The sequence below is a fragment of the Lactuca virosa genome, chromosome 1, assembly GCF_052849685.1.
Source record: "Lactuca virosa cultivar CGN04683 chromosome 1, Lactuca_virosa_CGN04683_v6, whole genome shotgun sequence".
Lineage (NCBI taxonomy): Eukaryota > Viridiplantae > Streptophyta > Magnoliopsida > Asterales > Asteraceae > Lactuca > Lactuca virosa.
In genome coordinates this window covers 315,779,652-315,851,740 of record NC_136426.1, presented here as the reverse complement: position 1 = coordinate 315,851,740, position 72,089 = coordinate 315,779,652, and the positions used below count along the sequence as shown (strand labels likewise).

Genomic DNA, 72,089 nt, shown 5'->3' with positions numbered 1-72,089 from the left:
GAATACATGACTTAGGGAGAGTCATTGGAGGAGGTGGAGGAAGAGTTGTAGAAGCATGAGTTCTAGTTCCACCATTGCTTGTAGAAGGGAACATTCTTTCACCTTGATCAACATGTGGAAGATCATCTTCAGATAGAGAAGGAAAAACATTTCCAGATGGACAAGAAAAACCATTGATGTCTGAACTTGACATCTATAAAGGGAAAAAAGAGAATTCAAGTTAGTTGATTTTAATCCATAATTATTAACCCAAAATTTTAAATTAAGGCTGGGATCCATATTTTCGATTCGAATTCTGAAGAAGGATGCCATAATCAAATTCGAATCTACTCTAGGTAGGTAAAGAATTTACCAATTTCAATCTTATGAAACTCCTAGATATTTTGAGAGTCATTGAACTATTCAATGACATGTTTAATCTCGGTTATGCTCTTACTTTGTGACTGGGATGCCGAGGATCACAAACGAGATGTAAATAACCATACAAATTAGCTTGGTACTCTCCATGTCATTTATCATCTGAAATTAATGTGTCGGTTAACCACACACGCTCCATTAATTCAATGATAATTTACGAGACACCCATTGCCAACAATATTAGTCTCATATTAGTGTGTCGGTTAACCACACACGCTCCACTAACGACAAATAAGGTGCAATGTGCAATTTCATGGGTTAGCATCAAATTCACATTTTTCCTATAGTAACTAAGAATGGGATTTTCGAAAATGGTTCAGTTACTTTATATAACATTATACTTATTAATGATATTTAATTGTCCTATCGAACCCGTTCGGCTAACGACCCTCCACCATACAAGAGAGTGGTGGGTAAGAATGGATACCCAATGACGATCATTTTACAAGCCGCTTCCTTAAACTCCCATTATAGTATGGCTTCGTGAATGAGGTGTACTAGCGATTTGACTGACATTTCTTATATGTATAATATATATTAAACTATTAATTATATATATAGTATAAGGTGAATTTTAAACATTTTAAAAATTCTAAGGGTTTAATCTTTTAATAAATTAAACTTTTAATTTAAGTAAATTTAAACCATGTATGGATTTATTAGTTATCCTTTAATTAACCATTTAACTACATTATTAACAAAATCCATAAGAATGTAATTTAGGGTTTACATTTTAAATTTCAAAAATTAAATCTTTTAATTTAAATTTCAAACAACCCTAAAATTAACTTTAATTAATAATTAAATTAATATATTTAGTAACCAATTATGGATATATTAATTATGCTTCAATTAAACAATTAATTAAATTATTAATCATATCCATAAGGATAATTATAATTAAATAAAATCAACATTATCCAATTCATAAATATCTCCTAACATTTAGGTCATATTTAATTATCTAACATTACCAAAAATTGATTATGGCAGATTTAATAAAAGATAATTAACAAATATCAACCAAATAAATCAAGTTAGGCAAGAAAATCTGAAATCAAGATCTGACGCACAAACTCGCCGAGTAGGACGACCAACTCGCCGAGTTGCATTCCAACACGCCGAGTCTGAAGAAACAACTCGACGAGTTCGAAGAACAGAATGACGATTCTGTTTTATCCTCCTTGTTCAAGTTCATATTAGTATCAATTCAATAGAAAACTAAACCTAGGCTCTGATACCACTAATGGGTTTTGAGCAAAACATACAATCCTATGTGTGCATGCAACCCTAATTGAAGATTTATGTTTTCTCTAATTTAACAAACAATAATGAAAAAAAAAGCATAAACCCTAGATCTATGGATAATAGTAAAAAATACACATAATAGGGTTGTAATACATACCTTTAAGATTGTTATTGTAAACAATCTTGAATCATTTCTTGAAAGACCTTTGGTAGCAAGCGCCACAAGTGTCGCACCTCTAATGGTTCACAAACAAACTCAAGCAACTAAGGAATACTATATAGAGAGAGTAATTGAAGAGAAATTTCGGCCCTTAGGCTCTTGGAGGAGTCATGGCCGAAATTTAACCCTTAGGAGGGTTTATATAGGTGTTAGGAAGATATTGGATAAGGTAGGTATATCCAAAAAACCCTAATCCCTTAACTTCCTCCCTAAGGCATCCAAGGCACCCTTAGAGCCCAAGGAAACCCTAAGAGCATCAAGATTTCGTTCCCCCCCCCCCCCCTCTTAAGGGAGGTTCTAGAATAGTCCAATGCTCAACTATTGAACATTGTCACCTTTAGTCCTTACAGTTTCAATTAATTCCTTTAATCCCAAAATTAATTCTAAATTAATTTCTGATTAAATATTAATTAAACAATAAGATTTCTAATTAATGTATTACTTCCATAATACATTAATAAATCATTTATTTTGATTTCTAGTTAATTTATTAACCAATTAATAAATCATTCTTCTCTCTCTAACATTCATCTTATTCAATTGCCAGGTTTGAAGGCAACCCAAAAGGACTGTGCTACTATCAATTCAAGTTTATACCAATTATAGTTATGGGCTTAGACACCTAATCCAACACCATCAATAGCCATCACCTCAGGATAGAACATGCCCAAGTGCTCATCCAAAATCTCCAGAATCCCCTCCTTGACCCAACCAAAGATCACAAGAGTCTTCTCCAAAATATTGTTAGTAATCTCTAATGAGATGAACTCCCACATCTGCTCGCTAATAGGCTCAGTACCTGCACTTCAGTCTGGACCAGAACCAAAACCTCCTTCCTGAGTGCTCATCGCTAAACTGAAATACAACATGCAAGTAATCAGAACATACCTAAGAATCCTCATTCCACAAGCTTCCTATATTCTCCAAGACTCTCCCTGATTCGAGTATGGATCCTGTGCTTTCAGTAGTACGGGCCCAATACTACCTTCCACACCTATCCATACTTTCCTCAAGAATCATCATGAATCCTCTAAGTCACCTTCTCAAAATGATGCACCCTTTGGTCGCTAAACAGCGCAACTAACCCACTGAAGCGCTTCCTAGGCTCTCCTAGGTTCCCGACCTCACCTTGCCATCTACTGCTAAAAGATTCTCACTGATGTCAACAACCTGCCTCATGAATATAGTCACATGCAACAGAGGTCAGATAATCCTTCGAGTAAAAGACTCAACCCTAGAACAACTGAACTTAGACAAGAGTGCACAATAGGGTCAAATCTATCACTCTGAGATTATTTAACATGTGCAACATGTGACTTAGAATATTCACTTAGTAGTTAATCCACATCACTAAGAGTCCCACAAATCACAAAGCAAGCAACATTCGGGAAACATAAAATCTAACCAGCATATCCCTACTCAAGCCATTCTATCCACTGATCTGAAAATCATACTAGCATGCAATTCTAAAAGCTCATACAATCAGGCATATAAAGGCATCTCTCCTATCATAAAATCCTAAACAGATCCTTAGCCCTAATCTAGCATGCAATTCTCATAATCATATCATAATAAACATGTATTGGTATGCTGGGAACGACTTACTTGAGCTCGTACGATCGCATGCATCACACCCCCTTCGTTGATTATAAACCCTTTTAATAAATCATTTATTTTATGAAAATTTTCACCAAACCATCAGTTTGAGTCCAGGCATACCCGAGAGTAGGCCCGAACCCCTCAAACCAAGGCTCTAATACCAACTTAGCTCTAATACCAACTTATAACACTCCAAAATATGAAGGTAAAGATTTCATTTTTAAAACAACCAAAACACCCATTTATCATTTACTAAAACACTTAAAGTTATTTTATATTAAAAACAGCTATCAGAGTACAATCCCAAAATCTCAAGGTTGCGGAAAATATGGGTGTATGCGGTGCGATCAAGTCGGGCCTTCCGTTTCGAACCAGAAGTACCTGAAACCATAAACAACAACTGTAATCACAAAGCTTAGTGAGTTCCCCTAAATACCACATACCATTCATAACATACGAGTCATACATATCATACATATTCTGATGTGTTTTGAGCACTATAACACTCCTATGGTGCACATGAAACCCTAGATGCTTTGGATCTAAGTTTTCTCTAGTTATATATGCAAACAATTTTTTCCAAAGCATGAAGCCTAATCTAGCATACAACATGACATATGAATCATAAAACTAGTTATAGAATTACCTCTTGTCGTAGCTTGTTGTGTTTGGCCTTTAAGAACTTAGCACCCCAAGTGTGATGCCTCAAATGGTTCACAAAACACCACCAACAATTTGGAGAACTTGAGAGAGATTACTATGCACTCAAATTGGCTCTATGAACTCTAAGAACACAAGGGTAACCGATTTTAGGCCATAGGGGTCATATATATATATATATATATATATATATATATATATATATATATATATATATATATATATATATATATATATATATAGTGTAGGAATCCAAGGGTTATGGGTAAACCCTAATCCATACACTTGGGCTTGTAATGGACTGACACATTATGGATTCTTACATAAGTTTAGCCCATAACTAATCCACCATGGATTATTAGCCCAATATATATATATATATATATATATATATATATATATATATATATATATATATATATATATATCATTGATTTACATAATCGGCCCCTGTATATTTAATTAGTCTCTTTTGATCACTAAACTAATTCCAAATTAATTATTGACCAGTACTAATTAAATAATATGATTCATATATTAATATATTATACTTATAATATATTAATGAATCATAGATAACCTCTTTCTCAAATGTTCATCCTATCAGATTGTTTTGGTGAATGCAACCCAAAATGGATCATGCTACTCTCGGGTCAAGTACATACCAAGTATAGTTATGGACTTAGACACCTTATCCGACAGTCTCTCACTTGGATAAGTCTAATAACTATAGTTTCAAGTACGACTTCAGGAACCGACTAGCAATCGTAGCTCTTAAAAGCCGCTGTCGAACTCTGACGCGCCATTTTAGATAAGAGATCATATAATCCTCTGTTCTTCAAGATATCGTGCAGACAAATACATGGAACATAGTCATACTTATTGTCCAATAGTTTGTTTCCCGATTTCCGATTTGTTTGACATAGAACTTAATGGAACACATCAATTGAGTTCTGACCGGACCCGACACATAAGTCAAAAAAAATCATCGATGGGCCCAAGATATCGCTTTTAATCCTCCAAGGATTAAAAGGAACAGATAAACTTCGACTCATATGCTTGTAGTAACTACTCGTTAAATCATACACAATAGCACGTTTTATAGCATCAAGTTACTGATGCGGTTTCGCACTATCAATGTTCAACCAACTCATAGTCAAAAACTCATATCTCTTGGTTTGAAGAGTATATGATATTATCGTCTCACAATCACTCGTGATAAATTCCATGAAGTGATTCAAGTGAGTGTGGGTTTAATTCAATACTCAGACCTTATGAGCACTCATGAATGTTGTAGTAAACTTTGATATGCCTAAACACTTTAGACAATCTACAAGCCAAATTCATGACAGCCTTTCCTCAATACCTACTTCCAAAGTATGATCGACTGTGGATAGTTTGAATAAGTTAATTATTCTGGAAGTCAAAACATGCAAAATGAAACAATACTAAACAGCTGACACAAGATAGTAACTTTAATTATAAATAAAACACCTTTTATTTAATCATCAAATGTCAATTACATGTTATCTATTACAAGTTTCTAAACAGCTATCTAATCATTGAAATTAATATCGTCCTTCAGCCCAACGCTCCTCGCATGCTGCAAGTGCTTAACCCTACTCAGTCCCTTCGTAAGGGGATCTGATGGGTTCTCCTCTGACGATACCCTCTTTGCTACGAGGAGTCCTTCTTCTATCAGGTGTCTTATGAAGTGATATTTTCTGTCGATGTGCCTGGATCTGCCATGATCCCTTGGTTCCTTGGCTAAGGCGACCTCACTCTCGTTGTCACAAAAAATCTCCATAGGATCCTTTATAGCTAGTACAACTCCAAGGTCTCCGATGAAGTTCTTCAGCCATATCGCCTCCTTCGCCGCTTCACTTGCTGCTATGTACTCTGATTCACACGTTGAATCAGCTACAGTCTCCTGTTTGGAACTTTCCAAGTTATTGCTCCTCCATTTAGGGTAAATACCCAGCCCGAATGAGAGTAGAAATTATCTCTGTCAGTCTGAAAGCTGGCGTCACTATACCCTGTCACTCTCAAGTCATCACTCCCACTGAGGGTAAGGACCTAGTCCTTAGTCCTCCGCAGGTACTTAAGAATGTTCTTTACAATAGTCCAGTGAGCTTTACCAGGATTCCCTTGATATCTGCCAACCATGCTCAAAGAAAAGGCCACATCAGGGCGAGTACAAGTCATAGCATACATGATCGAGCCAACTGCGGAAGCATATTGTAACGACCCAAATTTTCAAAAGAAATTTTTCATTTTGATTTAATCAAACAAAATTCCATAAACCATGAACTCCCAAAACAATTGTTTTCAAATCCACATTCATTACAACTTTATTTAAAAACATCAGAGGGTCCTGTAAAATATCGATGAGAGAGTGCATGTCGCGCCATCAAGCCTTGCTCTTGCCCTTGGGCTAAGATGTACCTGAAACAAATCCACAAACTGTAAGCTAATTCTTAGTGAGTTCTCCAGAGCATAACGTACTTACAATCCACATATCACATAACATATTAGCCATAAAGCTACACATACCACATAAGCCATGCATACCAACATATAAGGAAGCCCTAGAAACCCTCCAGGGTCTTACTCCGGGTGCCATGGGAAACCCCTCATGGTCTTAGCCCAATGCCTCGGGAAACCCCCAAGGTCTTGAACTAGGATGCCAAGGAAACCCTCCAAGGTCTTACACCTAAGTGCCTCGGGAACCTCCTTGATGTCTTTGCCTAGGATGCCATAGAAACCCTCCACGGTCTTATACCTAAGTGCCCCGGGAACCCCCCGAGGTCTTCCATACAAGATTCACAGATACAACTAGTACATTGCATACATAACTCAATAGCACATACGTAACAAATAATGGGCCGACCTTGGTGCCTTCGACCCATTGGCATGGTGGGGAGACTCACCTCTCACGAATGCTGAACTGACAAACTAAAATCAGATATGTCCCACGTGCTTCTCCAACTCAACTGCCTAAAAGCATCATAAGATATACTTGTCATAAACCCAAAAATTACCCCCAAAGTCAACCGTGGTCAACCTTGGTCAAAGCCAAGATCATCAGTCAAAGTCAACGGTCCATGTTGAATTCAACTCGTCGAGTGCATCTAGCGACTCGTCGAGTTCCTTCCAAGTCCAGAAGACCTGATCAAACCATAGCCAACTCGCCGAGTTGTTTCATCAACTCGCCGAGTTCACTTGATATCCAGAAAACGGGGAAACTCAACCCGACTCGTCGAGTTTCTAGGGGAACTCGCCGAGTCCCCCTTCCTGTTTGCTTGTTGTGATGATACACCGAATGCAGGGACTCCAGGGCTTAGATCTGAAGCCCTAAGGTGTCTAGAAGGATAAAGTTTCCAACTTTAACTTCTAGAACCGTTCAAAATGCTCTAAGGCCCTTATCAAAGGTTGGAAAGCTCCAAAGCTTTGTCATATGGTCCAAAACTCTAGGGATCTGAAATCCCTCCTTTCCAGAAGAGTTTCTAGTCCTCAAAACGTTCCAAAGATGGAGGCTTTATGGACATGCATGTCCAATGCATGTCCCTAGGTCAAAATGGCCAAAAATAGGGAAATATGCCTTAAAACCCTTGCATGGTGTCCTTACTTGACCAAAGGTCAGATCTAGCCCACCTTGGGACCATTTTGCCTTGGAGATTCATAAAGTTGCAAAATTTATGAACCCCATGCATGCAATCAACAAGAAGGGTAGGAATTGAAGAGTAAACTCAAGATCTAGCCATATGCTATGATAAAATTGATTCTTGAAAACTTACAGTAGTCCACAAGATGGCCAAGCTCAAGGATGGGTGCTTGGTTTGCTGGATCTTCACACTATCTCCTTATTCTTAAGCTTCAAAACCACACTAACTCACAAAATGGAAGAGAATGAGGATTATGGTTAGCACAGACGTTCTTAGGGTTTACAGGCTGATGGGAGGTCAGGCTCAAGGCTCTTAAGGAGATTATATAGGGTGAAAACCCTAAAATCAGGGTTTTAACATTACAACGCCTACTCGTCGAGTCGGCCTTCCGACTAGTCGAGTAGGGTGTAGATCTTGCGTCCTTGAAATGCCCTTTACTCGACGAGTTGGACTCCCAACTCGCCTATTCCACACACCAAAACCCTAGATTTTAAATAAATTAAGTAATACCTGGAACAGGTGTTACAAGTCTCCCCCACTTGAACTAGACTTCGTCCTCGAAGTTTGCTGATCCAAACAAGTCTGGGTAGTGATCTCGCATCTCGTCCTCCGGCTCCCAGGTCCACTCGGAGCCCCTGCAGTGCTGCCATTGCACCTTAACCAACTTCACTTCCTTGTTCCGAATAACCTTAGTCTTCCTATCTAAGATGGCAACAGGCCTCTCGATGTAGTTCAGGCTCTCATCCACCTGGATGTCGTCCAGCGAAACGACTGCGGACTCGTCAGTGACACACTTCCGAAGCAGTGACACATGGAAGGTGTTGTGAATCTGGCTAAGCTCATCCGGCATATTGAACCTTTGGATAAGGAAGTCACCTTTCTTGGAATCCTACATGTTGACCCTTTTCAACACCTTGTCCAAGTAGATACTCTGAGTAAGTCCAATTAGTCTTTTACTCCTGTTTCTCAATATCCTTATCCCTAGGATGTAAGCAGCTTCTCCAAGGTCCTTCATGTCGAAACACTTCCCAAGCCAGGACTTAACCTCCTGCAAGGTTGGGATGCCATTTCCTATGAGAAGTATTTCATCCACATACAACAACAGAAAGCTAACTATACTCCCACTAGATTTGACATATACACATGACTCATCCTCGCTTCTCGAAAATCCAAACTCTTTGACTTTCTCATCGAAACAAAGATTCCATCTGCGAGATGCTTATTTCAATCCATAAATGGATTTCTCAAGCTTACACACTCTATTAGGGTACTTTGCATTGACAAAACCCTATGGCTGACTCATGTAAACATCTTAAGCTAACTTTCCATTAAGGAAAGCAATTTTGACATCCATTTTCCATATTTCATAGTCATGAAATGCATCTATGGCTAGCATAACCCTTATAGATTTAATCTTCGCTACTGGTGAGAAGGTCTCATCATAGTTAACTCTATGAGTTTAAGTAAATCCCATCGCAACCAGTCGCGCCTTATATGTGTGTACTTTCCCATCCATGTCGCTCTACTTCTTGAAGATCCATTTGCACCCGACTGTCTTACGACCCGTTACATTGTCAACCAAGTTCCAAACTTGATTGTTATACATGGACTGAATCTCACTGTCCATAGCCTCTTTCCACTTTGCAGAACCGAGGCCTGCCATGGCTTGCTTGTAGTTGTTAGGTTCATCCAAATTTACCAGTGTGCTATCACTGATAAATGTATCACCCTCAGATGTTATATGGAAACCATATAACACAGGTGGAACACTAACTTTACTGGAACGCCTCAGAGGTACGAACTCTTTAATTGGTTCAACAGGAGTTTCCTCCTTAGGTTGATTGCTAGTGTTTGAGGTTCCTTCATCACTTAACTCTTGAAGCTCTTCAAGGTCAATTTGCCTCCCACTGTCCTCTTGGCATATGAGTTCTCTCTTACGAAAGACTCCTCTCCTCGGAACGAATACAACATTGTCACTCGGTCTGTAGAAGAGATATCCAAAAGACTTATGTGGGTAGCCAATGAAAATGCAACGCTCACTGCGAGGTTCGAGCTTGTCGTGAGTCTCATGCCTCACGAAAGCCTCGCAACCCCAAACTTTGATGGGTGCTAACGAGGGAACCTTCCCTGTCCACATCTCGTGAGGTGTTTTGGCAACCTTCTTAGTTGGGACTAGAATATAATATTTCTCGCCATATCGGACGAGTAGCAACAATTATTCAAATCTAAAACCTTGTTTGTACAACCCATGAAAGAATATAATATTTCTCGCCATATCGGACGAGTAGCAACAATTATTCAAATCTAATTCTAACCCACTACTAAGCAATAAAGAATAAACTCCAATCTTGGTGACATGCGACATTTTTCTATTCCCCATGATCAAGTTCATCTTCCCGTGCTCCACATCCCTACTTCCTTTTAGTCCCTGCAAATCAGAACAAATGTGGAAACCACAACCTGTATCAAGGACCCAAGAACAAGAATGTGATGAGTTATTAGTTATAATAGTATAAATACCTGCATGGGTGGGCTTAACCTTCCCATCCTTGACATCGTGCAAGTATTTGGGGCAACTTCGCTTCCAGTTCCCTTTATCATGACAATAGAAACATTCTGCTTCTTTCGGATTGGTAGAAGGATTAGCAGAACCAGATTTGGTCCCACTAGAAGAGGATCCATCATGAGACTTTCCCTTGCGGCTATTAGAAGGAGCCTTCCTCTTCTTCCCTTTCCCATGTCCAATTTCCAGGACTGGGGCAGCAGCAGTAGGAGTAGATACTAGATACAACAGATTTTCCTTTTAGACTACGTTCAGCAGTTCTCAAAAGGCCTTGAAGCTTGCAAAGAGTGACCTCCTCCTTGTTCATATGATAGGTCATACGGAACTGATCATAAGATGGAGGTAAAGAGTGTAGAATGATATCTATGGCTAACTCTTCATCGAAATTCACATTCAACTTCAGCAAGCGGTCCACAAACCTTTGCATTTTCTGCAAGTGGTCCGTGATGGACACTCCATCCTTCATCTTTGTTGTAATCATGGAGGAAATGATTTCATACCTTTCCTGACGAGCACTTTGATGGTATCTTTCCATCAAATATTGGTGCATCTCGAAAGGGTAGTAGTCCTCATAGGACTTTTGAAGTTCAACTGTCATAGTGGCAAGCATGATACAAGACACCTTTGTGGCATCCTTCTCATGTGCCCTATACTCAGCAACTTCTTCAGGAGTAGTAGTGTTTTCATCAATCTCCTTAAGCTCTTTGTCGAGGACATATTCATTGTCCTCATAGCGAGTGACCATCCTAATGTTCCAAATCCAGTCATTGAAGTTCGAACCATCAAAGATGACCCTCCCATACAAGTTCATGAGAGAGAAAGAGCCAGAAGGGTTTGAGCCAGAAGAGGTGTTGGAAGACATCTGAAAAGAAATAAAGACAGTTTAGATTAGATAATAATCCTTAATATAACACCCAAATGAAATATGAAGGCTAGGAACCAACACAATATTTTACAATTCGGAAGAGGGATGTCGTAATCCAATTGCAAAATATTTGAAGGTAGGTAAATGCTGATTTACCAATTTCCACCATGAAAAACGAAATTGATTATTAGGTTTTAAATGAATTGAAATTCCTAGATTCCTTTGAGATTCATTGAACTTTTCAATGGCATGTTTAAATCTCGATTATGCCCTTCAAGTTTGTGACTGGGATATCGAGGATAAAAAAAAGGTGTGAATAACCATGCAAATGTGCTTGGTACACTCGATGTCATTTATCACCTAATCAATGTGCCGGTTAACCACACACGTTCCATTGATTTATGACAAACAACAAGCTACCCTTTGCCACCCTTACTAGTCCAAGTTAGTGTGCTGGTTAACCACACACGCTCCACTAACGACTTTAGCAAGGTCCAAAGTGCAATTTCATGGGATAGCATAATTTTCACATTTTCCTAAAGTAATTAAGATTGAGAAGTTAATAAAACATTTAGTTACTTTATAATTATCATTATACTTTTAACGAAAATTAATGTCCTATCCTACCCGTTCGGCTAACGACCCTCCACCAGTCAAGGAAGCGGTGGGTGCGAGTGGACAACCATTAAACCACCATTTTATAGGCAGTAACATTATACCCCCTTATAGACCGGCTTCATGAATAAGGCTTCCTAACGGTAAGACTGACTTGTCTTATATATATATATATATATATATATATATATATATATATATATATATATATTAAACTCATAATATTATAATAATATAAGGGTTGAATTTTAAACATTTAATATTCTAGGGTTTGGAATTAAATGTTTCATTAGTGAGACTTTACAAATTCCAAAACTTGATGGCAAGTTTTGAAACTCTTCAAAACTCTTCATTTCCATAACTTATGAGTTTAATGTCATTTTAATGGATGGGACTTTTCATGTTCCATAACTTGAGAACAAGTTATGGAACTCATTAACACCATTTAGATCAATTTTAACAAATAAAATTATCATATAATCTAGGATTGATCTAACCAAACTCATAAAGCAAGATGATATCAAATCAACAATTTACAAGTAATTTTGTTTATCATATAAACCAACAATTATCTAAAAAATTTGACAATTATCTTTTGATTGGATGAGTAGAATCACTACCAAATCAGAAAAAACAGATTTTATGATACAAAACAGTTTGTGGTAGTGATCCTAATCCAATATAGACCAAAAAACCCGAAAATTTGCCATCTGCCAGTGCAACTCGTCGAGTCAGGCTTTGGACTCGTCGAGTTCATCAATGGACTCGACGATTTCAGCCTGGCAGAAGGCCTTTTTCAGTTTGCTTCAACTTTGAACAATCAAAAAAGCAATAATATAACAGAAAACTACCCTAGGCTCTGATACCACTGATTGGTTTTGAGCACTATAACACTCCTATGGTGCACATCCAACCTTAGATGCTTTGGATCTAAGTTTTCTCTAATTATATATGCAAACAACTTTTTCCAAAGCATGAAACCTAATCTAGCATACAACATGACATATGAATCAAAAAACTAGTTATAGAATTACCTCTTGTTGTAGCTTGTTGTGTTTAGCCTTTAAGAACTTAGCACCCCAAGTGTGATGCCTCAAATGCTTCACAAAACACCACCAATAATTTGGAGAACTTGAGAGAGATTACTATGCACTCAAAATGGGCTCTATGAACTCTAAGAACACAAGGGTAACCGATTTTAGGCCATAGGGGTCATATATATATATATATATATATATATATATATATATATATATATAGTGTAGGAATCCAAGGGTCGTGGGTAAACCCTAATCCATACACTTGGGCTTGTAATGGACTAACACTTTATGGATTCTTACATAAGCTTAGCCCATAACTAATCCACCATGGATTATTAGCCCAATATATATATATATATATATATATATATATATATATATATATATATATATATATATATATCATTGATTTACATAATCAGCCCCTGTATACTTAATTAGTCTATTTTGATCACTAAACTAATTCCAAATTAATTATTGACCAATACTAATTAAATAATATGATTCCTCTATTAATATATTATACTTATAATATATTAATGAATCATATATAACCTCTTTCTCAAATGTTCATCCTATCATATTGTTTTGGTGAATGCAACCCAAAATGGACCATGCTACTTTCGGGTCAAGTACATACCAATTATAGTTATGGACTTAGACACCTTATCCAACATATTCAACATTCAATAGGAGGTGCTATGTGCCAACCATATTCTTTCCATTATTCCATGGACCGTATCATGGTCTTCCTTGCCAGGCCGGGGACCAAAACCCTAGGTCTTACAGACAAGTGCCAGGAGCCACCTCCTGGTCTTCCATTGTAAGCATCACACAGACAACTAGCATACAATCTATAACTACTTATCTACTTAACTGCCAGAGTCGAAACTCTAATCTTGCATACAGATTTGCTAGGAGCCAACTCTTGGTCTTTCATACAAACCCCAAAGGCCGCCCCCTGGTCTTCCGGTAATAAATTAACCAATAGGGTCGACATTGGTGCCTTCGACCCATATTATAGTGAGGAGACTCACCTCGCACTGCTGAATCACACTGATAATCCCTGGCTGCTGGTCCGACAATTCCTCAAGCTATCAATATCAAGTAACACCTAATTAACAATTGGAGTCGAATCTATATCCTTCAATCCATACATAAGGTAAAAAGACCATTTTACCCCCTTCCTATCTTGGCCCAAGACTAAGGCCCAATCTTTCAATCCAAAAGATCCAAAACCAATTAACCATCCAAGGCCCACATATGGCCCAATTTGTAACAACCCGTTATTTTTAAAGTAAAATCCGATGAATCTGTGTGGGTTAGAAAATAATTTAAATTATATAAATAATGTTTATATAAGTTTTTGGAATCTCTTTTCCGGCCGAAAACCCAACCGTGTATAAGTTTTTCCTTCGAAAACTTAATCATTTGTCACCTTTTACACTCGAAAAGACTCTCATTTTGCTCCCAAGGATCATCCAAGAACATTCATACCTTCAAGTGAAAACCTTCAAATCATCATATTTTCACCAAGAACACCAAGAACATCCTTCAAATCTTCAAGTGACCGAAAACACCCAGGACCGAGAACCTGTGTTCGGCTGAGAACCCGTTTTCGGAGAGAGAACCCCTTTGGAACCGAAAACTCTCTTCAACACTTATACAATTCTCGGTAATTATTCCTAACACAAAACAAGTGTTTTCTAACACTTTAATTAATGGTTTCGCTAATTTAAATACGATTATGTGTTTAACTATTATTTGGATACCGTTAATTCTGCGCACCTCAATCCGAGGATCATCTCTACAGCACCGCTATCATTACACAAACACATACTAGAGGTGAGTTCATACCCCTACCTTTTCAACGTTTTTAATGTTTTTAGGGGGAGAATACAAGTAAAACATAAGGACTTTGTGTTTATACAAACCTTTTTAACAGTTTTAAAACCTTTGCAATGGATTCAAACCGAGTATTCGCTACATTTCATAAAAATATTCTTATATTTTTGGGAAGCACTACTCTAATACAATACACAGAACAAGAACATTTATTCAAACTATAGTAGGTATAGTTTAGGAAGCACTACTCTAATACATTGATACAAGTATACACTACTAAAATATTATTTAAGTATAATTATTTTACATTAAAAAGTACATTATTACAAGGCAATACATAAAGTTTCTAGTACAAGAGCACACTACAACACCACACGTAAACTAGTTAATACAGAGTTGTGAGGCACTACTTCAATTGTACCCCTCGGGGTACGGAACTAAATCCTATACAGTATAACCAGAGTCTCCTGGAGGGAGAGCGTGAGATTTGTGTATAGATCTATACGGGACTGACAATCCCACACCTGAACTGCTAGCTACAGTTGGGCCGACATGCCTGGGGTGACAAATGTCATAACTTTCAGACGCCTGAAGAACGTCGTAGAGGTCACTAGGTCATATCAAGCATGGTTATATGAAACTCACAACAATATTACTAAAACATATGTTTACGGGATTAATACTACTTTAATGGTTTTATTGTATTTAATAAAACTACAATACATTACTTTACACTACAGCTGGAGGTACCCAGGCATACATACAAAGGTTTTCATACAAACACTACTATGATATATTACATTACACTACAGCTGGTGGTATCCAGGCATACATACCAAGGTTTTTATAAAAATACAGATATAGTACACTATTTTCTAGTACTGGGTACTCTAATACAACATACAATTATAAGGAACATACATGAAACAGTTTATCTATTTAGAAGACTACATTACATTCACTATAGAAGATATTGGATTTTCTGGAAAAACATGTTAGCATTTTCAAAGTTCACAGTTAAGTTTCTATCGCTAAAACATACTTATGAACTCACCAACTTAAATGTTGATACACTTTCAAAATCACTTGTATTCTCAGGAAACCAGTAGACAGGTACACCCGCAGGATTTTGAGAAGACGGAGCTTTTTAGAGTCTCGTCTTTTATACTTTTGTTATATACTTTTGACGTCATACAAATTATGTTATGAATAGATGTAAATACAATATTTTATTAATGTAATGGTTGTGCTTGCTTGATTACTATTAGACAATTGTTGTGATACTGTACATGACGTCCTCCGCCCTCGAACGTTTCTGCCGTTCCGGTTTTGGGGGTGTGACAGATTGGTATAAGAGCATTGTTTATAGTTAACTAAGTATATCAAACCATACAAGATATACAACTGTAAACACTATGGGGCCGAAGCGCTCCGAACTAAAAGTATACTTTTAAAAATATAAGTATTTTACAAGAAGTATACGAGTATGCATACATACTAGAAGCATTATCACGGTAAGAACTACATAAAAGTATTTAGGATGAATTGGACACTACGGTTAAACTTGAATAGTTATGTAATCATATATGGGATAAATATAACCTGATCAACTAAATTTGTCCGAGATATGACCAACATGTGTTTGAGAGTGAATGTGGTGTTGCAACAAGTCTAAAATATACCAAACTCTATACAAAGGAAACAATAGAACCAAGCATATAGTTAAAATACTATAAGAGTATTTTCTGGCACTATAACACTATATAGATTCGTTACAAGTATTACTAATTCTCACAATTGACAATCTGTGATTATTTACTCATTTTAGTAAATATCTATTGTAAATTGCTGGTAGAGCACTATAGAAATCAGGTTATGATTCGTTTAGGACTAAGATATATCTTGTTCAATAATACCTGACTCATGAGCACTATAGAGGACTTATCGTCATTTCCTATTGAATCTTTTTAGAAAAAGATGCCTCCAAAGAAGTCCAACAGGAAGAAAACCAACCCTCCAACAAATCCACCACCTCCTCAGTATGACCCTGTTGTTTTCCAAGCAGCAGTGATAGCCGCCATGGTTGCCGCTATGTCGCAGATTCATGCAAGTGGTACTAGAGGGGCGGGTAGTGGTGCCAACCCTTCCAACCAAGGAGATAGTCACGGACACCCAAGGGATTGCTCCTACAAGGACTTCACAAACGCTAAACCTCGATCTTTTGATGGCACTGGAGGTGTCAATGCCTTGACCCGTTGGTTCGAGAAGATCAAATCAATATTTGAAATCTGCGTATGTCCTGAAACGAGCAAAGTAAAATTTGCAGCGTGCACTTTCACAGATCGAGCCCTTAGTTGGTGGAATAGCCAAGTCAAGTCCCTGACTCTTCTGATAGCCAATGCTATGAGTTGGGACGATTTAAAATAACTCATGTTAGCAGAATATTGTGCGCGGGGTGAGATGCAAAAACTAGAGCAGGAGCTCTGGAGCCTGAAGATGAAGGGCTCTAATATTGCTGCATACACTGCTAGGTTCAGTGACCTGGCTCTACTGTTCCCCGAGATGGTCACCCCGGAGAGTAAAAAGGTGGAGAGATACATCTGGGGATTGAAACCCCCGACTCAAGGAAATGTCTTAGCTGCCAATCCACTCACATTTGACAGTGCCAAACGTCTGGCACATACATTAATAGATCACGGAGATCGCCAAGAATCCGTGTCAGCCGCTCCCGAACCACCTAAAGAAGGTGGTGGAAAGAAGAAATTTTGGAACAAGCGAAAGGGCCAATCTTCGCAGGAGCCCTCCAAGAAACAGCAAACGATGGAAGTTCACGGTGCTACCATTCCTGTTGTTGTTCCCACCACTCAAGCACCTACTAGTCGATATGCTGGAACCCTCCCGAGGTGTGACAAATGTAATTTCCATCACCACGGACCTTGTCGGGAGATGCAATGCACTAGCTACAATAAGAAGGGGCATACATCCCGCTTCTTTAAGACGCCTACGCAGCCTAAAGCTCAAACCTCCGGAGCTGGAATAGGCCAGGCCTGTTATGGTTGTGGTGAGACCGGGCATTACAAGAGAGATTGCCCTAAACCAAGAAATGTTGGCAACACGGGGAGAGTGCTAACAATGAGTCAAGAGGAGGCAATAGCAGACCCCACGGTAGTCACGGGTACGTTCCTTCTCGATAACTCTTATGCATGCATACTATTTGATAGTGGTGCGGAGAGGAGCTTTGTTAGCCATAAATTTAAGCACTTACTCAAACACAAACCACAACCACTACACAAAACATTCACTATCGAGATGGCTAACGGGAAGAAAGAGAGCACTAACGACATATTCATAGGCTGTACCCTCACTCTAAACGACTATTCTTTCCCAATCCACCTTATGCCGATCTCCATAAAAAGCTTTGACATCATTATTGGCATGGACTGGTTGAGTCCTCATTGTGCTGACATCATTTGCTATGAAAAAGCCATCCGCCTCAATCTGCCAAATGGCGAAGCCCTCGTTATTTACGGCAACAAACTTAGTTCGAACCTTCGTATCATTTCATGTATCAAAGCCCAAAAATACCTACAAAAAGAGTGTCACACATTCCTAGCCCATGTTGTCAACGAAAAACAAGAAGTAAAAGACCTCGAGAGCATTCCCAAAGTCTGTAATTTTCCTAATATCTTCCCTGAAGATCTTCCAGGAATTCCTCCCGAACGTCAAGTCAAGTTCTGAATCGACTTAATTCCTTGAGCTACCCTAGTAGCCAAATCCCCGTATCGCTTAGCGCCAGCAGAAATGCAAGAATTATCCAGCCAATTAAATGAACTGCTCAGTAAGGGATTCATCCGGCCGAGCTCTTCACCCTGGGGAGCACCGGTCCTGTTTGTGAGAAAGAAAGACGGATCGTTCCGCATGTGCATAGACTACCGCGAACAAAACAACCTCACTATTAAGAACCGATACCCTCTCCCGCGAATAGATGACCTCTTCGATCAACTCCAAGGAGCCAGCTACTTTTAAAAGATAGACCTGAGATCGGGGTATCACCAATTACGAGTCCATGAGAATGATGTTCCCAAAACAACATTTCGAACTCATTATGGTCACTACGAGTTTGTAGTACTGCCCTTCGGTCTAACGAACGCACCTGCGGTATTCATGGATTTAATGAATTGGGTGTGCTGACTCTTCCTAGACAAATTCGTGATTGTTTTCATAGATGATATACTTATCTATTCATGAAGCAAGGAAGAACATAGTCAGCACTTGAGACAAGTCTTAGAAACATTAAGGATGGAAAAGCTTTATGAAAAGTTCTCAAAGTATGAATTTTGGATTAGGAAGGTAAACTTCCTTGGTCACGTGGTCAGTGAAGAACGAATATGTTGGATAAGGTGTATAAGTCCATAACTATTTCTGGTATGTACTTGACCCGACCCGGCATGGTCCATTTGGGTTGCATGGCACAATGCAATTGGATAAACTAAAATGAGAGAAATAACACTTATGGTTTATTAATATATTATAAGTTCTAATATATTAATAATATTATTTAATTAGTTTGATCAAGAATTAATTTAGAATTAATTAAGTGATCAAAAGATAACTAATTAAATATATGGGTAGATTATGTAAATCTTCCATATCTTATATAGTGGGCTAAGAGGCTCCATGGATTATCAAGTTGGGTTCCACCCATAGGATGCTCCATGGATGCTCCATGGGAGTTACAAACCCATGGGTCATGGAAATGAAGAGTCATGACACATTAGGGTTTACATGGTGTAACCCTAGATGTGTCAACACTATATAAGAAACCCATTCTCCACCAAAATCGGCTACACACTAAGAAACAAGAGGGCTAGAGCCGATTTTGCAAGTGTAAGATTCTCTCAAAGTTTACTCCTTTGCATTTGGTGTTGTGTGAAGCATTTGAGGCATCACACTTGGGGTGCTAGGCTCACAAGGTTTCAAGGATCATAATCAACAACAAGGTAAGTTATTCTATCTTTCATTCAAGTTAAAAATGTTCCCCATGTATGCTAGATAGGAATATAACCTTGGAATTCAACTTTGCATGATTATTAGACAAACATAGATCCAAGGTTATTAGGGTTGCATGTACACTTAGGAAGTGTTAGAATGCTCAAAACCCATCAGAATACACATGGACCCATCCAAAATAAAGGCGATAGAGAACTGGTCAACACCCAGAACGCTATCAGAAATCATTCAATTTCTAGGAGTTGCTGGCTACTACCGCAGGTTCATACGAAACTTCTCCAGAATCGCTAAACCGCTTACTACCCTGACTCAGAAGGGTGTAATTTTTAGTTGGGGAGAAAAACAAGACACTGCGTTCAAAACACTTAAGCAAGCCCTGTGCAGGGCACCTATCTTGTCTCTTCCAGAAGGGACAGAAGATTTCGTTGTATACTGCGATGCATCCAATCAGGGGCTAGGCTGTGTGCTTATGCAGCGAGGAAAAGTTATTGCTTATGCCTCAAGACAGCTAAAGACACACGAGGTCAACTACACAACTCATGATCTTGAGTTAGGAGCAGTTTTATTTGCTCTAAAGATCTGGAGACATTACCTTTACGATACCAAGTGCACTATCTTCACCGACCACAAAAGCCTTCAACACATCTTGGATTAGAAAGATCTTAACATGAGACAGCGACGATGGGTAGAACTACTCAATGATTATGAATGCGAAATTCGCTATCATCCCGGTAAAGCCAATGTAGTAATCGATGCCCTTAGTCGAAAGGAGTACTCAAGTCGTAGAGTGAAGGCACTAACCATGACAATCCATTCACATCTGTCCACTCAAATCAAGGAGGCTCAGTTAGAGGCTTTGAAGCTGGATAATGTGGCAGATGAAGCCCTAAGAGGAATGGAGAAAAACTTAGAAATCAAGGATGACGGAGTTCGTTACTTCATGAATCGGATCTGGACACCGAAGATTGGTGGATTCCGAGAGGTTGTCATGAATGAAGACCATAAGACACGATACTCCGTTCATCCAGGTTCAGATAAAATGTATCTGGATCTCAAGAAACTCTATTGGTGGCCAAACATGAAAGCGGAGATTGCTACCTTTGTGGGCAGGTGCCTAACTTGTGCCAAAGTCAAGGTAGAATAGCAAAAGCCCTCAGGTTTACTTCAGCAGTCAGAGATACCTGAGTGGAAGTGGGAGCGAATTATAATGGATTTCATAACCAAGTTGCCCAAGACCCCGGGTGGTCATGACACCATTTGGGTAATCGTCGACAGATTAACCAAGTCCGCTCACTTCCTACCAATTAAGGAGTCAGACAAAATGGAGAAATTGACCAGAACTTACATCAAAGAGATTGTATGACTGCACGGTGTGCCAATCTCTATTATCTCTGATAAAGACAGTAGATTCACCTCAAGATTTTGGCAATCGCTACAGAAATCTTTGGGGACTAAACTGGACATGAGTACAGCCTACCATCCACAAACCGACGGGCAGAGTGAGAGAACTATACAAAACCAAGAAGACATGCTGAGAGCCTGTGTGATTGGCTTTGGTAAAGCACGGTATACCCATTTGCCACTAGTCGAGTTTTCATACAACAATAGCTACCACTCTAGCATCAAGGTTGCCTCGTTCGAAGCCCTATATGGCCGCAAGTGTAGATCCCCTCTGTGATGGGTTGAAGTAAGAGACACGCAACTAGCTAGAGGCCAAATTCCTAACAACACTCTCACTGGCCCGGAGATCATTTGGGAAACCACAAAAAAGATTGTCTAAATCCGAGAACGACTAAAAGCCTCTACAGATAGACAAAAGAGCTACGCAGACAAAAGACGAAAACCCTTGGAATTCTAGGTTGGTGACTGTTTTCTGTTGAAGGTCTCACCTTGGAAGGGCATGATACGCTTCGGAAAGCGTGGAAAACTAAATCCAAGGTACATAGGACCGTTCGAAATCCTCGCTAGAATCGGCCCAGTAGCTTAAAAACTTCGTCTACCACAAGAACTTAACAAAGTGCATCCTGTCTTCCACGTGTCAAATTTAAAGAAGTGTCTATCTGACGAAACTCTTGTGATTCCACTCAACGAGATCGAGGTAAACGAGAGTCTTAATTTTGTGGAAGAACCTGTAGAAATTATGGATAGGGAAGTCAAGCGAACGAAACAGAGTCGCATACCGATAGTGAACGTTCGCTGGAATGCCAAGCGGGGACCTGAATTCACTTGGGAGTGAGAGGATCAAATGAAAAAAAATTACATGCACCTTTTTCCTAGTCCATGATGTATTCGTCTTAGAATGAATTTCGGGACGAAATTCCCTCTATCGGGGGGATGATGTAACAACCCGTTATTTTTCAAGTCAAATCCGATGAATAAACTTTCGAGTTTTATTTATTTCGTAAGTCCGTGAGGGTTAGAAAATAATTTAAATTATATAAATAATGTTTATATAAATTTTCGGAATCAAAAACACTCGAAAAATCAACATCTTTCCCGTCGAAACCAAAAACCCTCGCACCAAAACCCTTTTCGGCCGAAAACCTTCGGACCGAAAACTGATTTCGGCTGAAATCTCTTTTCCGGCCGAAAACCCAACCGTATATAAGTTTTTCCTTCGAAAACTTAATCATTTCTCACCTTTTACACTCGAAAACACTCTCATTTTGCTCCTAAGGATAATCCAAGAACATTCATACCTTCAAGTGAAAACCTTCAAATCATCATATTTTCACCAAGAACACCAAGAACATCCTTCAAATCTTCAAGTGACCGAAAACACCCAGGACCGAGAACCTGTGTTCGGTTCGGCCGAGAACCCGTTTTCGGCCGAGAACCCGTTTTCGGCCGAGAACCCCTTTGGAACCGAAAACTCTCTTCAACACTTATACAATTCTCGGTAATTATTCCTAACACAAAACAAGTGTTTTCTAACACTTTAATTAACGGTTTCACTAATTTAAATACAATTATGTGTTTAACTATTATTAGGTTACCGTTAATTCCGCGCACCTCAATCCAAGGATCATCTCTACAACACCACTATCATTACACAAACACATACTAGAGGTGAGTTCATACCCCCACCTTTTCAACGTCTTTAATGTTTTTAGGGGGAGAATACAAGTAAAACACAAGGACTTTGTGTTTATACAAACCTTTTTAACAGTTTTAAAACCTTTGCAATCGATTCAAACCAAGTATTCGCTACATTTCATAAAAATATTCTTATATTTTAACCCTTTTGTAACATGTCGAGCTTAAGGGTGTTATACTTTCATACAATTAAATTGCAAACGTTTTCAATACACTACAGAACATTACATTTAAACTATAATTGGTATAGTTTCGGAAGAACTACACTATTTTGCTAAATACAATACACAGAACAATAACATTTATTCAAACTATAGTAGGTATAGTTTGGGAAGCACTACTCTAATACATTGATACAAGTATACACTACTAAAATATTCTTTAAGTATAATTATTTTACATTATTACAAGGCAATACATAAAGTTTCTAGTACAAGAGAACACTACAACACCACACGTAAACTAGTTAATACAGGGTTGTGAGGCACTACTTCAATTGTACCCCTCGGGGTACGGAACTAAATCCTATACAGTATAACCAGAGTCTCCTGGAGGGAGAGCGTGAGATTTGTGTATAGATCTATAAGAGACTGACAATCTCACACCTGAACTGCTAGCTACAGTTAGGCCGCCAGGCCTGGGGTGACAAATGTCATAACTTTCAGACGCCTGAAGAACGTCGTAGAGGTCACTAGGTCATATCAAGCATGGTTATATGAAACTCACAACAGTATTACTAAAACATATGTTTACGGGATTAATACTACTTCAATGGTTTTATTGTATTTAATAAAACTACAATACATTACTTTACACTACAGCTGGAGGTACCCAGGCATACATACAAAGGTTTTCATACAAACACTATTATGATATATTACTTTACACTACAGTTGGTGGTATCCAGGCATACAAACCAAGGTTTTCATACAAATACAGATACAATACACTATTTTCTAGTACTGGGTACTCAATTACAACATACAATTATAAGGAACATACATGAAACAGTTTATCTATTTACAAGACTACATTACATTCACTATAGAAAATATTGGATTTTCTGGAAAAACATGTTAGCATTTTTAAAGTTCAAAGACTAGTTTCCTATCGCTAAAACATACTTATGAACTCACCAACTTAAATGTTGATACACTTTCAAAATCGCTTGTATTCTTAGGAAACCAGTAGACAGGTACACCCGCAGGATTTTGAGAAGACGGAGCTTTATAGAGTCTCGTCTTTTATACTTTTGTTGTATACTTTTGATGTCATACAAATTATGTTATGAACAGATGTAAATACAAAATTTTATTAATGTAATGGTTGTGCTTGCTTGATTACTATTATACAATTGTTGTGATATTGTACAATTTTTCATTTTTAAATAATGAAATCATTTCCATAAATTATAAAATCCCAATAACAATTGTTTTCAAAATCCATAACATCAGATAAATTATTCATAAAATCAGAGTGTCCCCAAACAAAACGCCAAAGAGTGCATGCCGCGCTATCACGTCGGGCCCTTGCCCTTAGATCCTAAAGTACCTGAAACAACCAACAAATTGGAAGCTAATGCTTAGTGAAGTCCCCAGAGCATACCCCATATAATCCACGTAAACATATAATCCATGTCAATCAAATACGCCATGCATATAAACATATAAGGATGCCCAGGACACCCTCCAGGGTCTTACTCCAGGATGTCATGCACCCCCACATGGTCTTACACCTATGTGACATGGGCACCCCCCATGGTCTTACTTGGAACGCCATGGGCACCCCTACAAGGTCTTACAACCAAGTGCCATGGGAACCCCCCATGGCCTTTACCTGGAATGCCATGGGCACCCCACATGGTCTTACAACCAAGTGACATGGGCACCCCCATGGTCTTTCATGCAAATATCACAGCAACAACTAGCATACCACATAGCATATAACCAACTAGCATACCACCTAGCATATAACAACCTAGTGTACCACATATCACAAAATGGTCCAGCCTTGGTGCCTTCGACCCATTAGTATGGTGACGAGACTCACCTCTGTCTGCTGAACTCGAAAGTTGCTCTCCTAACAGTCCGAAACCACCCATGCTGAACAATAATGCCATTAACCTAAAATTAGGATTGAATACAATCTAATTAAAGAGCCCAATTTCCTAAGCACAAGTCCTTCCACAATGGCCCAAAAGTATTTCCTTTGCTAATGGGATTAAAGTCCATGTCCAAAGCTATTAATGGGCCACTTGGCCCAATCAGGACCAACCATAGCAACCATGACCCAAAACAGAGAAATTGGACCACCAAATCAAAACATAACCAGGCCCAATAACTGATTAAGGCCCAAAGGGCTTACAAGCCCAAACCCATCTGAGTGCGTACGCCTTACGTACCACTCCTGTATGCTCAACGTATTGGCTCCTTTAGTCGTACGCGTTGCGTACATGCTTCTACGCACGGCGTACTTGTCTGCAATGCACAAATGACCATTAAGCTCTTAATGATTGGAATATTAACGTTAAGCTTCATATATGAGTCCATTAAGACGTTCTAACGCATAAAGTTGGAAACTTTATGCCCTTGCATGCTCTATATGTTCCCAACAACCCCTTATAACCCATTCATACCTTTCCAAGGGTCTTAACTCATGCATGAGGTCAAAACACCCATCAAGATAGCATTTTTATGGTATGAATGAACTAAGGGACCTCATATCTACGCTTCCTAAGCTCTGGAGTTGATAAAACTCCCAAGAGATGATCCATGAACACAAATGGGACACTAAAGAAAACCCTAGCTCAATCTCATGAATAAGATGGCAAGATTAAAACTTTATACCTCCAGAAGCTCCTCAAGGTGAACTAGATGTAGGATCTTGAAGCTCAATACCACACCAAGCTTGCTTAATAACTTCTTCTTCTTGAATAAACTCTAAAATGGCCACAAATACACTCTTTAAGCTCAAGAACACTCTTACAAGGAAACTTTGGTGTAAAAAGGTGAGATGAGGCTATGGAGGCTGAATAGGGTTTGGTCCAAGAGGCTTAAGGATGTTTAAACAGGTGTCAAGTCCGAAAATTAGGTTTTTGCTCCTCTGTCGCATACACCCCGCGTATCTCTAGGTACGCCCCGCGTACACGGCTACCCTCCGCGATCATTCATCCTTAGTATGCTAAGTGTACTCCTGGAGTACGCCCCGCGTACTAAGTATCATTATGCTATATAATTTCAATTTAAGGGTTCAAATGATAATATCTGATTTGGAGTGTTACAGAAGGGGTAGGCCAACACTCATATATGCTAGGCAATATCCGGTTGGAAGAGACCGAAGGGGTAGGCCAGCACCCGGATATGCTAGGAAGTATGTTTATTGTATGGTATGTGGAATTTGGGGAACTTACTAAGCTCCGTGCTTACGATTTTCAGTTTTGGTTTCAGGTACCTTCAGTTTTCAAATAAAGGATTTCGTGATGATCGTAACGCATACACCTATGTTTTTTCCACAATATGTGATTTCTGGGAATGAACTCTGATAAATGTTTTATTTAAAATGCTTTTCAATGGGTGAACAAAGTTACAATAGTGTTTTGGTTATATTGAAAATGAAATTTTTACCATGGGATTTTGGGATGTTACAGAGTCGTTATCTCTTAGGCGTTCCTATTGAGTTAGAATGCCACCTGAGTTCTATGGGTTCCATATTAGTACAGATGGTGATACATTTACTAGTGATAGTACACTGGTAAATTTGGCTGAACCTTCTAACTTCAAGGAATCCATGGCGGGCCTGAGTCTGCTAAGTGGAAAGAGGCAATGGACAGCGAGATCAAGTCCATGTATGACAACCAGGTTTGGAATTTGGTTGACAATGTATCAGATCGTAAGACAGTTGGGTGTAAATAGATCTTCAAGAAGAAGACCGAAATGGATGGAAAGGTACACACTTTCAAAGCTCGACTGGTTGCGAAGGTCTTTACTCAAAACCCAGGGGTTGACTATGATGAAACCTTCTCACCAGTAGCTAAGATTAAATCTATTAGGATAATGCTAGCTATAGTTGCATTTCATGACTATGAAATTTGGCAGATGGATGTCAAAACTACTTTCTATAATGGGAAATTGGTTGAGGATGTTTACATGAGTCAGCCAGAGGGTTTTGTGGATGCGAAGTACCCCAATAGAGTGTGTAAACTTGAGAAATCAATCTATGGATTGAAATAAGCTTCTTGCAGATGGAATCTTTTCTTTGACGAGAAAGTTAAAGAGTTTGGCTTCTCTAGAAGTGAAGATGAATCTTGTGCATATGTCAAAGGTTGTGGGAGTATAGTTACCTTCCTAGTATTGTATGTTGATGACATACTTCTTATAGGAAACGACATTCCAACTTTGCATGAAGTTAAGTCTTGGATTGGAAAGTGTTTCGCTATGAAGGATCTGGAAGAGGCTGCTTATTTTCTGGGGATAAGGATTTTGAGAGACAGGAGTAAAAAGTTGATTGGACTTAGTCAAATTACATGCTTGGATAAGGTACTAAAGCGTTTTAGTATGGAGAATTCCAATAAGGGATAATTACCTATCCAGAGTAATACCAAGCTGAGTAAGACTCAGATTCTGAGTACTGATGCAGAGATAGCAGAAATGAGTCGAGTTCAACATTCTTCCGTCGTTGGAGGAGCAGTAACCTGGCTGGGTGTTTACCCTTAATGGAGGAGCGGTAACCTAGAAAAGTTCCAAACAAGAGACAGTGGCTGATTCTACCTGTGAATCAGAGTACATAGCAGCAAGTGAAGCATCAAAGGAGGCCATATGGTTGAAGAACTTCATCAGAGACCTTGGAGTTGTGCCAACCATTAAGGAGCCAATGGATATTTTCTGTGATAATGAAGGAGCGGTTGCCTTAACAAAGGAACCAAGAGATCATGGCATATCGAGTCACATCGATTGAAAATACCATTTCATTAGACATAGAGTAGAAGAAGGTCACCTCGTCGTAAAGAGGGTATCGTCTGAAGAGAATCTAGCAGATCCCCTCACAAAGGGTCTGAGTAGGATTAAGCACGTTCAGCATGCTAGAAGCATTGGTCTAAAGGAAGATATTAGTTTTAGTAGTTAGATAGTTTAGAAACTTGTAACAAAGTAAATGTAATTGACATTTGATGACTAAATAATAGAGAATTATTCATGAGTTTTGTTTACTATCTATTGTCAATTGTTTATTCTTGTGTTTCAATTTTGCATGTTTTACTTCCGGAATAATTAGATTATTCAAACATCCACAGTCGATCATACTTTTGGAAGTAAGTAGTGAATCAAGACTGTCATGAATTGGATTGTAGATTGTCTAAAGGCTTTAGACAAAGCAATAGTTTGTTGCAATATTCATGAGTACTTTGAAATAGAGAATTTAAGTATTGGATTAACCCACGCTCAGAGAATTACTTCATGGAATTTATCACGAGTAATTCTGAGACGATAATATCTTACAATCTTTAAACGGGGACTTATGAGTTGTTGTTTACAAGTTGGTTGTGCATTGATAATGCGTAAACACATTGGTAACTTGATGTTATAAAATGTATTGTTGTGCATTATTTGATGATTAATAGTGCAAGCATATAAGTCAAAGTTTATCTGTTCCTTTTTCCATAATGGGAAAAGCGATATTTATGGCCTCTCGATGATTTGGTGGTGACTTATAGTGTCGAGCCCGACCAGGACTGAATTGATGTGTTCGATTAGTAGTTCCTTGTCATACAAATCAGAAATCGGGAAACAAAGTATTGGACAATGAGATTGATTCGGTTCCATGTCATTTGTCCACGTGATATCTTGCAGAACAGAGGATTATAAGATCACTTATCTTAGGACACGTAACTAATTGGGTCAGAATTCGAAAGCGGCTTTGAGAGCTACAATTTGCTGATCGATTTAGAAGGATATACTGGCAACTATATTTATTAGACTTATATAAGTGGTATAATGTTGGATTAGGTGTCTAAGCCCATAACTATAATTGGTATATACTTGAATTGATAGTAGCACAGTCCTTTTGGGTTGCCTCAAGACTAGCAACTGGGAAGGATGATTTTGGAGAAAAAGGTTGGTTTATTAATTTGGTTAATAAATGGAAATAAGTAATTTATTAATATATTATGAGAATAATATATTAATTATAAATAGTAATATTTAATCAGAAATTAATTAGAACTAATTTTGGGATTAAAAGAATTAATAAAAAGTGTAGGGACTGAATTGTAATTGTTCAATAGTTGAGCAAGAGGCAATCTAGAACCCTCCATAGGCTATGGATGGTTTCTAGAGCCTTAGGGTTTCTAGAATAGACTCTTATTGGATAATCAGGAAAGTAGATAATTACCTGGTTTAAGATAATCTTGGATTTGTGCTTATCTAGGGTTTCCTGACTGCACTATAAATAGGGCTGATACCCTACGAATTTCGATCACTCCTTCTTGAAGAGCACCAACCGAAAATTAGCCTCCTCTCTCTTTCTCCATAATCTTCTTCAATTGCTAGTGTTAGGTATGAGCCATTAGAGGCGTGAAAATTATGACGCTTGTTCTCAAAGTCTCAACAACACTAAAGGATTTGGATTATTATTACTAAATAACAATCAAATGTATGTTTTGTAACCCTAATTATGTAATTTTGATTATATGCTAGTGTTATAGGGTTTCTACATTGTTGTTTACATGGTATGTTCAATTAGAGAAAACGTAGATAAATTTTAGGGTTGCATACACACATAGGATTGTTTGTGATGCTCAAAACCCATCAATAACTATGTAGAGTTTGATTTTAAACATGTATTCCCCCCCCCCCAAAAAAAATATTTTCAAAAATGAGCTCGTGAACTCACCTGTAATTCATGAAACCATTGATGTAGGGTAAAAAAACCACAAGTTCGGCACTAGAGAGGCTCCCTACAGTCATTGGTATGGATTTTAAGAGAGAGAGAGAGAGAGAGAGATGTGTTGCAATGTGAGAAAGGATCCGTCGAGACTTGCTATTTATAGAAGGTTGGGATGCACGCCGTGCATTGCGTACTGCATAATATGCGTGCGAACCACCTTGATGCTTACACGTGTCCTCTACCTATGGGGCCACGTCATCCGTATCCTAGAGGATCATGGTGCCAGAAAGCGCGTCGCGCATGGCGCACGAGTGAATGCGACGATGTTTTCTAGTCCTTGCAAATCAATAACTCTCGCATATGAACTCCGTTTTCTACGACTCTTATATATCCTTGTAGATCTCATCGTTCTCTGCAACTTTCCTTTTGGTCGTTTTTGCTGGTTTTGACTTCTGTTTTTCAACTAGTTTTTACTACTGTTATGATTTTATAAAAATCATATCTTTCGTATACATTTTCCGTTTTAGGCGTTCTTTGCTTCATAATTCTTACTTTAAGTAGTACTATGATTGCTTAGTTGGCGCATTTTTCCAAAAGTCGACCATTTTCTTTGTAGTTTTGTCGTTGTAACATTTCAAGTATGATAGAATTTTGTTAGAGCAATAGCTATATTTCCCTCATATTGAGTTGTGTTGTTGCGAAATTTATATTTATGGGGTTACGGTAGTGTAAGGATTCTAAATATGCTAACCTGTTCTCAAAGTGATGCGACTTTTTGTGCACTTATTTTTGGGTCTATGGTTTGATGTCAATGAGGGTGATAGTCAAATATGTTGATATATATCGTATTATTGCGTTTTGGACGTTCTCTATTCACGGTGTTTGAGGACATATTTTCTGGGTTGTCACATCTTCCCCCTGTTGAAGGAAATTTTGTCCCCGAAATTCAACTTTTAGTGCCTGACATGAAGGCATTTGATTCAGACCATCTTAATGGAATTATTCCTATGGCGTAGTTTTATAGAAGTATTCTCTCTTCTTCAGGTTTGTTTTTGCAATGAGGTTTGGAATTTTTTTTTGAAGTTTTTTCGTGAGGATGATGGTAATGCCCATAAGTGATAAATGTTCAACCCTTTTAATTTTTAAATTATGTCGGGTATTTGTCGACTAGTGAAGAATTGTTTTGTGAGGTAGTTGGATGTATATTTGTATTTCTAGTTTTTCAATTTCTTGTCATTCTCTTAGTGCTTACATGCTTAGAGCCTTATTTCTATTTTGTTTTACACTAAGAGGAGACCTAGAGTTCCTATTGATCAATCGTGCTAAGGTTCCGTTGAACCTCTACTTTTTTGTTCTGCGATCTCGTAGTCTCTATTTTCAGATTTCTTATGTGTTTACATCGAGTTGTGGTTTCTTGTTTCTAAATTGTTTCGTACTAGATGTGGTGGTCCTTCTTATTAGGTTATATTACGTTTGGATACTTGACTTGTCTTAGTTGGATTTTGTAGAGTTTTCTCAGGGTTCTACTTCTAACTAAACAGTGGGAGATTTTTGAAATGTTGCGGATTTACTTAACCTAGCGGTTGTCATGGATTTCATAGTTTGTGTTGTTTTAAATGACTAGTGTAATACACTTCCTGACTACGTCTATGGGTAGTTTCTTGCGTTCGTAGTAGTTATTTTGACAGTCGGATCTCTATGACTCCTAGCTGTATGCCCCTTCGTGTCATAGACTTTCGGTTTTTGTTTTCTATTCTCTTCGTGCCTATACATCTAGGAAATTCTAGAATATTCTAATTAATCCCTTTGATTAATTAATATTCAAGCCCTTTAATTAATTAAAACATTTTAATTAATTACCAAAATAATTTCTAATTAGTTTATTAATTCCTTAATAATTTAACAACTTATTTATTTATATTTCCTTATGCTATTTGGGTCATGAGGCAGCCCAAAAGGATCCTGCTATTAGTAGAAATATTATCAAAGCAGTTAATGACATTGGAAACTATTTCTAACATACTGGAAAAATCACTACGCTTTGTACTTACTTTTTATATTAAAAAAAATTGGTTGAAAGTTTGGGACATTACACATATGCACATCAAAATGTGCATATATGCAAATTTATGAAAAATACTTTTTTCAAAAAAAAATCATCAAATTAAGCTCTTAAGGAGTGTCTTAATGATTTGTAAACTTAGTTTAAAGAAAAAGTTTGCTAGAATATGGTTTTGCAAAAACTTCTCAGGTAAACACTTGTTTCATAACGCTTACCACATTGGGAATCCCATAAGGGGATAGGCCAGTAATTTGCTAAAGGAGGTGTTATTCCAGTAGTGGCTTAAAATGTCTAGACAATTCCAATACCAATTGTCATTAAAAAGAATAAACAAACAACATATACCATATGAAAATAATGAAAAGTATCATAAAATGTTTATGGGATTTGACTCCAAACATTTAATCACATAAAGCATAATCAACATTTCAAGTAGTTGAAATGTGCCCATAATAGGAAAAACATCATGTACTCGCCTTAGTAGTTAATGTCAGTTAACTACAATACTTATTTTGATCCTTGCTTTGTTTCCATTTCTTTCCTACTTCAATTCCTAAAAATTGTCCCGTTAACTTTTCCATAAGCCATCAATACTTTTAGCTATAAACAACATTCTTTTCATAATCAACTTGGTCACTTGGTTCTTCTAACCAATTTGACATTTCTTTGGATAATGATAATATCCCACAATTTATACAAATTTCCAATGTTTATGGGTGCTTTGCATGAATACTCTAATTAATGAATTGTAGGAACATAAAACAATGCATTCATTTAAGCTCTTATACTTCCAAATTCGATTCATGAATATTCAACCAAGTAATCTTGTTTAACCAAGTAAAATTGTTTAATACATGTTATTTCTCGTGAATAACATGTTTACTGAACTTGTATCATGATTATCTATCCTTGATTTAACAGTATAATAAAATCCTAAAATTAGGGGTCATGAGCTCATTCCATAATCTTCAAGTTTAATCCATATAAAAGAAAGAACTTACCTTCTTACATTGTTTTCTTGAGTTGAATAGCAAAATCCCCTTGATTTGCTCTTTGTTCTTGCTTGCAATCAACGACATGATCTATCTCACCCTACACACTTAAGCTTTGTGTAACACCATAAATTTCCAACCAAATTTTTCATTTTTAAAACTCATAAATCTCATGTGTTATATTATCATATAAATAAAAACCATAAGTGTCTCAAAGATCATCATCATTCCCAATTAGAATCAAATCCCAAAATCCTCAACATGGTCCCGAACAAGTGTGTACAATCAAGCTGGAGCCTTCCCGCGATCCTCAGAAGTACCTGAAACACATAACACGGTAAGCACGAAGCTTAGTGAGTTCCCCAAAATACCACACACACAAATAATTAGCCACTCGAGGCTATAACTCTGTAAGACCCTCCGGTCAATGTGTCTCAGTGGGACCCTCCGGTCCCAACTCGGTAAACTCATAGCAACAATAATCAACTTAAATCACCAAGACATAATGCATATTATTACAATACACAGATAGCACATAAATTGCTCAATCACAACAAGATACCACTCATGGTAACTATAGTGAAAAGACTCACCTCGTAGTCAGCAAGTAATAAACATGTACTCGTAAATCCCGAACTAGCCTCCGCCTAACACATTTTATAAACATCTCTAATCAAAACCTCATTCTTACGTCACAAGTCTCTCTAACTCTTTTCCAACTCTTGGAATGGGTAAAAGTCCATTTTACCCCTCCACAATTTCTATTACTAATGTTGGTCAAGCTCTCAAGTCAACAATGGTCAATTCAGGTCAACAGTCCCAAATTGACATGACTTGCCGAGTGCACTCGAGTGACTCGCTGAGTCCAGTCGATTCTTCGCGTTCTTTGAAGTGATTCAGTTCGCTGATTTAACCCTAACTCACCGAGTAACAGCATCGACAGTTAAATCAGAAAACCCTAACTGACTCGTCGAGTCAGCCCCTTGACTCGGCGAGTCCATTCAGACTCTCACCTTAATCAGACGATTCCAAGGCAAGGAACCTACCCAAACTCTAGATCTATACTCCTAAGGCTCATCTATCACGTAAAGTCACATGCTTTACGTCCATGCATGGCATTAAGAGCTTGAAAAGCCAAATCTCACCTCATCAAGGGTTTTTTCACTCAATATCACTTAACATGGTTGAATAAAGCAGAGAGATCTGGATTCTAGGGACCTTACATGACCCAGATCTGAAGTCCATCTCTCTCTATGAGCATGAATCATTCAAGGTCCTCATCTTTGGGGAGAAGAAACTCTAGATTCCCACAAACAAAAGATCTACATGAAGAAATGAGAATGGTGAAGCTTAATACCTCATTTAGACGTTCTGGAGTGAAACCACCTCGGATCTAACAACACCTTCTTGTTCCTTGGCTTGCAATCCTTCCTTTCTCTTCACAAAATGCACCAAAAGCTCACAATTAGCTAAGCACTCTCTCTCACAGCTCAAGGGTCGTTTAGGGTTTGCTCTCAGGGAAGGGTAGCAGTAAATGAGGCTATAAGTGCCTTTAAATAGGCCACAGGCCCAAGAATTTAGGGTTTCCATCAACAGCGCTGACTCGGCGAGTCGACTCACAGACTCGTTGAGTCCGCTCATTAATCCACGTCATCAGTCGCGACTCTACACGACGAGTTGAGGCACCACTCGTCGAGTCACTCAACAAATCTCGAGTTAATGAATAAAATAATATACATGGGAATCCGGATGTTACACTTTGAATAGTTAGACGTGGAAAATGCCTAAAACTAAATCGAAATGAGTTGTTTTGGTGGTCAAATGATCTCAGAATATCGTTTGTCATATTTCCAACTATAGATGTGAGAGTAAGTTACATGCTGTAAAAAATTTGGAGCCAAATGGATCCCATATGTGCTCTCACATGCTACTATAGTGGGCATTGGGCAGCCACACTCTAGTGATTCGAGTGGGCTAAAGACTCAGCTTGGTTGAGTAGAAAGTTGTAAATCATCTATCTATTGTCTAATTTTCATTTTTTTTTCCGACTACTAGTCTTTATAACTTCATGATATGAACTCCGATGAACCTTAATATTTTTGGGTTAAATTTTTTGTAGCAAGGGCTTTCTATGGACATATTACAATTGAAGTTTGGACATTGGAATGTCATATTTTTTAAGTTCCAAAATAGGCTATTTAAGTTACATTGATTTTGGATTATACCGATAAATCCAATATAATATCCATTAGGTGCAATTTATGATAAGTTAACACTTAACACATATAATAGAAACGTATGATGATGAGACATAGAACGATCTCTTTCCCTTTTATATTTCAATCTCCCCATATAATTACCATGATATATCATATTTGTAAAAATCGATCCATCGTATTATCATTGAGACACTATTAATTGCGAGAATTGAAAAGAATCAAAGTATATCATCATCTTCAGCATAAATCCAATATAATATACCTACAACTCGGATAATATCTTCATTAGAAATTATGTATGGCATTCGAGACAGAGAACATTGACTGTTTTCTGTTGAAAAAGAAAAGGTTACAAATTGATTACAATTTAACTGAAATATTTAACCTAACTAATTAAGGGGGTGTTTGGCTTATCTTTTTGAGAGCCAAAAGTTCTTTTTGGAAAAGATAAAATACAAAAGATGTTTGGTAAAAGCATTTTAAAAACAACTTTTTGATTTTTGATATAAGGAAAACTGACTTTTTGGAAAAGTCAGGAAATCCTGACTTTTTGTAACTTTTGCCAAAAGGACTTTTGGCTCCCAAAAAGATAAGCCAAACACCCCCTAAGACTAAATATAGAATCTACCGTAATTAATATAAAGTAACCACAAAATATATGCTATTACCCAAACATTAGCTAACAATATCCAGAATAATATGTAAAAATTGATTTGTTATAATTAAACTAACATCTATGGTTTATCAAATTTCAATTTTAGTTTTGCATGGATACACATCCCAACATCCAGGTAACATGATTAAGACACGATTCTCATTAACAAGTTTGATTCATGGGAAACATCTTCCAATTCTATAATCACAATCTGAAACTGAATTCCATAAGAGTTTTTAACTTCTAATCACGTTGTGCTTTGAGCACATTCTTGAGACAGATGTCTGCATGCATGGAAGCCACCAGATGATGATCTTAATGGGAAATCATCTCCCCTCATTAAATGCACATCGCATCCTCATACAACATACAACAATGGTGGATCAGAGGAAACTAGAATCTGTAATCGACTGCCACACCACCGTAAGCCACCATCAACAGCCAGTCATTATGGAAAATAACCAAGAACAACCCTCAACGGAAGATTCAAACAGATTGCATTCATCCATAATAATCAAGATCAATGCTGGCTACTTCAGGATATGCATATCTGCTGGTGCCCAAGCTTTACTTTGGAAAAGTATAAACCAACACCACCGGACCTCAAACCTCCACACCATTATCGCCACCACCTCCACAGTCTTCTGGTGCCTAACGCTATGCACCCTCGTGTCTCTCTCTCTTCTCTACATAATGAGATGCATTTTCCACTTTGACCTCGTGAAAGCCGAATGTCGTCACCATGTAGGCATGAATTATTTGTTTGCACCTTCGATTTCATGGCTTCTGTTACTTGAGTCCACCCCTTTGTTCATTTTCCCAGATAAGCACGCATATGGATACATATGGTGGTTGCTAATCGTTCCATTGTTGGCTCTTGATGTTAAGGTCTATGGGCAGTGGTTCACGGCTGAGAAGCGGTTTCTCTCTATCATGGCTAACCCTACGATCCAAATATCTGTAATAGGGAACTTGGTAGCATCGTTATCATCCCATGTAGCAGATGAGACAAGATGGAAGGAAATTCGGATTTGTCTGTTTACATTTGGGATGATACATTATGTAGTGGTGTTCATCACGCTTTACCAGAGGTTATCAGGGAGTAATCATATCCCGTCTAATCTCAGACCTGTTTTCTTCCTCTTTGTAGCCACACCGAGCATGGCTACATTAGCTTGGGAATCCATTAATGGAAGCTTTGATATCATTTGCAAGATGCTCTTTTTTCTATCACTCTTTCTATTTGTATCTTTGGTATGCTCATTTCCTTCTTTTGTAGCTGATTTAGAATCATATAAGCCCAATTTATTATAGACATGACAAAACATGACATACATTATATTATATTTGGTGTGCATTGGACTTGCCATCCATCTCTCGTTTGTGCAAAAGACCAAAATACCCACCTCATCTAATCATCGAAATTAGCTCTACAAAAGCTTGTTTCACTTCCTTTCCCTCCCATCTTGTGTTACATACTCAACCATAAAGTCTAGAAAGTGCAACTTCGACCCATTTATCTAAATATCTGTGGATTTGAGTTATACTTTGGCTAAATGCAAGACATAACATGCTTTCATTTGTTTATGCATTATAATATCCTACGTTCATTTTGTCAGTTACGATATTCTACTTTTGATTTTTTTTTTCTTATTAAAGCATTGCACTTTGAAAAATCTATCCAGTTATAACATTATACTTTTAATATTTTTATTAACCAACTATAACAGCAAAAATTGTTTTGTATACACATGACATTGGCATAATATTGGTATTTTTTAAAATGCAATGCAATAATTAGAAGAAATAAAAAGTTTGTTGCTATACTTGATGAAAGTATAATTACTATTTCTCTCATTTAGTCCTATATTTTATCTCTAACCACTCTCAAAAATTGCCTTAAGAAGATTGAAATCGTTACATTCCTAAATCGTTTTATTAAAAAAAAATGTTGGAATATTTTGACTTGTTAACCAATCTGTAAATTTTATCACATCTAACTATGCATGGATAATTTGAGCCTAATTAAATTTGGTGTTTTGCAGACAAGTCGACCATTGCTTTTTAAGAAATCGATGAGAAGGTTCAGTGTGGCATGGTGGGCATTCTCATTCCCACTCACTTTCCTTGCTCTTGCCTCAATAGCGTATGCTCAACAGGTGAAGGGTAAGGCAGCAATCGGATTGGCAATCCTTTTATCGGCAATTTCGGTTCTTGTGTTCATCTCTTTGCTTGTTTGTTCTATATTGAAGATCCATTTGCTTGTTCACAAACCAACCCTTATTTTCACCACTAGTTTAGGGTCTACAAATGTGTAATGTTTCATAATCCTTGTAATATATCTTTTGTGTGTGTTAACTAAATCTTGAATAATGTGTTATGTATTTAAAAACTTTTAATCCCCACGTCATATATAACAATTGGTTCAAAAGTGGTATCCTTATAAAATTGAATTGCCAAGAGGTGGAATCTCAGCAGTCAGCAGTGTGGGGCCACGTACAGTGGCCTCCTTGTGGGCACCACGCTCATATGTTAACGACTGTTATGTGCATTTCACATGATTCTCGTGGATGTGACGATGTGGGTTGGTGTATGGATTTTTGGAAGAACCTTTTTAAAAAAATTTAAACTAATCTATATGAAACTAAGTAGATTTAAACATGTAAAAATATTAGTTAAAAACGAAACGACTCGAACATATCATGATATTAATGTTCTATGAACAATAGATGGATCGATTTATTTTATTTTTTTGTAGATCGCAAAACGATGGGTTTGAGTCTTATATACATTTATTTTTATCATGGACTTGTACAATATATTATTATTGTGTTAGGAAAAAAGGTTCAAATGGTTTTATAAAATACAAAAGAAAAACATGTCCCATTAATAATATATGTAACGACTCATTTTGACGTAGATATGACTTGAGCTAGTTAGTAGTTAGCCATAACTACCAAGGTTGTGTTTGGCACATATAATTTTGATTATTTTTTGACCTTATTAAATTTAGTATTTTCTAAAACCACAAAAGTAACTTATAAACTAGCTTTTTATAAGCTATTTTTTATAGTTTATTGATATCAGCTAGGGTGCAAACACAGCATAAACTACTTGAGATAAAGTTGTTCTTGTATTGGATTAAGTATTATCTACTACATTAAGTCATAAATAAAGAGCACCTAACAAGATTACCAACTTATCCAACACATAACATGTAACCATATCATTGATTCTAAATTTCTAATTAGTCGCTGTTATAATAATACATAGACAATTACAACCCAACCTTTAAAAACAAGATAAAAGGCAAAGGAACATAAACCCATCTTGCTGTTTTTGCATATCTGAATAAAAACATCGAAAACAGTAAAAACATACCTTTAATAACATTTTAAACTAAATAAGAGCCAATTCTTGCAGCAGCAGAAGAAATTATTTGAGAAGTTCCTTTCAAATTGCCTAATCTTTTTTAATTGTCAATACTGATCTTGCTCTTAGATTCAAGAATATACCCCTACAAATTCGGAAGAGAAAAACCAAATTCTTATGAACAAATTTAAATAAAAAGGTTAGAAAATAGCAATTTATATTCATTGACTTGTTCATCACAACATCCTACTTTGAAAAATCTACCCAAATTTTAGCCATGTCATCCATGTAAATTGGGTCGATTTTTCAAAGTATAATGTCCTAATAAGAAAAGAAAAAATCAAAAGTACAATGATGTAATTGAGTAAAATTGTCAAACTAGAATGCCTTTTGATAAGAAAACAAAATATGAAAGTACAACCACATTAATAAATGAAAATAATTGAGTAGAACTTTATTTAGTAAACATGACAATTTTAGATCATTTTAAAATAATTTGAATTATAATGACTTATTCTTGATTCTTTTTGTAAAATGAATAAACATACCATAACATTGCAACAAAGCTTTGGACAATGACACGGAATTGCAGCGGCACGTGGCGGTGGTTTATCCACCCGATTACTGGCCAGAACTGCACACATTTGTTAATAAATATTATTCACTTGTTACAGAATATTCAAAATTGATAATAATAATAATAATAATAATAATAATGCAAGAAATAGCAACATACTTTCATTGATTTATGTACTATAGCATCGGGTATCATAATTTTATTTTTCCTACTACAACATTATACTTTTTTAAGAAAATCTACCCAATTATATACAGAGTAATTTTCACTGCTGTAATTGGGTAGATTTTTCAAAGCACAATGTCCTAATTAATGTTGTTATAGAAAGAAATGAAAATAGGATGTTATAAAACAAATTGCTATTTCTTTAAAAGATTTATACAGCAGAAATTTATAAAATTATGAGTAAAAACTGAAATTATGGATTTACCGTCCATGCTGCATATTGTACTGTGGGGTATTCCTTCTTGATTTTAGATTTCACTTGGATCCATGATCTTCCTGAATATATATACATGACCATAAATTATTATATGACTTTAAAGTTGAAAAAAGATATGAACTTTAAAATGGTTAAATGCAAGTAAAACTTATTTACTGATTATATACAAAAACTTATTTCTATCTTTAATCATGATTTTGATTTTTCAAAACAAAATAGTAACTTTCATATCGTACATCCAGACACCCCCCTTAGCATTAAACCAATTCATAATCGTTTATCTACTAAAATAATTCTAGTCAACATATTTATTAAAACAAGGAATCAAAAAGACCTTACCCTCGATAACAAGCCCATAGTAAAGCATAAAAATCAAGTTGTTCCATGGAGAAGATGTCACTTGTTCAAGCAACACCTACAAATATATAGATTAAATCGCGAATGAGGTGTCATATAATTGGGTTGTAAGATTGTAAATTTCCATTATTATCCTTATTATCAAAGGTTCGTAGGATACCTTCTTGGCAACTGTTGTCGAGTCTTTTTTGCCCTTGAACAACTTATCCAACAATAAGTGGTAGAAATGCCCAAATGGTCCAAGATATGCACACCCAAAAAGCTGCAAACACTCCCGCATTAATATTCTATACTGATTCTTATATAAATATATATATTTGACTGGTGCTTTTTCATTTATTGCAGAGAGAATAAGTTATGTGACTTTCCCGTTTAAGTCCTGACTTTTTACAAATTTTTACAAATATGACCTCGTTTTACCTTTTCCTTCCATTTCACAATAATTTTCACAAATCTTTCTTAAACATCATTATAATCTATGTTAAAAATGGACTCGATGTGGGTAAAGGATTAGATTGTGTAATTCATTTTGATATCCCAAGAATTCTGACAAATAAACAACTAAAAACTTGAATGTTTTAAAGTCAACGGAATGACTTCAAGAACTCAATGTAAAAAAACACTAGAACAAATTTGAATTCATTACACCAAATATAAAGTCAATTCAACTTAAGATGAAAAATAATCAGATCATACCACTTTGAGAAGAAGTCGACGGATTTGCAATTTCTGGATGCCTGTGAGCTTTTGAGACACGATATCGCTGATCGCCGACAAGACTCCGGCCGTCAAAGCCTTTAATATGACAAATTTTCAGTAACAAAAGAATACCTAATTCATCGCTAATCAAGAAACACATAACCCAGTTCGGAAACTAATCTCAATTCCAAAAAGAACAAAACCCAATTAATGATTTTACTAAAAACCACAAAATCAAACTAAAAGCAGTTCAAAGTTAAATTCATGGAAGAAACCCCCAGTTCATGATTCAACAATAAAACAAAACCCAATTCGTGAATTCGAAAAACAATAATAGGAAATCGAGAAGAGACAGTACCTTTGTTCTTAAAGGATGCTGTTGCAGCTGAAGCAAGTACTGTTGAAGCCCTTTCTTCGCAATCGACATTTTTGAGGATTTGTCGTTAAGATTCTTCTCAGTCGCTGTGTTCTTTGATTTTAAAGTCGTCTGGTGTGTGTATTGGACCTATAAATCATCGAATTTTCGTAGTTGCTTCACTAATTCTGAATAAATTAATATGGTGTTAGATCGTAACTACCACGGATATTCTTTTCCCATTTTGTCCCTTTTACCGAACCTTTACAGGCACTCACACAAGAGTGCAGGGGCTAAGGGGAAGGGGCTGCCGTAGCTACCTTTCTTGAATCGGTCAAGAATCTTTAGTCTTGTTTCTACAATAGCGTCAAACCATGTAAAGATTTTCGTAGCAACCGTTTATGTAATGGTTAAGTTTGAGTTTAGAGTGCTTTTAGACATCTCCAGCCATCTTATTTTTTTCTTTACAAAAATGAAATAAAAAATAAGATAAATAATGTTTTAATCTTTAACCTTATTTCATTCTTAATTTTATTTTTTACCCCCAAAAAATATATTTTTAATATATATTTTTTTTTAACTTATATTAAAATGAAGATGGACTCGACGGGTTCAAGGACGAACTCGATGGGTCGGTTGAAGATAGTCTGATATGTTGTTGAAGGCGAACTCGTCGAGCTCTTGCTAGACTCGACGAGTAGGGACGGGATTATGGCATTTTGTGGACATGGTGACTTGGCGAGTTGGCGGACCAACTCGGCGAGTCGAGTCAACCAGATGTTGACTTTGACCAAGGTTTTGGCATTGACTTTGACTTGGACTTGAGTGACCCTTGTAAGGGTTATGAGTATGAATTGATAAATTAAAAAAGATGTTGTGTAGGGATCGAGGAGTCGAGAAGAGTTGATTTCCGTACCAAGGACAGTGCAGACACTACACGACATTGAGGTGAGTTACCTTCTAGTAGAAATGGGTCTAAGGCACCAAGGTCGATCCACTAGTAGTTGATTACAGTTGAGATGATTGTCTTTGTGATAATTGTCTGGTTTGCTATTACTTGATATGTTCTATGTGCAAGTATGATATGTTCTATGTGATAGTGGTAGTAGGAGGGGAATAGTCCCCCGATTCGGTCGTTAGGACCGAAGGGTAGGTCGGACACCCCAGATATGTCTGACAGCATGATCATGATATGTTATTATGTGATAGTAGTAGGGGTGAAATAGTCCCCGTGACCGGGTGAGATAGACCGGAGGGTAGGCAGGCACCCCAGAATGGCCTGACATGGGTAGGTCAGCACCCCAGAATGGCTTGACATGGGTAGGTCAGTACCTCAGAATGGCTTGACACGGGTAGGTCGGGCACCCCAGAATTGCCAGGCAGTATGTATGTTGAATGATACGTGGTATGATAGGGGAACTCACTAAGCTTTGTGCTTACGGTTTTCAGATTTGGTTTCAGGTACCTCTTCATCTAAAGGGAAGGAGCCGGCAGGATAGCAGCGCATCGCACACACATGATTCCGCATTTGAGAACCCTGGGATTGTACTCTGACATTATACTATTTGACATGATGGTTTTGAAACATGTAACTTTGGTTTTTGTGGTTTGATGTGATATCAGTAATGTTTTGCTCAAACAGTTTTACAAGTATTATAATTGAAAACAAAAATTTTCGGTCTCGATTTTTGGGATGTTACAAGTTGGTATCAGAGCCTTGGTTTGAGGGATTCGGGCACACCTTCGGGAGTGTCTGGACTCAAATCGAGGGCTTGAAAGGATTTTTACAAGAAAAATGGTTTTCTAAAATTTAAATATGAGGAGTTTTGAGAAAGAACAAGGTGTGTGATGCGTGCGACCGACCGAGCTCAAGTAAGTTTTCCCCAAGATACCCATACATGATATGTTATGTTATATGATATGATTATGAGAGCTGCATGCTAGAATAGGGCTAAGGATCTAGGAAGGATGCCTTATATGACTGTTGCGTGAACTTATTGAGCTGTATGCTAGGGCTGTTTAGTCATTAGTATGATAGCCTGATTAGGTTATGTTTGATTTGGTTACTTGATGCACGAATGTTGTTTGCTTTGTGCTTATAGGGGTTCTAGCTAGTTTTAACCAAAATTGTAAGTGAATATGTAATAGTATTGGCAAGCTAGTTAGGGAAGGATGGTAGGGACTCCTTGTGCATCTGATGGCGGAGAGTAGGTCGGAGAGTGCCCTGGGTCAAGCCTAGGATGAGATTAGTTAAGAAGGCAGTATTGGTAGAAGGGACTTGGTGAAGTTGAAGCAATCCTTGAGGAAAGTACGGATTGATGTGGAAGGTAGTATGGGCCCGTACTACTGAAAGCAGAGGATCCGTACTCGAGTCAAGGAGGGTTGAGGCAGAATCAGGGAACTTGGAAAGTGTGGGACCTCTCGAGAGTATGTATGACCCTGACGTTTATATGTTTTATTTCAGAATGGTGGTTACGCGTCACGGGGTGGGAGGTTCAGGGTCTGGATCAGGTTCAGGATCAGGCTCAGGTGCGTGATCCGAGCAGGTTGATGATGGGCTACGCGAGTTCATCGCGTCTGAGATCACGAGAGGTATCCTTGAGGCGACCCCGGTCATTTTCGGGTCTATCAAGGAAGGGATCATTGAGCTGATGGAGGATCGCCTCCGGACATTCAGGAGTGACTCGGCGTCCAGCCATTCCGGGACGCGCACACTGTCCTTCAAGGACTTCAGGGGGAATGGTGCGCCAGACTTTCACGGGGTGAAGGACCCCATTGCTGCCAGGAAATGGATCGCAAACATCGAGTATGCGCAGTTGATGAGCTTCTGCCCGGAGGGGTCAAAGGTCCGCTTTGCTGCGGGTTGTTTGAGAGACAGAGCTAGGGATTGGTGGGAGTCAGTTGGTGACTCACTGGGAGCCCCAGCCATCGAGGCGATGACTTGGTCGAACTTTGTGACCAAGTTCAGGGTTGAGTTTGTGTCAGCTGTGGAGCTTCAGCAGCTGGCCAGGGAGTTTCTTGATATGAGACATACTACGGAGACGGTGGAGGAGATCACCGCCAAGTTCCGAGAGAGGGCTTTGTTGGTACCACAGTATGCGGGGAATGAGGAGATGTGGAAGACCCGCTATCATGACTTGTTGAGGGCTGACATTCGAGAGCATGTCGGCTACTCAACATGCCCGACCCTGTAGTCCATGATTGCCAAGGCGAGGGAGAGGGAGATTGATTTGGAGCACCTCAGGAAGAGGAAGGCAGAGGCGGAGCAGGTTACTGGGGTTTCGGGGAAGAAACCCAAGGGATCCGACCCTAGGTCGAAGGGCCAGCCGGGCCAGAGCCGCTGCAGGAAATACGACAAGCCGCATGAGGGAGCTTGTAGAGCGGGATCATCAGGCTGCTACAAGTGCGGCAAGACGGGGCACTTTAGCAGGGATTGTACTGCCCCTGTGTCACAACTAGGAATTTTGATGCTTTGTAACAACATTAATTATACCAACTGCAAACCAACAATGTGAAAGCATGCATGATGCTTATTCAATAACAACAAAACTTCAATCAAACACTTTATACAAGCACTGCAAATAGCCAACAAAGAATTGGAACCCTAGAAATCCCGGTTTAAGTCCATTATGGACTAGGATTTCCTTATTGGGCCTAATGGACCAACAAGCTTCCAATTTGACTATTTTAGGCTTAGAATAACTCCTATATGGACTTTATTTGGGCCCACTTCCATTTATTTTAACATGGTGGGCCATAATGGGCCTAGAATGAAATAAAATACCTTAAAGGGGCCATAACGAATCTAATTAACTTGAAAAGGCCATAAGACTCATTCTTGGATGTAAATTGGGCCCATATTTAGGACTTAAGCACAAAAAGCCCAATTTCTTTTCTTCCTTCTTCTCTTCTCGGCCCAACTACTCAAATGGAGGAAGAGTTGACTTCCTACTTGCCACCTCACATTTACCCATTGGAAACCCATGCAAAATCCCATGTTTCCATGCATGTCAACTCAAATGTCTCTCTCTTCTTCTCTCCTTTCTATCCTCGACCGAGACACACACCCACACACACATTTCATCCAACTTTTTGAAACAAACTCTCTCAAGAATATCTTCACTCCTCTTCATCAAATTTTCGAGATTTAAGAGCTTTTCAAGGAGGTTATTCCACAAAATTCATCATCTTAGGTAAGTTCATGCTTGGATCCATGATCTAGATTCTTTGTTTTATCAAAAATCTCTTCTTAACTCATTTGAACTCATGATCACCATCTTAGAAACCTCTAAGTTCGAGATCTTCCAAGAAGGCTTGCTAGGATCTCATGGTGAACATAATCCGCCAAAATCTCTTCAATTCCATTGTTTATATGCCAAAACAGAGCAAGATTTGGTACGAAAGTTGAAGTCGCTGTTGAACCCAACCCTAGTTTAGCCGCCTGCAAAAAAAACAAAATCCAAACTCTAAAATAAAATGAAAGATGAAGATAGGGGGCAAAATAGTCAATTTACTTTAGGCTTGACATCCCAATTTTAACGCCCTCCAAGTCAAGGACCAAAAGTGCAATGAAACTACACTTTAGGGACTACCCATGCAAAAAAGTCAAAACATATAGACTGAATCCATAACTTTGGTTGGTTCTACATGATTCCACTATATTGCCCTTTATCAAAGAGTGTTTCAATTCAAGTATTTAACATAAATAAAAGGCCGGAAAAAAAAAACAAAAAAAAAAAAAAAAAACAACAACATTACTACTTTCACCACTTTATCATTATACTTTTATTGAGTGTTTAAAAACATAGCCTACTTTCACTAGTCTATCAACTTGGACATTGAACTATTATTATAATAATAATAATAACTTAATCACTACAGAAAATAGTTAAACGGGTAAAATCAATAAAATGGTGAAAGTATGTTGTCCTTTTCTCTATTCTGCCCTGTGCGGATAAAAGATTTCCTAAAACCATGTACCCATCAAATCATTGCAATTCAATGTAAGGAGTAAGAAATTTACATTTATTGATATAATTTTAAATTACACTAATCAATGAAATGATATTTTAAATGGTAACAAAAGGATTTAAGTGGTTTACCTGTGGAGCATTTACAATGGGAGCAGTTAAAACACTTCCAACCACAGCACCAGATGCAGTAAAATAACCAGGGGCCTTGTGTGCCATTACCTGTGTAGGATTTACAATTATAAATTTACTTTTATTTATGTAGTCTTAAACAACACTAATCTTTTTTTTTTCTTTTAATTTCCAACTTTAATTAAATTAATTTTGTTATTATTAGTTCAAAAAGTAACTAAACATATTTTTTTATTTATGATTTCTATTTTAAAATTTTATAGTATGTTGATCAATTTAATTTTTTGTTTTTGCAAACAAATTGTTCTAGTGAAATATAATTCCTATTCACTAATTCTTGTATACATACAATATTTTTATATGTACCTTGCTATTAGCCTATTATAGGAAGAAATGAAAGTAACATGAGAAAACTAACACATCAATGGAAGTACATTTGCTATTCTTTTTGATATAGCACTGTTAAATACCTTATCTGTTTGAATTTGGGCAATTGGTTCACTGATATCACCACAAACTGTGGGCCCTGTTTGCAATATGAAAGAAAATATATAAAGAATTGCATGGATCATTATAATAAAAATTGTTGACACAATCAAAGAAGCATACCACTGTGTGAAGAAAAAGATCTAACCCATTTTGGGGTTAGAAAATCAGTTTTAAACGATGATACGTCCCTGTGCCACATAAATTGTTGTAAAGAAATGATAAGTTTTAGCATTAATTCAACAAGACTAATGAACAATGAAGAGCTAAATGCAAGAAATAGCAATGAACTTGCATATTTAACATAATGAAAAAGGCATTACCATTTCTTGCGTTTAGCCAATGATGTAAAAAAAAAATTTCAAAAGTGCATTGCTATTTCTTGCATTTAGCAGCCCAGAGAGAAAAAAGAGTGTTTATTTTACCTTAAGGCTTTTGAATAAACAGGAGCACCTGTAATAGTGTAAGACATACATCATTTAGTGATAAGTTAAAACATTTGTGATTTTTAAGTGTGATAACAGAGACACTCTTATGTAGGAGAATGCATGCATACCTTGATGAATTTCAGGTACTAGTTTTGATCCTCTTCCAAATGCCTACCACAATTGCAAAATATATATATAGCAACAAGTAATCTCATAGGAAAGATTTGAATAGCATACAAACTCTAAATTTAAAACTAAATTTAGCTCTAACAAGATGGATGAATACAAGAAATAGTAATGCACTTTTGTTCCATTGTTGTGAAATTTAGTGACATAGTCCCTTAGATTTAAATATATAGTTCTTCAACAATAAAAGCAAACCTTGTAAAGTGTCAATTCTCAAAAAAAAGCAAAGAACTACATATGTATGTTTATCATCTAGACAATGTGACCATTGAACTTCTTCAAGCACTAGTGAGACTATTTGACATAAGATGTGTAAAGCCTGTGCCCCTTGTATATACTAGCATCATCATTAGTTTTAATAATTATGTCTCCCTTTAACCAATTTAAAGACTAAAAAGTGTATAAAGCATATGTAAGCTAAAACACAATATATTATGTTAAAGTATACATACATTATTAGCCACTGCAGATGAGCACAGAGACAAAGCCTTCCGCCTGATAGTTCCACTCATCATCCTTATAATCTTCCCTACATAATATGAAGCATGCAGCATCAATATAAGCCAAAATGTTATGTGGGTATAAGTTCTCAAAATTAACTCCCCTCCCAAACAGAAGAAAAGAGAATCAAAACCAAATAGAAGTTATGACTGCCTAGAAAAACAGGAATTCAACTTGGAACAATCAATGATTTGTTTTTGGACTTTAAAACTTAGGTGATTTCAAGCTTTTTGTTACAAAAGATGAAAACCAAATTAAATCTTATAACACGTCTTTCCGAAAACTGTTTTCAAACAATACGAAGCAGTTATATCAGATCAATTTTGTATTTTGAATGTACCGATTTGGGGTTTGAAACATCAGCAGTCTAGATTATCCTAATTTGAAATATATTTAAGCTATATATTGATTGAATAGTCCTAATGGGGTATTAGTTACGATTAATGATCAAATGACTTTTTAGTATGATTTATGCAATCAAAAAGAGCTACGGAGCTGTAGAAACAACAAATACGAAATGAGGATTTTTTTTTTTTGACAAAATATAGTTACCCTAGAATGATCTTTAGGACGATATGTATCAAGACCTAGATTCGATATCCGATTCACAGTGGACTACCGAGAATAGAGAAATTAAGACTACAAAAAAAGAGAAATCAAGAATGTTCGTCTAATCTAAACAGCAAAGAAAAAAAAACCATACCGATTTGCTTGCAGTCGAAGAAGGAATACCGAGAAAGAAAAAGGATTAGCGAGGAGAAACGCAAAGAAAAATAGCGTACCGATTAGCTTGGTGTCGCAGAAGGAAGGTTGGTGACGATTTGATTGCAGTCGATTGCGATGGTTGAAGGCGACGAATGTGGGTGCTGATCTGCTTGGGTGTCGAAGAAGTGAGAATTAGAAGAAAAAATAGCCTGTTCAGAGTTGTTCAAATCGCTGATTCGGACAGAGGGTAATAAACGGTTCAGAGTTCTTTTACCTCCTTCCCAAAAAATGGGATGGCAAAAAAACCCGAACCCGACCGGAAAACCCGATTCCCGAAGATTTTGGGCTGGGCCGGGTCGGGTCGAGCTTATCGGGTAACGGGTCGGGTATCGGGTATTTATTTCAGGTTCGGGACAGGGAGTGGGGTATGCGTGCCTCGACCCGACTCGCCCCGAATATATATATATATATATATATATATATATATATATATATATATATATATATATATATATATATATAATTACATTTAAGCCCCTCAGATACTCTAACCCTAAAATCACGTTACCACTTATCGATTTCTATTTCCCTTCTACCTTCTCTAATCTCTTCCAGCCGACATCATAAGACTCGAAGGCCTGATTCCTAAGCTCGTTCCGTTTCATCGAAGACTCGAAATCGAATTGTAACACCCAGAATCAGAAAGGCCAAGAAAGGAAAGGAAACCCTAAGTCAAAAGGGGGTCAACTCGTCGAGTCCAAGGAAGAACTCGACGAGTCGGAGCGGGATCCGTGTGCAAGATTAAGTGACCGACTCGACGAGTCGGAGAGTGGACTCGGCGAGTCTGGTCTGGGTTGGGAAAGCCCTAATTCCGGGACTTGGTACCCTATTTAAGCATCTTATTCTCTTCCCTAGGGTTCATTACAGCCTCTCTCGTCCAGAACCCCAAAACCCTAGCCACCCAACTTCATTTTTGGAGCTTTTGGTGAAGATTAAGGTCCATTGGAGTGGATTTTGAAGGCTTGGAAGAAAGGAGCAAGGAAGGAAGTGTAGATCCAGCCTTCACATCGATTTGGCAACTATTAGAAGGTAAAAAGTCTGGACCTTGAGCTTTCAATTGATAGATCCCCTTTCTAGCTTGCTTTTGGTCACATTTGGATCATTTCCAAGGTGAATCCGAGTATTAAACCCTTGAGGATGGTTTGGACAATAGATCTGGACACTCTTGAGCTTTAGAAGCTCAAAGTTGTTGGCTTTATCCAGCTAAGGTCCCATTTCATGACCTAGGTCTTCATTGAAGCTTGGATTAAGTGTTTTAGCCCCATAACACCTTGCATGCACGTAAAGTTAGCAACTTTACGTGCAATGCTAGCATAAGGAGTCCAGATCTATGAGTTGGAGGTGTTGGGATGGTCTGTAATCGACAAAATAGAGATGCCACAAGATGGACTCGGCGAGTCAGTTCATGGACTCGGCGAGTCAGGTCACAAACCCAAACCCTTCTGTTTATGATTCGGATCAGTGAGTGGAGTTAGTAAAGGATTCAGCCAGACTGGGTCCGTAATGGACATGAAGATCATAGTACTCGACGAGTTCGAGGAGGAACTCGGCGAGTCCAAGACAATCTCCTTAGTTATGAATATGAACTCGACGAGTTGTTCATACAACTCGGCGAGTCATGGTCTAGACATTCATACGATGATGATGAACTCGACGAGTTCAAGGATGAACTCGGCGAGTCGGTGGAAGATGGTCCCGAAGTGTTAGTGAAGGAGAACCCGTCGATTTCTCGCTAGACTCGACGAGTGGAGTCGGGGTTGTTTGGGATTTGAGGAGCATGGACTCGGCGAGTTGGTAGAACAACTCGGTGAGTCGAGTCAACTGGAAGGTTGACTTTGACTGGGACTTTGACCTTGAGAAGGACTTGACCAGAGTTGACCTAGTTGACTTCTGGAGGGCAGTTAGGCTAATTGTTATTGTTGGTATTGGTAGCTCGGGGAGCTAGAGGAGCAGCGGTTCAGAGAGTTGTCGGAACAGCAGCCAGAGGGTTATCAGCAACTTCAGCAGTTTGAGGTGAGTTTCCCTTTGTGTGAATGGGTCTACGGCCACAATGCCGACCCATGTAGTTGTGAGTAGGAAGACCCGGGGGTTAGCCCTAGGCACTGTTGCTAGTATGATATTCAGGACCAAGGTCCAATGTCGGGCGGGTGCCCAAGGAATGGTTTGCATGATAGAGTATACTTGTTGTCTGTGTGATACTTGTATGTGCCTGGTAGGGGGTGAGTGTGGGCGAGGGCCCATATCTCACTATTAGCAGAGTATGGATGGGGTTCCATATCTCATCAATAGCCAAGCAGGAGCGAGGCCCAAGTTAGGAAGGGAGTGAGTGTGGGTCGGGCCCGTATCTCACTATCAGTAGGAGTGTGGATGGGGTTCCATGACTCATCAGTAGCAGGACAGGGGCGGGGCCCAAGACAGGCGAGGCCTTAGTACATGAATACATCAGAGTAGTTATGGTTTATGTGTTATGCGATATGTTATATGTTTGTATATGTTTAGCGGGCGGGGCCCAGAGACAGGCAGGGCCTAAGAGAAACAGATCTGTACACCGAGCGGGGCTCGAATCCAGGCGGGGCCTGGAGCAGGCGGGGCCTGTTGTAGCGGGCGAGGCCCAGTATTTACAGTATGCAGTTATGTGTATGGTATGTGGTAGGGTGGGGAAATCACTAAGCTTCGTGCTTACGGTTTTCAGTTTTGGTTTCACGTATTTCCAATAGCGGAATGAAGAGCTCGGGATGATCGCATGGCACACACCATTGTTTAGTCAGCCTGGGATGTTTACTCTGATAAAATGAATAAGTGTTTTGGAAAAGATACTCTGATTTGTCATATATCCTCTTTTTGTATGTTTGAATGACTTAATGTTATGGATTAGTAATGTTTTAAAAGAAATTTTTGGTCATGATTCTTGGGACGTTACACGAATCCAGTTGCCTCCGTGCCTCGTTGCACTCATCTATCACCCATGTCCCCTCGCAGCCTCTCTAGTCGATCGTTCATCATTGCCTCATTAATTTTCATCACCATCGTTTGGAGAATCGGCAATTGCAGACTCAAAATCGAAGGCTCGAAGTACATCTGTTCGACACAATCTAAATCCAGGTAAGAATAAGTTCCAAATCCATTTAAGATTTAATGATGCTTCTGATTATTTGATGATTTCGAATCTGATTTCAAATTGATTTTTTATTATGTTAAATTGAATTCTGATTTTTGATTATCTGTTCGACACACCTGTTCTGTTTCTGTTTAAGATGATTTCGAATATGGTTTATGAATTATTTTTTATTATGCTGAAGCGAATTCTGATTTTCTGATGGATTTGAGCTGATTTGAAGTTATTATTTGTACCGATGAATCTGATTTCTGATATTCAAATGCATATATTAGTTGATTTATTTTCAAATGAACATTAGAACATATAGGTTACCCTGATTTTGTTAGCACCTGTACACTTAATTACATCTTCAATAAGATAACCCCAAAAAATTAATTTGCTATTCTTTTGCATCATAGAATATAGTAAACCAGACATAACCATGAAAAGAAAGGCAAAAGGAACTTACACCATTTATTCTCTTAGTTGTACACCCATTTGGAAAAAGATTTGAATCAATAGTTGTATAAAAGAATATTAATGATAATAAGACCAGGTATTTATTCATCAAAATGTGACATGTATGGTCCAAATTGCCATTTTTTCAAACATACAAAAATATGGAAGACACATGCAATGATTTCATATTGGTAACTTATAGGAAGAACTCAACTTTTGAGATGTGAATTTATCGAGATTTATGAGATTCATATTAATAAAAATTGATCTGCAAACTAAATCAGTTGCAGCAGCAGCGAGATTCAAGCGTATAAAATGGAATATGAAATTGAGTGATATTTTTGTTAATAATATTTTTGTTAAATTGCTTTTATATTTTCTTATATACAGCAACATGTTCTAAAGAGACCGAGGCATATTGTCGTTCTGTTGAATTTGATTATGATGTGGAAGAGGTAAAACGACACTTCTATGAATATTAATTTTATATAGTTTCGACGATTTGGTTTGATTTTGAGTTTGTTTAATATTTTGTAGGAAAACACTAAAGAAAGCGGGACAACAAGTTTGGATGATTTTGTTTGATTTTGAGTTTGTTTTAATGTTAAGTGGTAATGTATTATTGTGATGAAGTAGTTTTTCATATTTTGTACTTTGTTGTTTTGATTGGTTGGTTGTTGTTTTGTACTCTTTGGTTAAATGATTTAAGAACTTATTTGGTATTTTAAGCCTATGCAACTTCTTAATTTCTCATTATGTAATTGTAGTTTTTCCAATTTTTTTCTGCCATTTTTCGGGTTTTGGGATCGGGTTTTCGGGTACTTATCGGGTTTCGGGTTTAGGGTCGGGTTCGGGGAAATTTTTAGCCCCAACGGGGCGCCCCGATAAGAAACCCGTCAGGTATCGGGTCGGGTCGGGAACACATTTAAAAATCGGGTTCGGGTTTGGGAAATCATGCCCCGCCCCGAACCCGCCCCGTTGTCATTCCTACCAAACATACTACCATAGGATGATCTATCCTAACGGAGGAGTGATGTCACTATAATTAAATTTAAATAAGAACTCCATTTTTAATATAAAAAAAAACATAACATTTCATTACTTCAAAATAAAAAAAAATAAACATAACATTACATTAAATTTAAAAAAAAAACATAACATGACATGACATTAAAAAAAATCCTAAACACTTAAAAAAATACTAGAAATCTTAAACCTACAAACTTTAAAAAAAAAACACACATCATAACGATTAAAACCTACAATCTTAAACCTACTTAACATAACGTTTTTTACGTTGGCTTTCATCGCCATAACAACTTCAAGCTCCTCCCTGATCATGTTCGATGTGTCCATTATTAGTATCATCATGTCACTATCCATTTGTTTCTGAAGCTCTCTTTCGGAAGCACTTTGCAAAATTTTGTTCATTCTTTCTTTTATACCTTTCATATCGTCCCCGGTTTCTTTCAAGTCATCCGAATCTGATGTTTTGTCTTTGTCTTTGTCTTTGTCTTTGTCTTTGCTTTTTCACTTTGTCCCTTCCCATTGGTTGGGAAGGTGGTGAAACTTGAACGGGTATATCATCGTTGAGGTCGAAACCAACACGAGCATCAGATGTAGTGTGGTCGGATTCAGATGTTCTTGACCGTATTGAACCACTATCGATATGCTCTTCGGATGTTTTCTCACTTGCCATTTTTTGTTATCTTTCACGAGATTCCAAAAGTCAATAAACCTGAAAGTCTTCTTGTTTTCTTTTTGGTACATTTTTAGAGCTTTCTTCGAAATCACTTCATCACTTTCTCCGCTTTTCCATTGACGTTTCATGTTGTTATACAACTCATCAAACAACATGACTTCCTTGTTTGTCTTCCCCCATTTTGAGTAAATTTGGTGTTTTGAATGATACTCAGGAAGTTTCATTCCCTTTTGGAACCTTTTTGTAACCCGCATCCAAAAAAGGTCATGTTTTTTGTCTTTTCCTGTCGTTGCATCTTCTGAAATATTGATCCATGATTGTGCCAAAATGAACACTTCTTCAGGATCCCATCCTTTAGCCACCGTCTTCTCTTTTCTTTTATTTGGTGCTCGAGCGGGTTGAGTTCTCGAACGAATTCGGGTTCGGAATCAGAAATGAGTGTTTGTGATTTGTGGTTGTGTTTATTGAAGAAATTCAGTTTGAGACAAAAACTCAAACGGATTAAAATCCGGATCGGGTTGTGGTTGTCTTTGTGGTTGTGGTTGTGTTGGTCGTTGTGTTTGTGAGAATTGTTGTGGATAATAAGGTAGCATACCGCCATAGTGATAAAATGGGAGTGAATAAATCGATTGATCATACGAAGGTCTTGGGGTTGTAGTGTTTCTAATGAGTGTTTTTTGATTGTTTGGATAGTTGGAAGAAGACATGTTGAGAGTTTTTGAAAAAAAGATGGTGAAAGATAAAGAAATTTGATTGAGGTTTGGTAAAAAAAAAGATAGTTAATATATATAGGTAAAATAAAAAAAATGAAATTTGAAAAATTTTACCGTTCAAACATTCAAAAGAGGAGAACCAATCACAATTTGCGGCCTATTTCTACCAATGTGCGGCTAGATTGCACCCAAAACCACATAGGGGTGGTGTTCCCCTACCACGGTAGCAAGGGTTGCGTCCAAACCGCACCCCACTCCCCAAAGCCTTATTGGACATTAAGAGGATTACCAAACAATGCATAAAAGCCTAAACAAATTAACTAATTGAGACCATGTAGTTTTACCTTGTCGAATGCGATGAACAACTGCAGATTAATTGGGTGGGTCTACGATTTATTCTTTTTTCTATTATAGGAAAAAAGGAATTATTTGAATTCTGAAGTATGGAGAGAAAGACCCGCATATGTTATAAGTATGGATAATATCGTCCAATCTCAGTTGTGTCGGATCTGTCATTTCACATGTAAAGATATGAAGATCTGTCATTTCACATGTCAAATGTTATTCCACTAGTGAATTGTCATGTCACTTTGACTAGGAATTTCATATATTTAATATATTAAGATATTTTTTTCACCAATCTATTGTCATTTTATCAGAGAATTATCATGTCATTTTGACCACGAAATGTATGCTTTGACTATAAAAATGTACACTTTGTTATACAACTAGTAGATTATCATTTCATAGTGAATTATCATGTCATCAGGAATTTTAACAATTTGATGATAAATGTCATACTCTTTTCCTATAATTATGGTATATTTTACTCATTACAAAATTACTTTCTTTCTTCCATGTTGTTGTCGGTTGGAGCTCGGCATGTTTTGCCCAGTGGGTCAAGTGTTCACTCGATTCAGAGTCTTCGTCGAGTTTTTACTAAAAGTGTCTGCCCCTTAGGTCGTGATATCATATTTATTTTTTTCAACTAGTTTGAGTTATCTCAATGTATTTTAAAATGGGTTCATCAAATGGAGTTCAACAACAAAGCTTTGGCAACCTACTAATACTCTTTCATAAGATTGAAAAAATCAAATCCCAATACCATAACCAGAATCAAGAAAATGACATGGACCACTTTAAGTTATGTTTCATGGCCTAAGGATGTGTGGTAAGATATTTTTGTAATGTATACATTATGTATTTGTAGTTATAGTTTAACTAATATTGGTACCATTACTTTTCTAGATTCAAGCATTTCTAAGGCGCATGTTGTTGGATTAAGGTGTCTAAGGTCTTATGAAGCATCCCAAAAATCATGATCAAAAATTTCATTCTTAATTTTATTTTTTACCCCCAAAAAATATATTTTTAATATATATATTTTTTAACTTATATTAAAATGAAGATGGACTCGACGGGTTCAAGGACGAACTCGGCGGGGCGGTTGAAGATAGTCTGATGTGTTGTTGAAGGCGAACTCGTCGAGCTCTTGCTAGACTCGACGAGTAGGGACGGGATTATGGCATTTTGTGGACATGGTGACTTGGCGAGTTGGCGGACCAACTCGGCGAGTCGAGTCAACCAGATGTTGACTTTGACCAAGGTTTTGGCATTGACTTTGACTTGGACTTGAGTGACCCTTGTAAGGGTTATGAGTATGAATTGATAAATTAAAAAAGATGTTGTGTAGGGATCGAGGAGTCGAGAAGAGTTGATTTCCGTACCAAGGACAGTGCAGACACTACACGACATTGAGGTGAGTTACCTTCTAGTAGAAATGGGTCTAAGGCACCAAGGTCGATCCACTAGTAGTTGATTACAGTTGAGATGATTGTCTTTGTGATAATTGTCTGGTTTGCTATTACTTGATATGTTCTATGTGCAAGTATGATATGTTCTATGTGATAGTGGTAGTAGGAGGGGAATAGTCCCCCGATTCGGTCGTTAGGACCGAAGGGTAGGTCGGACACCCCAGATATGTCTGACAGCATGATCATGATATGTTATTATGTGATAGTAGTAGGGGTGAAATAGTCCCCGTGACCGGGTGAGATAGACCGGAGGGTAGGCAGGCACCCCAGAATGGCCTGACATGGGTAGGTCAGCACCCCAGAATGGCTTGACATGGGTAGGTCAGTACCTCAGAATGGCTTGACACGGGTAGGTCGGGCACCCCAGAATTGCCAGGCAGTATGTATGTTGAATGATACGTGGTATGATAGGGGAACTCACTAAGATTTGTGCTTACGGTCTTCAGTTTTGGTTTCAGGTACCTCTTCATCTAAAGGGAAGGAGCCGGCAGGGTAGCAGCGCATCGCACACACATGATTCCGCATTTGAGAACCCTGGGATTGTACTCTGACATTATACTATTTGACATGATGGTTTTGAAACATGTAACTTTGGTTTTTGTGGTTTGATGTGATATCAGTAATGTTTTGCTCAAACAGTTTTACAAGTATTATAATTGAAAACAAAAATTTTCGGTCTCGATTTTTGGGATGTTACAAGTTGGTATCAGAGCCTTGGTTTGAGGGATTCGGGCACACCTTCGGGAGTGTCTGGACTCAAATCGAGGGCTTGAAAGGATTTTTACAAGAAAAATGGTTTTCTAAAATTTAAATATGAGGAGTTTTGAGAAAGAACAAGGTGTGTGATGCGTGCGACCGACCGAGCTCAAGTAAGTTTTCCCCAAGATACCCATACATGATATGTTATGTTATATGATATGATTATGAGAGCTGCATGCTAGACTAGGGCTAAGGATCTAGGAAGGATGCCTTATATGACTGTTGCGTGAACTTATTGAGCTGTATGCTAGGGCTGTTTAGTCATTAGTATGATAGCCTGATTAGGTTATGTTTGATTTGGTTACTTGATGCACGAATGTTGTTTGCTTTGTGCTTATAGGGGTTCTAGCTAGTTTTAACTAACTAGTAAGTGAATATGTAATAGTATTGGCAAGCTAGTTAGGGAAGGATGGTAGGGACTCCTTGTGCATCTGATGGCAGAGAGTAGGTCGGAGAGTGCCCTGGGTCAAGCCTAGGATGAGATTAGTTAAGAAGGCAGTATTGGTAGAAGGGACTTGGTGAAGTTGAAACAATCCTTGATGAAAGTACAGATTGATGTGGAAGGTAGTATGGGCCCGTACTACTGAAAGCAGAGGATCCGTACTCGAGTCAAGGAGGGTTGAGGCAGAATCAGGGAACTTGGAAAGTGTGGGACCTCTCGAGAGTATGTATGACCCTGACGTTTATATGTTTTATTTCAGAATGGTGGTTACGCGTCACGGGGTGGGAGGTTCAGGGTCTGGATCAGGTTCAGGATCAGGCTCAGGTGCGTGATCCGAGCAGGTTGATGATGGGCTACGCGAGTTCATCGCGTCTGAGATCACGAGAGGTATCCTTGAGGCGACCCCGGTCATTTTCGGGTCTATCAAGGAAGGGATCATTGAGCTGATGGAGGATCGCCTCCGGACATTCAGGAGTGACTCGGCGTCCAGCCATTCCGGGACGCGCACACTGTCCTTCAAGGACTTCAGGGGGAATGGTGCGCCAGACTTTCACGGGGTGAAGGACCCCATTGCTGCCAGGAAATGGATCGCAAACATCGAGTATGCGCAGTTGATGAGCTTCTGCCCGGAGGGGTCAAAGGTCCGCTTTGCTGCGGGTTGTTTGAGAGACAGAGCTAGGGATTGGTGGGAGTCAGTTGGTGACTCACTGGGAGCCCCAGCCATCGAGGCGATGACTTGGTCGAACTTTGTGACCAAGTTCAGGGTTGAGTTTGTGTCAGCTGTGGAGCTTCAGCAGCTGGCCAGGGAGTTTCTTGATATGAGACATACTACGGAGACGGTGGAGGAGATCACCGCCAAGTTCCGAGAGAGGGCTTTGTTGGTACCACAGTATGCGGGGAATGAGGAGATGTGGAAGACCCGCTATCATGACTTGTTGAGGGCTGACATTCGAGAGCATGTCGGCTACTCAACATGCCCGACCCTGTAGTCCATGATTGCCAAGGCGAGGGAGAGGGAGATTGATTTGGAGCACCTCAGGAAGAGGAAGGCAGAGGCGGAGCAGGTTACTGGGGTTTCGGGGAAGAAACCCAAGGGATCCGACCCTAGGTCGAAGGGCCAGCCGGGCCAGAGCCGCTGCAGGAAATACGACAAGCCGCATGAGGGAGCTTGTAGAGCGGGATCATCAGGCTGCTACAAGTGCGGCAAGACGGGGCACTTTAGCAGGGATTGTACTGCCCCTGTGTCACAACTAGGAATTTTGATGCTTTGTAACAACATTAATTATACCAACTGCAAACCAACAATGTGAAAGCATGCATGATGCTTATTCAATAACAACAAAACTTCAATCAAACACTTTATACAAGCACTGCAAATAGCCAACAAAGAATTGGAACCCTAGAAATCCCGGTTTAAGTCCATTATGGACTAGGATTTCCTTATTGGGCCTAATGGACCAACAAGCTTCCAATTTGACTATTTTAGGCTTAGAATAACTCCTATATGGACTTTATTTGGGCCCACTTCCATTTATTTTAACATGGTGGGCCATAATGGGCCTAGAATGAAATAAAATACCTTAAAGGGGCCATAACGAATCTAATTAACTTGAAAAGGCCATAAGACTCATTCTTGGATGTAAATTGGGCCCATATTTAGGACTTAAGCACAAAAAGCCCAATTTCTTTTCTTCCTTCTTCTCTTCTCGGCCCAACTACTCAAATGGAGGAAGAGTTGACTTCCTACTTGCCACCTCACATTTACCCATTGGAAACCCATGCAAAATCCCATGTTTCCATGCATGTCAACTCAAATGTCTCTCTCTTCTTCTCTCCTTTCTATCCTCGACCGAGACACACACCCACACACACATTTCATCCAACTTTTTGAAACAAACTCTCTCAAGAATATCTTCACTCCTCTTCATCAAATTTTCGAGATTTAAGAGCTTTTCAAGGAGGTTATTCCACAAAATTCATCATCTTAGGTAAGTTCATGCTTGGATCCATGATCTAGATTCTTTGTTTTATCAAAAATCTCTTCTTAACTCATTTGAACTCATGATCACCATCTTAGAAACCTCTAAGTTCGAGATCTTCCAAGAAGGCTTGCTAGGATCAAATTTTCTTCATTTCTTCCTTCTAAATCAAAAACAACAAGCAAAGGTGAGCTTCACACCCCTCTCTTTTCGGTTTTTATATGTTTTATGGGGGAGAATACAATAAAATGTGTGGATCTATGTGTATGTGTATGCTATGTATGATTTTATGCATGTATGTGTGATTTTATGTGTTTTTGTGATGAATATGTAATAAAAGGGAAGAAATCTCGAGATCTATGCCATAAGAAGGAAAACAAACATGATCTAAGTTATATTACACTAAAAAAGTCTAGAATATTAACTTATAAGATTGTGATAAACATATTTCAACATAAAACCCATTTTTGGGCTTAAATTTGTCAAATAAACAAAAGTTGGGTCAAAAATTGTCATTTACGGATTTCTTAAGGGTCAAAGGAGTCAAAACAGTTACAACAAATGTTTTTATGAATATTATGCTCTTCAAAGGACTTGAAATGTAATTATTAGCTTAATGGGCTAATTTTTGGGCTTTTCCGCCCAACAAGCCCAAAGTTGCGAAAATCATGAATTTAAAAGGGCTGAAATGGTAATTTCTTCAAAACAGGGGATAAAAAGTTAAACAAAACTATTTCAAGGATTAAAAATGTCTTTCTTTTCCAATAGGGATAAAAAATGTAAGGTTTTTGGATTTTGGGCCAAAATTGTAAAAGTTGCAAAAGTTTGGGTTTTAAACCGAAAAACACTTTTCTGGAAGGGCTGAAACTGCCAAAGAATAAATTTTGAACTAAAAACATCATTTGAACAAGTCTATGACTCAAAAGTGTCAAGAAAAGAGTTTAAGGGCAAAAATGTCTTTTTTTTAAGGGACTAAAATTGTCGTTTTTATTAAAGAAGGGCTGAAAAGGTCAAACCAATATTATTAAGTCTATCATTTTATTTCTAGAGTATTGAGTCAAAAATACTAAACTACGACTTACAAAAATTGAAAGATGAATACACGTATAACTCCGAATATCGTTGTAACAAATCGATCGGTCTCGAGTCGATACAAAAATAACAAATCGTTCAATCCAACCCTCCAACAATTATACAATACCTAAGACAAGTAAACATTCCAAAACCTTGGGCTTGAAAGTCTCAAATCAGGCTTGTCGGACCGTGCAAATCCATTAACATGATCTTTGGGCCCAAGGGATAATGATTTTATGTTATTGGGCCTTCTATGACCCAATTCCATATAAAGGGACCTTCAATGGCTTTTAAGTGCTGTTGGGCCCTAGTGGTCCATTAGTAATGCTAGTAAGGTCAAAGTAATCAAATGCGAGATAGGCCAACGTGTCCTTCGCATACCCAACAGCCTAAATTAACTCACGAAAGTAGCAGGACTTCGTACTCCTCTCCTCTTCGTTTGCTAGGCTTATGAGTAATCAAAGTAAACAGATTCAGGTTGTTAATCAATAGTAATCAAGGTTGTTTGGATTAAGTGAGTAATAACGGGCGACACCTCTAAGGATCGTTCGTAGTCTGTAGTTATAACTAGTCATTATCAATGCATGATTATAACGACTCACAACCATTAATTAATCCAACACCACCCGAGTAATCAAGGAAGAGTAATAAAAAATCATTCGTTGTGGCGGTATAGCAATTCGTAAACAAGTATATCTCGCGTTATCGGAAAACATCGGGTTTTTCGAGGAAATCAACACCACTCGCTTGTAATTTCTATAACTATAATACAAAACTTCCTTTTATATACACGTTTTGAAATCATTCATGCATCAACTTATGGATCTTCACACTTTGACAAACTATTGCCTTTTCAGAAAATATCGGATTTTCTGGGTTTTACAAACTACACAAATCATTTTTATCACAACATTGCTTATGAACTCACCAACATTTCATATGTTGACGTTTTCCAAAATAACTTGTATTCTCAGGTAACAGGTAAGCGGAAGGGTAATATCAAGTAATGCTAGGATGTTATGTTTTTGAAAACTCTCGAACAATTTATGTTATGAATGTGTAATGTTTAAGACAATGTACTGGATGTGAACAATATCAGTTGTAATGTATTGATGCATGGTGATGTTTATGTTATGATTCATGTATATTCATTGTGATGATATTCAATTTAAGTCACGCGAGCCCTCGGACGTTTCCACCGTCTGGTTTCGGGGGTGTGACAGGTTGGTATCAGAGCTCTGTTTATAGTGAACTGGCATATCTAACCACACATTGATATGCAACTATAAACCAAAAAGGGACTAAAGCAACTATGAACAAAACAAATAAAACACAACGACAAAAATATCTTCACTTGTGTGATGTAGGAAAAAGAACATAATGCCAAATCAAATAAGATAACACTGACATCTCGGTTAAGTCGGGACTGTTCATGGTTGTAGTAAGGGGGAATGTAGCCTGATCAACTACATTTTCTCCGAAGTACAACTATCACATGCTCCGGGAAAACCTCGATGGTCAGTAAAGTTAAAAACATACCCCTTGATACAAAGAAAAGAACATCAACTCAAATTGCATAATAACTAAAACATATAAGTAGCAATAATAGTTTACTCATTCACCTCCTCTCAGCCACCATGGAAGGAGAACACCAGGGCATTCAGTTTTTGAGATATGTGAATACCCCGAGGAGGTGAAAGTGAAGTTCGCCGCATGCACATTCGTTGACCAAGCTCTTACTTGGTGGAATGGACATGTAGAGGCCATGACTCTCCCCATAGCCAACGCTATGCCGTGGATGGAGTTGAAAGAAATGCTGATGGCTGAGTACTGCCCGCGAGGCGAAATTCAGAAAATGGAGCAAGAGCTGTGGAATCTCACCGTCCGAAATTCCGACATAGATGCATACATATCAAGGTTTAGCGAGCTGTCACTGTTGTGCCCTGGCATGATTACTTCAGAGGGAAAGAAAATCGAACGATTCATCTGGGGATTAACCTCCCCAATTCAAGAAAATGTAATAGCTGCAAATCCTAAAACTTTCGACAGTGCCAAGAGATTGGCTAAGAAACTGTACGACCACAACAACAAGAAGGGCGAGAAGCCAGTGGAAACTGAAGGCAAGAAGGAGAGTGACAACAAGAAAGGAAAGAACAACAAAAGAAAAGGACGACAAGGCTCAGAGCCATCAAAGAAGCAACAGACAGTGACAGTCAATGCTGCAACCACCCAAGTTCCCTCCACACCACATGCTCCAGCCTCAGCTAATCCAAGTGCCCCTAAGCAGTATTCTGGGAATCTCCCAAAGTGCAACAAGTGCAGTCTTCATCATAATGGCGAATGCAGAGAGATGCACTGTACCAGTTGCAATCGGAAGGGTCACACGGCAAGGTATTGCAGGACCTATCCTCCTCAGAACCAACAACAAGGGAACAACAACAACCGCAACAACAACAACAACAACAACAACAACAACAACAACAACAACAACAACAACACCAATAATAGCGACAATAACACAGGATCAAGCCCCACCTGCTATGGATGTGGAAAGACTGGGCATATCCGTCGAAACTGCCCCAACATCAACAACCCTGGGAACGGAGGAACAGGAAGAGTGCTAGCTATGGGTCAGGGAGAAGCGGTGCAGGATCCCGCTGTTGTTACCGGTACGTTTCTCCTAAACCACACTTATGCATGCATCTTATTTGATACCGGGGCAGAACGAAGTTTTGTGAGTAATAAATTCAAACATTTGTTAAAACAACAACCCCAGAAGCTTAATGAAACCTTTACGGTGGAAATGGCCAATGGGAAAACAGAATCCACTGGGGAAATCTACAACGGATGTACCCTGACCTTAAATCATCACGTCTTTCAAATAAACTTAATGCCTGTTTCCATTAGGAGTTTTGATGTGATTATCGACATGGATTGGTTAAGCCCCCACCATGCTGAAATTATGTGTCACGAGAAGGCCGTTCGCCTTTGCCTCCCGAATCACGAAACCCTGATTATATACGGAGACAAACCCAGCACGAACCTTCGTCTCATCTCGTGCATTAAGGTACAGAAGTATCTACGAAAGAAGGACTTGGCTTTTCTAGCTCATATAGTGGATAAGTCCAAAGAAGAGATCAATATTCGAAACATCCCTGTGGCTTGCGATTTCCCGGATGTCTTTCCGGAGGATCTTCCAGGAATACCCCCAGAAAGACAAGTCGAGTTCCGAATTGATCTAGTGCCAGGAGCTACTCCCATCGCCAAATCGCCCTATAGATTGGCTCCTGCGGAGATGCAAGAGTTGTCCAGTCAACTCAGCGAGCTTTTGGACAAAGGATTCATCCGACCCAGTTTCTCACCTTGGGGAGCTCCGATTCTCTTTGTTAAAAAGAAAGATGGTACCTTTAGGATGTGTATTGACTACAGAGAACTTAACAAGCTCACTATCAAAAACCGCTATCCACTTCCAAGAATCGACGATCTATTTGACCAACTCCAAGGAGCTAGTTACTTCTCTAAGATAGATCTGTGATTTGGATACCACCAACTCAAAGTCTGGGAGGAGGATATTCCTAAAACCGCCTTCCGAACTCGTTATGGACATTATGAATTTGTCGTAATGCCCTTCGGTCTAACGAATTGTCACACCCCGATCCTTGTCGGAATCGATCAAGGCGTGATATATTGTTCAAAGTCTCATGACAACTATGTTATAATATGATTAGATTCAATTAAGTACTAAGTATGCAAACAAGATCCACAACATACAAATACAAATCCAAATACGAACAACATTTATTACATCAAATTTAAATTGTCTTGTGGATTTCTAAGGCACAACCTATTTTTCATCAATCTTCATTCTTCAAATCTGCATCATGGGTAAAAACAGGTCAACTACGAGAGTTGGTGAGTAATCTACTTTTAGTAGAGAAAATTGTGAAGTTGAAACATTTATAATTTGAAATTTGTTTTCTTTTGAAGTCGACAAACAATTGTATTTGAGATAACGGTTTATAAATCAAAAATTGATTAACAAATGATAACAACAACAATAAGTCCTCACCCTATATATACATATGTATATATATATATATATATATATATATATAAATATATATATAGGATGGAGCATCTAATCATCAAACACACTCAACCACGTGCGATCAATCACCTTAGCGTCCCAAGGCGGGGTGGTCAACCCAATAGCGCTATTATTGTCCATAACGTACCTCAAGAATACGGGCATAGTCATGGAGATTAGACTAAAAATGATAATGCACTACAAGTACATGTAGCGTAAACAAACAATAGTTATACAATTAATGACTCACGTATAAATGTCCCAACAATGTCTCAATTGTGATAAAACAATAAAATGAAGTTGGAACATATTAGAACCACATGATACACCCCAAAAGTATTGAAAATTATAAAATATGGGGTAGATTACTCACATTAGTCCCAAAACGAAATACGTGTGTCGTACGATAGACGGCTCGGGTCAAAATGGCGTAGAACCTAATATAATTAATAGTTTTGGTTTAGGAACTGCTAAACGAGAATGGAGTATTAATACAAATAATTAGACACATATTCTTATATTAGATGAATTAACAATAATTCATTTTGATTAGAATATTAAGGTATTCATTTGTTAAATGAATTTTAAATTGAATTAATTACTTTGCATAATTAATTTATATTTTCAATTTAGGCCAGATTTTAATAATTTCTTATTAAAATAATAACTTGCCCAATTATAATTATTTACAGATTTTAACAATTATTTATATGAAATAATCATTAAAATGCATTTTTACATGCTTAAATACTTAGGAAAATGGTTTTAAATAGTAAACAGTAACGAAAAATTATGAAATTATTAGGAATTCATTATTTAATACAATATGAATTACTGTAAAATTTTTATATTTTTCTGAACTGTTTTAGTATTTATTTAATATTTTAATGATTAAACAACACAAAATTCGGGAAAAATAGTAAATTATTCCCAAAAATTCTGTAAAATTAACCATAGTTTTATAACATGATATAACGTCCAGTGTATAAGTTTCAGATATTTGTGACTATAGGAAGTATTTTTTATATATGTCATTATTAATTAATCAATAAAATCATAAATAATAGTAAACAGTAATATAAATGCATGAAACTTCATATATCATGTTTAATCAATATATAGGTCATCCTAGAATTTTCTCAGAATTTATTGAATGCAACAAGTATTTTATGTGAATTATTGCCCTACTTTATTGCAATAATTATAATAATTCAATAAAAATAAGTTATTTTCTGAAAATTTCCAGAACTTCTTATTTTATTGATGGTATTCTGAGAAAAATCAGGTTTATGCATAAAATGAGTTTTAGATATTTTGGTGGATTTAATTTGTTTCTTGTATGAATTTGAAACTTTTAACAACATACCTTGATGAATGCTTCAAGAGGGATGAAGATTTGAGTATAATAGATTGTTCTTGGCTGGAATATGAGTATCTCTTGGATGAATTTCGAGATTGAGAGTGAGAGAAAGAATAGAGAAGGTTTAAGTGGTGAAGAGAATAATATGTTGGGAGAAAAAGGAAAGGAAAGTGGATGGGAGGTGTGAGTGGGAGACCATGGGAATAATCTTTTTGCTTTTGGTGGTCTTCATAATTTCCCACTAACACAAGCATCTTTTATATAATTAATATAAGAGTTTTATAAAATTTAAAGTAAAGTTTATAAAAATAGAGTTTTATAAAATTTAATGGAAAGTTTATAAAAATGGAGTTTTATAAAAGATAGGTTATTATTTGATTATAACAATCTACTTTGATTTGAAGTTTAATTATATCATTCAAGTTTGATTCTTTTAATTTAATTAGAGCATTATACTTTGATTTGATTTTAATATGGTATCAAAATTTACTTTGATTATAGTTATAACGTTGTACAATACTATGTTGCTATTAACGTCAAGTTATATCGTATTGTATGGGTTTTGATCCTATTAGCGTCAAGTAATCTTGAGTAGGGTTTATTAAATTTCCAATTGGGTTGGGTTGACCCGAATCCATTTTAGGCGGATGTCACACGAATGCCCCTGCCGCATTCATAGACCTAATGAATCGAATCTGTCGACCATTCCTCGATAACTTTGTCATCGTTTTCATCGACGATATCCTCGTCTACTCCCGAAGCGAAGAAGAACACGGCCGACATCTCCAACAAATCCTGGAAACCCTGCGAACCGAAAGGCTATACGCAAAACTCTCTAAGTGTGAGTTTTGGCTCCGTAGTGGAACTTTCTAGGTCATGTTGTTAGTCAGGAAGGGATACATGTGGATCCTTCTAAGGTCAAAGCCATTGAAGGATGGGCCATCCCAACAACACCCACCGAAATCCGTCAATTCCTAGGTCTCGCAGGCTACTACAGGAGGTTTATTCAGAACTTCTCCAAAACGGCCAAGCCACTCACCTTGCTTACACAAAAGGGCGTACCCTTCGAATGGACGGACAAGCAAGAAGCTGCATTCCGAACTCTGAAACAAGCGCTCTGCAGTGCGTCGGTGCTATCACTACCAGAAGGAACAGAAGACTTTATAGTTTACTGTGATGTGTCAAATCAGGGTTTAGGCTGTGTACTCATGCAGTGTGGAAAGGTGATAGCTTATGCGTCCCGGCAGCTGAAGACACATGAGGTGAATTATACCACCCATGACCTGGAATTAGGAGTTGTGGTCTTCGCCCTGAAGATTTGGAGGCACTACCTTTATGGTACCAAGTGCACCATTTTCACCGACCACAAGAGTCTCCAACACATCTTAGATCAAAAAGAGTTAAACATGAAGCAACGAAGATGGGTTGAATTGCTGAATGATTACGAGTGCGAAATCAAGTACCACCCAGGTAAAGCTAACGTAGTAGATGATGCCTTGAGTCGGAAGGATTACTCGAATCGTCGTCTGAAGACTCTCTCCATAGCCATTTGATCCAACCTAACCTCTCAAATCAGGGCAGCTCAGTTCGATGCCATGAAGGCAGAAAACAAAACAAGCGAAGCGTTGCATGGAATGGAGAAGAACTTTGAAGTGAAGGAAGACAGAGCATATTACTTCATGAACCGCATTTGGGTCCCTAAATTTGGGGGATTCAGAGGAGTAGTCATGAACGAAGCCCACAAGACGCGATACTCCATCCATCCGGGTTCAGATAAAATGTACTTGGATGTTAAGCAACATTATTGGTGGCCTAACATGAAGGCAGAGATTGCCACTTACGTTAGCAAGTGCCTCACGTGTGCTAAAGTAAAGGTGGAATATCAGAAGCCCTCCGGATTACTACAGCAACCAGTAATTCCCGAGTGGAAATGGGAAAGGATTACCATGGATTTTGTGACCAAACTACCCAAGTCGACGGACGGTTTGGATACCATACGGGTAATAGTTGATAGATTAACAAAATCCGCTCATTTCCTGCCAATAAAAGAATCATACAAGATGGAGCGCCTGACAAGAATCTATATCAAGGAAATCGTGAGACTCAACGGAGTGCCCATATCTATCATCTCAGATAGAGATAGTAGGTTTACTTCACGCTTTTGGCAATCGCTTCAGAAAGCTACGGGAACACAACTTGACCTGAGCACTGCCTACCGCCCACAAACGGATGGTCAAAGCGAGCGAACCATTCAAACGCTAGAAGATATGCTTCGCGCATGTGTGATAGACTTTGGAAAGTCGTGGGATACCCACTTGCCTTTGATCGAATTCTCATACAACAACAGTTATCATTCAAGCATCAAAGTCGCTCCTTTCGAGCCATTGTATGGGCGTAAATGTAGATCACCGTTGTGTTGGGCAGAGGTAGGGGACACTCAGTTAGCAAAAGGACAAACTTTGTGACCAGGTTCAGGGTTGAGTTTGTGTCAGCTTCTGCCCGGAGGGGTCAAAGGTCCGCTTTGCTGCGGGTTGTTTGAGAGACAGAGCTAGGGATTGGTGGGAGTCAGTTGGTGACTCACTGGGAGCCCCAGCCATCGAGGCGATGACTTGGTCGAACTTTGTGACCAGGTTCAAGTTTGAGTTTGTGTCAGCTATGGAGCTTCAGCAGCTGGCCAGGGAGTTTCTTGATATGAGACATACTACGGAGACGGTGGAAGAGATCACCGCCAAGTTCCGAGAGAGGGCTTTGTTGGTACCACAGTATGCGGGGAATGAGGAGATGTGGAAGACCCGCTATCATGACTTGTTGAGGGCTGACATTCGAGAGCATGTCAGCTACTCAACATGCCCGACCCTGGAGTCCATGATTGCCAAGGCGAGGGAGAGGGAGATTGATTTGGAGCACCTCAGGAAGAGGAAGGCAGAGGCGGAGCAGGTTACTGGGGTTTCGGGGAAGAAACCCAAGAGATCCGACACTAGGTCGAAGGGCCAGCCGGGCCAGAGCCGCTGCAGGAAATACGGCAAGCCGCATGAGGGAGCTTGTAGAGCGGGATCATCAGGCTGCTACAAGTGCGGCAAGACGGGGCACTTTAGCAGGGATTGTACTGCCCCTGTGTCACAACTAGGAATTTTGATGCTTTGTAACAACATTAATTATACCAACTGCAAACCAACAATGTGAAAGCATGCATGATGCTTATTCAATAACAACAAAACTTCAATCAAACACTTTATACAAGCACTGCAAATAGCCAACAAAGAATTGGAACCCTAGAAATCCCGGTTTAAGTCCATTATGGACTAGGATTTCCTTATTGGGCCTAATGGACCAACAAGCTTCCAATTTGACTATTTTAGGCTTAGAATAACTCCTATATGGACTTTATTTGGGCCCACTTCCATTTATTTTAACATGGTGGGCCATAATGGGCCTAGAATGAAATAAAATACCTTAAAGGGGCCATAACGAATCTAATTAACTTGAAAAGGCCATAAGACTCATTCTTGGATGTAAATTGGGCCCATATTTAGGACTTAAGCACAAAAAGCCCAATTTCTTTTCTTCCTTCTTCTCTTCTCGGCCCAACTACTCAAATGAAGGAAGAGTTGACTTCCTACTTGCCACCTCACATTTACCCATTGGAAACCCATGCAAAATCCCATGTTTCCATGCATGTCAACTCAAATGCCTCTCTCTTCTTCTCTCCTTTCTATCCTCGACCGAGACACACACCCACACACACATTTCATCCAACTTTTTGAAACAAACTCTCTCAAGAATATCTTCACTCCTCTTCATCAAATTTTCGAGATTTAAGAGCTTTTCAAGGAGGTTATTCCACAAAATTCATCATCTTAGGCAAGTTCATGCTTGGATCCATGATCTAGATTCTTTGTTTTATCAAAAATCTCTTCTTAACTCATTTGAACTCATGATCACCATCTTAGAAACCTCTAAGTTCGAGATCTTCCAAGAAGGCTTGCTAGGATCAAATTTTCTTCATTTCTTCCTTCTAAATCAAAAACAACAAGCAAAGGTGAGCTTCACACCCCTCTCTTTTCGGTTTTTATATGTTTTATGGGGGAGAATACAATAAAATGTGTAGATCTATGTGTATGTGTATGCTATGTATGATTTTATGCATGTATATGTGATTTTATGTGTTTTTGTGATGAATATGTAATAAAAGGGAAGAAATCTCGAGATCTATGCCATAAGAAGGAAAACAAACATGATCTAAGTTATATTACACTAAAAAAGTCTAGAATATTAACTTATAAGATTGTGATAAACATATTTCAACATAAAACCCATTTTTGGGCTTAAATTTGTCAAATAAACAAAAGTTGGGTCAAAAATTGTCATTTACGGATTTCTTAAGGTTCAAAGGAGTCAAAACAGTTACAACAAATGTTTTTATGAATATTATGCTCTTCAAAGGACTTGAAATGTAATTATTAGCTTAATGGGCTAATTTTTGGGCTTTTCGGCCCAACAAGCCCAAAGTTGCGAAAATCATGAATTTAAAAGGGCTGAAATGGTAATTTCTTCAAAACAGGGGATAAAAAGTTAAACAAAACTATTTCAAGGATTAAAAATGTCTTTCTTTTCCAATAGGGATAAAAAATGTAAGGTTTTTGGATTTTGGGCCAAAATTGTAAAAGTTGCAAAAGTTTGGGTTTTAAACCGAAAAACACTTTTCTGGAAGGGCTGAAACTGCCAAAGAATAAATTTTGAACTAAAAACATCATTTGAACAAGTCTATGACTCAAAAGTGTCAAGAAAAGAGTTTAAGGGCAAAAATGTCTTTTTTTAAGGGACTAAAATTGTCGTTTTTATTAAAGAAGGGCTGAAAAGGTCAAACCAATATTCTTAAGTCTATCATTTTATTTCTAGAGTATTGAGTCAAAAATACTAAACTACGACTTACAAAAATTGAAAGATGAATACACGTATAACTCCGAATATCGTTGTAAACAAATCGATCGGTCTCGAGTCGATACAAAAATAACAAATCGTTCAATCCAACCCTCCAACAATTATACAATACCTAAGACAAGTAAACATTCCAAAACCTTGGGCTTGAAAGTCTCAAATCATGCTTGTCGGACCGTGCAAATCCATTAACATGATCTTTGGGCCCAAGGGATAATGATTTTATGTTATTGGGCCTTCTATGACCCAATTCCATATAAAGGGACCTTCAATGGCTTTTAAGTGTTGTTGGGCCCTAGTGGTCCATTAGTAATGCTAGTAAGGTCAAAGTAATCAAATGCGAGATAGCCCAACGTGTCCTTCGCATACCCAACAGTCTAAATTAACTCACGAAAGTAGCAGGACTTCGTACTCCTCTCCTCTTCGTTTGCTAGGCTTATGAGTAATCAAAGTAAACAGATTCAGGTTGTTAATCAATAGTAATCAACGTTGTTTGGATTAAGTGAGTAATAATGGGCGACACCTCTAAGGATCGTTCGTAGTCTGTAGTTATAACTAGTCATTATCAATGCATGATTATAACGACTCACAACCATTAATTAATCCAACACCACCCGAGTAATCAAGGAAGAGTAATAAAAAATCATTCGTTGTGGCGGTATAGCAATTCGTAAACAAGTATATCTCGCGTTATCGGAAAACATCGGGTTTTTCGAGGAAATCAACACCACTCGCTTGTAATTTC

General features: G+C 38.0%; 2 protein-coding genes and 1 pseudogene across 4 annotated transcripts; 1 reads left to right on the top strand and 2 right to left on the bottom strand.

The window, feature by feature from the left end:
- The first annotated feature begins 36,025 nt into the window (after nt 1-36,025).
- LOC145131096 (S-type anion channel SLAH4 pseudogene) lies at nt 36,026-37,968 on the top strand (annotated as a pseudogene).
- Nucleotides 37,969-38,849: 881 nt separating this feature from the next.
- Nucleotides 38,850-41,833, bottom strand: LOC145167973 (peroxisomal membrane protein PMP22-like). The gene is made up of 7 exons (XM_079087191.1): nt 41,456-41,833; nt 41,095-41,193; nt 40,559-40,660; nt 40,381-40,456; nt 40,030-40,100; nt 39,571-39,656; nt 38,850-39,167 (listed from the first exon to the last, which is right to left on the bottom strand). The coding sequence occupies exons 1-7, from the start codon at nt 41,522-41,524 to the stop codon at nt 39,113-39,115; spliced, it is 558 nt and encodes a 185-aa protein (XP_078943317.1). The 5' UTR covers nt 41,525-41,833; the 3' UTR covers nt 38,850-39,112.
- A 3,129-nt stretch (nt 41,834-44,962) lies between these two features.
- Nucleotides 44,963-49,092, bottom strand: LOC145167989 (uncharacterized). Of its 3 annotated transcripts, none has more exons than XM_079087192.1 (8): nt 48,938-49,092; nt 48,107-48,183; nt 47,597-47,639; nt 47,466-47,493; nt 47,164-47,231; nt 47,025-47,080; nt 46,555-46,644; nt 44,963-45,893 (listed from the first exon to the last, which is right to left on the bottom strand). In XM_079087192.1, exons 2-8 carry the CDS (start codon nt 48,167-48,169, stop codon nt 45,741-45,743), a joined length of 501 nt encoding a protein of 166 aa, XP_078943318.1. In that variant the 5' UTR covers nt 48,170-48,183; nt 48,938-49,092; the 3' UTR covers nt 44,963-45,740. The 3 variants fall into 3 exon arrangements, with proteins under 3 accessions (XP_078943318.1, XP_078943319.1, XP_078943320.1); XM_079087193.1 differs by having other exon boundaries at nt 48,859-49,091; XM_079087194.1 differs by having other exon boundaries at nt 48,107-48,178; nt 48,938-49,091.
- Between the last annotated feature and the right edge of the window lie 22,997 nt (nt 49,093-72,089).

Excerpts from the sequence above, each read along its gene's own strand:
- LOC145167989 (XM_079087192.1), bottom strand. The coding sequence starts at position 48,169 with ATGATGAGTGGAACTATCAGGCGGAAGGCTTTGTCTCTGTGCTCATCT. Across the intron at positions 47,232-47,465 it reads GTTTATTCAAAAGCCTTAAG|GGACGTATCATCGTTTAAAA; the intron begins GTAAAATAAACA and ends TATGTGGCACAG. Across the intron at positions 46,645-47,024 it reads CCCAAATTCAAACAGATAAG|GTAATGGCACACAAGGCCCC; the intron begins GTATTTAACAGT and ends AATCCTACACAG.
- LOC145167973 (XM_079087191.1), bottom strand. The coding sequence starts at position 41,524 with ATGTCGATTGCGAAGAAAGGGCTTCAACAGTACTTGCTTCAGCTGCAA. Across the intron at positions 41,194-41,455 it reads AGCATCCTTTAAGAACAAAG|GCTTTGACGGCCGGAGTCTT; the intron begins GTACTGTCTCTT and ends GTCATATTAAAG. Across the intron at positions 40,661-41,094 it reads GTCGACTTCTTCTCAAAGTG|CTTTTTGGGTGTGCATATCT; the intron begins GTATGATCTGAT and ends GAGTGTTTGCAG.